This window comes from Solanum lycopersicum, chromosome 6 (assembly GCF_036512215.1).
Source record: "Solanum lycopersicum chromosome 6, SLM_r2.1".
NCBI lineage: Eukaryota > Viridiplantae > Streptophyta > Magnoliopsida > Solanales > Solanaceae > Solanum > Solanum lycopersicum.
Genome location: NC_090805.1, coordinates 3,496,473 through 3,557,420, shown reverse-complemented (window position 1 = coordinate 3,557,420; position 60,948 = coordinate 3,496,473). Strand labels below are relative to the sequence as shown.

At 35.3% G+C, this 60,948-nt stretch overlaps 4 protein-coding genes across 5 annotated transcripts; 3 read left to right on the top strand and 1 right to left on the bottom strand.

Annotated features, from left to right (window-relative positions):
- Positions 1–806: 806 nt before the first annotated feature.
- On the top strand, positions 807–3,797 carry LOC101266127 (receptor-like protein kinase ANXUR1). The gene has a single exon (XM_004240520.5). It carries the CDS (start codon positions 960–962, stop codon positions 3,621–3,623), a length of 2,664 nt encoding a protein of 887 aa, XP_004240568.1. The 5' UTR covers positions 807–959; the 3' UTR covers positions 3,624–3,797.
- Positions 3,798–5,238: 1,441 nt separating this feature from the next.
- On the top strand, positions 5,239–32,978 carry LOC101265828 (uncharacterized). The gene is made up of 27 exons (XM_004240519.4): positions 5,239–5,587; positions 6,137–6,202; positions 7,271–7,357; positions 11,660–11,716; positions 11,866–11,930; positions 12,133–12,302; positions 12,525–12,586; positions 12,754–12,837; positions 14,918–15,086; positions 17,176–17,291; positions 17,977–18,105; positions 19,519–19,590; positions 19,752–19,847; positions 20,229–20,306; positions 21,774–21,902; positions 22,072–22,248; positions 24,427–24,630; positions 24,718–24,831; positions 24,919–25,169; positions 26,469–26,514; positions 26,596–26,844; positions 27,262–27,492; positions 29,074–29,165; positions 30,634–30,862; positions 31,876–32,232; positions 32,330–32,403; positions 32,504–32,978. Exons 1-27 carry the CDS (start codon positions 5,483–5,485, stop codon positions 32,601–32,603), a joined length of 3,609 nt encoding a protein of 1,202 aa, XP_004240567.1. The 5' UTR covers positions 5,239–5,482; the 3' UTR covers positions 32,604–32,978.
- A 159-nt stretch (positions 32,979–33,137) lies between these two features.
- On the top strand, positions 33,138–38,568 carry LOC101265032 (pentatricopeptide repeat-containing protein GUN1, chloroplastic). Of its 2 annotated transcripts, none has more exons than XM_004240516.5 (4): positions 33,138–35,333; positions 36,766–36,982; positions 37,940–38,124; positions 38,217–38,568. In XM_004240516.5, the coding sequence occupies exons 1-4, from the start codon at positions 33,475–33,477 to the stop codon at positions 38,479–38,481; spliced, it is 2,526 nt and encodes an 841-aa protein (XP_004240564.1). In that variant the 5' UTR covers positions 33,138–33,474; the 3' UTR covers positions 38,482–38,568. The 2 variants fall into 2 exon arrangements, 1 of the variants encoding a protein (XP_004240564.1); XR_741810.4 differs by lacking the exon at positions 38,217–38,568 and adding an exon at positions 37,662–37,856 and having other exon boundaries at positions 33,333–35,333; positions 37,940–37,984.
- A 3,821-nt stretch (positions 38,569–42,389) lies between these two features.
- LOC101246536 (pentatricopeptide repeat-containing protein At2g21090-like) lies at positions 42,390–44,514 on the bottom strand. Its single transcript, XM_004240599.1, has 3 exons — positions 42,957–44,514; positions 42,684–42,872; positions 42,390–42,535 (listed from the first exon to the last, which is right to left on the bottom strand). The coding sequence occupies exons 1-3, from the start codon at positions 44,512–44,514 to the stop codon at positions 42,390–42,392; spliced, it is 1,893 nt and encodes a 630-aa protein (XP_004240647.1).
- Positions 44,515–60,948: the final 16,434 nt, after the last annotated feature.

Genomic DNA, 60,948 nt, shown 5'->3' with positions numbered 1-60,948 from the left:
ACTCTAGTTTCCTAAATAGTTACTTGGAAATTACTCCCATTCAATGGCACCCAAGGGTGTGGCCTAGCTAGTTGACCACCACGAGGTTTCAAGTTCAATTTTCGACCTATACAAGCACTAGACCTATTGTTGGTGGGACATAACAAGTATGATATGGAGTTATAAAAATTTTTTACTCACATTCAACTCCACATCATTTGGAGGCACCAGGCTTCAAATAGTATTTTCCTGATCGAAAAATTTGCATTGCAAAAGACATAAAATCTTTATAAATACAACAAGTAGGAATTCTAGATTTTTTGAGAGAGACATAATATTTGATTCAAATATCACAAGGAAGGCTAAAAAGGAAGAGGAAGAAAACATAGTTTGGTTGTTTGGTACTGAAACTACAGGACCAATTTAGTTCAAAGGTAATAGAGTAGAGATAGGTGTTACATATAGTTGTTTCATGTTAGTTATTTTTTCAACTTATTTTTATAAAATAGATTGGTATGGTGATAAACTTAACAAACTTGTAGTTTTGTTTTAGCGAAAAAAAAGAAGAAAAACTAATAATGAGTTTCTAAATTCATTTATTTCTCGAAAGAAAAAAAGATCTCATTAACTTAGGAGAAAATGAATAACATTTACAATTTTCACTCCTAACCATTCATTCATAACTTCCTATTATCAGAATGATTGGTGTTTGTTCAATAAAAGCAAAAAAAGATAAACAAAAGAAGAAAATTTAAGAATGTAAAAACATTTCAACAGTTTTTCAATTTTGTTTGTTTATTCCCATGCATCCTAATTGATTAAGCTAAAACCCTTTCAACAATGGATGCCTAGAAGGCAAGAAATGATCTCGTCTTCGCCATAAATCAAACACAAAAGATCAATCTCTCATTTTTATTGTTTCATAGGCGTACAGAAAACATTGCTTTCCTGTACGCCTTTTTTTCTTTTTTGTTAACACCATGTTAACAAAAACTCGTATTTTGCTACTATTCATATGCCTTTCTTTATTTTCGCGATCTCTACATGCTGCAGTAGGTGATCATACCTCACTTTTCATAGCATGTGGTTCTGAAAATGGTGGAACAGATGAAGATGCTAGAAATTGGGAATCGGACGCGAAGTATCTCATATCAGGTGATAAATCAGTCATGACACAACCTCAATCCCCTGACCCCTCTGTTCCATCTGTTGTACCATATGTAAATGCAAGATTTTTTCAATCAGAATCTTCATATAACCTTCCTATTACAAATAGATCAGCTCATATTTTGCTTAGGCTTCATTTCTACCCGACTTCTTATTCTAATTTCAACGTTTCGAATTCATACATCTCTCTTTCTGCTGGTAAAGTTACGTTGTTGAATAATTTCAGCGCGTATATAACTGCACAAGCATGGTCACAAAATTACATTATTAAAGAATACATTTTGTATCCCGTGGATTCTCCAACTTTGGAGATCAAAATTAGTCCTGCTGGTAACTCATCACTTGCATTCATCAATGGAATTGAAATGATCAGCTCACCTGATTTATTTTACGGCCCTGATCCTGTGATGGCTGGGTTTAGTACTAATGAAGAACCGAATTCTTCTGGGGGCGGAGATGTTGTTTCTCAGCAAACTATATCTATTAGGGAAAATAATATGGAACTGATGTTTAGAGTCAATGTTGGTGGACAGTTCATTCCTCCGAAAAATGATTCAGGCGGGTTAATGAGGAGTTGGTATGAAGATACTCCCTACGTATATGGCGGTTCGGGTGTTGGTATTGCTATGAGCACCAATATGACAATTCCTTATGCTGACTTACCACCATATATTGCACCCCTAGCTGTGTACGGTAGTTGTAGATCGATGGGTTTTGAGTCGAATATCAACAAAAATTACAACCTTACTTGGGTTTTCAGTGTTGATGCAAACTTTTCGTATCTTGTGAGGTTTCACTGGTGTGACTTCATTGTCGATTCCACTAAGATCAATTCGTTAGTCTTTAATGTATATATAAACGGACAAATCGCAGAAACTGGAGTCGATTTAGTTGCAATGCAACATGGGGAAAAGGCAATTCCTTTAGTAAAAGACTATGTGACTCATGTTGAAGATAAAGAAGGAGATGATCTGCTTTTGATAGCAGTGCATCCATCAGGAGATAATGCTGATTTAGCTAATGCTATTGTAAATGGACTAGAAATATTTAAGATCAATGGTGGACACACGAGCTTGGCAGGTCAGAATCCTACACTGTCAGATTTAATGATGAAGTATCAGGAAGAACACAGTAAAGAAGAAGCTCCGCGGGGATTCACTGATCAGGACAAATCACATAGTCATACTGCTATAATCAGTGGTGCTGCAGGTGGAGTTGCTGCTGCATTTGGTCTAGCTGCTGTTTTAGTCTTTGTTGCTTTGAAGAGGAAAAGAAAATCCCTAGGAGGTGAATCAGGCACGACTAGCTGGCTACCGATTTATGGAAACTCTCATTCTTCCTCTAGCAAATCAGCTTCCGGAAGAAGTCGTAATGGTAGCACAACCATTTCATCAGATGCTGCTAGTAACTGTCGATACTTTTCACTTGCTGAGATCAAACAAGCTACTAAAAACTTTGACGAATCATATGTCATTGGAGTTGGTGGATTCGGAAAGGTATACAAAGGAGTTATCGATGGTGACACGAAAGTTGCAATCAAAAGATCAAATCCATCTTCAGAACAAGGAGTCAATGAATTCCAAACTGAAATCGAGATGCTCTCAAAGCTAAGGCATCGACATTTAGTGTCCTTGATCGGATTTTGTGAAGAGAACAATGAAATGGTCCTTGTTTATGACCACATGGCACATGGAACATTAAGGGAGCATCTTTACAAAGGTAACAAAACTATACTATCTTGGAAGCAAAGGTTGGAGATTTGCATTGGGTCAGCCAGAGGACTTCATTACCTTCACACAGGAGCTAAATACACTATTATACATAGAGATGTGAAAAGTACAAACATTTTGTTAAATGACAAATGGGTTGCTAAGGTTTCAGATTTTGGACTTTCCAAAACAGGTCCAAACATGAACCAAGGACATGTTTCAACAGTCGTAAAGGGTAGCTTCGGGTATTTAGATCCTGAATACTTCAGAAGACAACAATTGACTGAAAAATCAGATGTGTACTCGTATGGTGTTGTCCTATTTGAAGTACTGTGTGCAAGGCCAGCTCTTAACTCAAATCTTCCGAAAGAACAAGTTAGTCTTGCAGATTGGGCATTAGCTTGTCAAAGGAAAGGGAATTTAGAAGATATTATTGATCCACATTTGAAAGGCAAGATCAATCCTGAATGCTTGAAAAAATTTGCAGAAACAGCTGAGAAATGCTTAGCTGATAATGGTATAAATCGTCCGTCCATGGGTGATGTGTTATGGAATCTTGAATATGCCCTTCAGCTACAAGAAAATCCAGATGGTGTTTTATCAACTTCCGAGGCAACGAAACAGGTTGATCATGACAATGCTGATCAACACAGTTTGATAGCTATGCATAGAAGCACTTTGAGCCTTGAAAGTGAAAATGAAAATGAAAATGCTGATGGTAAAACAGATGATGTCTTTTCACAGATTGTGAGTCCAACAGGAAGGTAATAGAAAATATATATACATTTCACTATACATATTATGTATCAATTATATATATTTTTAAAAAAATCTAAGGAGCATAGCTAGCGCACGGTTGATTCCTTTGTGTCACATTTAAGTATTTGTAAATTTGTATATGTATATTTAAGCATATAATATAACAAAAATGTATTGTACTTTTGTAGTGTGTTTGGACAAACTATATAGTCTTTAGATATAGTTTGCATGCTATTTTCTATTTCCAACTGAACTTATTGCTTAATATGAATGGGGGCAAAAGTTCGTCAAGCAGAGTGAACAATTGGCTTATATATAATATTTGAAAGTACCGATTGTGAAACCTTCATCTTCACGGACTTATTCGCTAAATTACAATTGACACATACAATATGTCTAGTCGCGTCTTGTGGATTTTCACATCTCTACTATGTATAAGAAAGAATAACAATAACAAGAATTACTTAAGTTAATCACTTTATTTTCTCTTTTCAAATATACCACTTGCAAAACAAAATATGAACAAGGAGGATTTGGATAAAATAATTGTATAATGTGGTCTAGTGAAGTTTTTTTTTTTGATTTTCTGTCCTCTAGTATCCATTTTGGGGCCAGACTAGTTTGGAACTACTTTGAAAAGTCTCACTTTGAAGGTAAAGTACTCTCTACTATAATGTGACTCCATATGAAAAGCTTAAATTTGAGACACAAGGGATACTATGATAGCAACTATTTGGGAAACAAGAATTTATCATATTGAAAAGCGAGGAATCGAGAGATCTTTAGAGGATCCGCTGCGAACTAGAAAAAAAAATGATCTTGAAGGTCTTCAGAAGATAAAGAAAGAAGTTATACAAAAAATATATTTACTTAACGATTCTAGGAAAGCTAGTACCAATCATAGGTTGATTACACAGTTTCTTAGTACATAATTATTTTTTCTTGTTTTAGTTGGAAACTTATGATTCTTAGTACTCTTCCTAAAAGATGGTTGATATGATAAGTGATCTGATGGTGTAATGTTCTTTATTGGTTAATGATAATCTGTCGTTTTATCAAATATGACGAGATGTCGAATAAAATGATGACATGTGTCGCTTGAGTCCACAAAATTATTTTAAAATTAAAATGTTAACCCCAACCCATCTATGCACCAAGCCACCACCCAAACCCTTCCCTGCTAACCCATCGGAGCACATCCGACTACTCTTCTCATCTTTTTTATTCCATAAATCAACATATTAAAAAAAAAGGGAAAAGAAAGAAATTTTTGTATGGTCTTACATATGAAAAAACCAATAACGATCAAGTGACGATGTTAATGACAGAAATGATGGTAGTCACTCAAAAAGAGGAGGAAGAAATGTGATGAGGCAGAGAAAGTGATAGAAACAAAGCAAAGAAAGAAGAAAGATACCTTTTAAGGCTAATTAAATATGTTTTTTGTGTCATCGACAAAGTGTCATTTTAAAAAAAATATTCAAATAGTTCAAATTCAATACGGTAAAGATATTCATACATATACAAATTCTAATCAAAATATATAAACGAAATATATGAAAACTTCAAAAAATAGTAGATGACTCAAGCCTAATAAAACTAGTATTATTACATACCATCTAAATTTTTTTGATGGATATCTTTATTTAACACTCAAATTTAGGCTTAGATCAAAGTCTCTCAATAACAAAAAATACTTTATAGTATAAAATATTGGTCCTTTGTGTCCCTACTGTAAGGTCTAATGTACAATAGTCAAAACCCTTGCGCATCACAGCAGAGAGAACCAACCCCTGAAGCTCAACTGAGCAGCGCGAGATCTGTTTGTGCTAATCACTAAGGGACGTCAATACTCTCTCTTGCCGGCAATGGCATCCAGCTACTTCTATGTATGCACAATCATATCAATTATTCTCTACGTTTCCGCCACTGCCGCTGCTGATTCAATTCAAGGATGTGGGGGGTTTGTTGAGGTGATTTCAACTAATTTCCTTTTGATTTTTTGCTTGATTTTTGATTTTTCGAATGAAAAAAATTCAGTCTTTGAAGCCTGTTGAGCTAGTTTTTGTAGAAGGGGTTATTGGGTATCGGAAATTAGTTGATTTCGAATCAGAGAATGCAAAATCGTTTTTAGTTTTAAAGATTCTGAGTGGTTCTCTTGTATTTCTTTAATGTCGATTGGTTTTAGTAGATGAAGAGATTGACACTTACATTGTATACTGGGTATCTGATATTAGTTGATTTTGAATCAGAAAATGCAAACTCGTTTTTAGGTTTGAAAATCTGAGTGTTTTTTTAGTATTTTGTTGATGTCCATTGATTTTAGTTGGTGAAGAGTTTGATACTTACACTGTATACTGGGTATCTGATATTAGTTGATTTGAAATCAGAGAATGCAATATTGTTTTAGGTTTTAAAGATTCTGAGCTGTTTTTAGTATTTCCTTAATGTCCATTGGTTTTAGTAGGTGAAGAGTTTGATACTGATCTAGGTTATTTCTATTTTTCGTTTTTTTGCTGTAGGCAAGTTCGGAACTGATCAAGTCAAGGAAGTCAAGCGATCCGAAATTGGATTATTCTAATATCATTGTATGTGGCAACTACTGATTAATTGATAAGCATTTATTGTTCTCCTTTATTTTACTCTCTCACCTTATGGGTACCTGATAGTATCAGTCAACTAAACATTGATCCTGGACTAGATGAGGTCTGCTAGATGAATCATGTATATTCACTTTGTTGGTACTTGGTACTGACATAAAAAAAAAAGGAACTTTATCCTCTATGTTGGATGAATAGCCTGTAAAGCTCGGTTTTGCTTTTCATATTCTGTATCTGTGAAGTAGTGATTTCTCCTTTTTCAAGTTTCTATTCTGATTGGATTCATTATAGATCATTCAAACAAAGAACCATTCAAGTCTGCTTATACTTACGTTCCTCCTTAAGGTGGGGTTACTTTAGAGAAAGCAAATCCTGAAATGCTATCACTGAAACTCAGCTCAATAGAAAATATATAAATCAAAAAAGGCAAATTTTGTATAATATCTCATAATGATGAATTATTTAGTATGTATACATGTTTCATCTTACATTGGATGATGACAGTTAAGAAATTAAAGTCAGGGACTACATTCCAAGAAGTTCATTAGTGCTACAAATTCATAATTCGTAGAGGGTATGATCATACTATTATTCATATATTGAAAAAATTAGTGCTGAGGGAAAAGGAGGTCAATTTTTACCGTCATAAACATAAATTTATTCCTCTTTTTGATAAGCATAAACCATAAATTCTTGACAGTTAGCTCACATTCCTTTCCTTGAATGATTAAGTGTTGTTTTTATCTTAACCATTGTTTGGTTCTATTATATGCTACATTTTGCTTATGTGTGAAAAAAATTTCCCATGGGATATTAGCACCGTGCACCAGGTCCTATGCATTGCAGCCCTAGGTTAAAAAGTGTTGGGATTTTCTAATTTATCTTCTCAAGTTTATAGTGTTTAACAGTTATTTATACACTGTGTTGATGGGTGCTGTAGTATGCGATTATACCTTATATTGTCAGTCGGCCTTTGCCAATTTACACATTACAATGTAATTAACTCCGTAAGGATAACACACTAGATCTTCCAATCATATGTTTCTTCTAATGCAGGTTGAGCTTCGCACATTGGATGGCTTGGTGAAGGAAAGAACACACTGTGCCCCTAATGGTTATTACTTCATTCCAGTGTATGATAAGGTACTTCTTCCTGATGGTACTGAGTTGTACATTTTATTGGTCTGACTTATGTTTTTTTCCTTCTTTCTTGGTAAGCCAACAAACTTATGTTGTCATTAGTGTTTTGAGGTTGGTACTGTACTTTAACCGTCCTTAAATTAGAATATTGGTTTATGCCTCAACCAGATTTCCAAGGGCCTATGTACCACTTAAGGCAACTGAAATCTCTTGAGGAATAAGTTATTTAGCCCAAGATATTTAGAGGTAGTTCGGTTGGTAAACAAGTTGTATGAAGATTCTTATGTCGGGATTATAATAAGAGGGTCAAATAATGACAAATTATTTGGTGGATATACTTTATTGGTAGATGTATGCTTCATTGAACTAAAAGTCGGATGTATGAATAACAAAACACATGTTTTTGATGAAATGTAACATATAGTGTACGGGTATAAATGTGACACAACATGTGTTTTGTGTTACAAGATAATTGAGATGAAGATGAACTTTTTTTTTTCAATTTTAATCTTGAAAGTACTTTGGCAGAAGAGCTTTGAAGAAGGTTATATTTGTCATTTTGGTGTTTATCCTATGTTAAGTGTGATGTAAAAGTATCAATGAAAATAAACCTTGATAAAAAAAGTGTGTTATAAAAGTGATACCACAATAATTAAGTGGAGATTTGCTATTTCTGGAATCAAAAGTTCAACCAAATGCGGGATAAAATAATTCTATGTTTTATCCTAAGATCGTTATTCCTTATCCCTTAAACCAAACAACCCCTTAAAGTATTATTTTTACACGATTGACAACACAAGCATCATATAGAATCTTATCTAATTTAAAGATGTAATAGACCTGACTTTAAAAGGGGGAGATAGACAGGTGTGCCTTGCATGTATATATAGAGTATTTTTACATGGTTTGGTCTAACATCTTTTAATAGATGTTGCATTGTGTGACTGTCTCATCTAAAATTTTAAGTTGGTAGAGAGGTTATGCTTTTATTTGACTTTGTCTTCAATATGCCACTCACTTGCGGACTTTTTTTTCTTCATAGGCTTAACATGTATAAAATATTTTGATAAATGGGTGGCAGTGTGATTTGAACCAGAATTTCTGGTTGCTCTGATACCATGCCAAATTTTTTTGACTGCCTCATCTAAGAACTTCAGTTGTTAGAGAGGATACCCTTCCATTTAACTTAGTAACTTCGTCAATTTACTTAAACAAAATATGGAGAACTAAACCCCCGGCGTACAGAAATCACCTCTGAACCATATGGGGTGGGGTATGGAGGACAATCAGGAACCTATGGTCACAAATAGAAGGAAATATGTATATCAAGGTGGGTAATGGAAACAAAACTGAAGTTTGGAAAGATGGCTGGATAGACCAAACGTCTCTCAGGGACTTTTTTCCAGATTTGTTTCTAATCTGTGAAAACCCTGATGCTAAAGTGAGTGACTGTTGGACAGAATAGGGATGGGGCATATCTATAAGAAGACTACTCAATGACTGGGAGGTCGAGAGGGTGCCAGCGTTATTGGGAGAACTAGCTGGAATGATTATAACCACAACAAAATCCTGTGGAAACATAGCAAGGATGGACTCTTTTCAGTCAACAATGCCTACAAAAGAGGACTACATGGGATGACCGGGGGCCAAAAATATGATTGGAATTACTTTTGGAAGAGTGACATTCCTACAAAAATGAAGTGTTTCACCTGGTTAGTGTTGTTTAACACAAGAAGTTCTACAGAAGAAAGGCAGGCAGTTGGTCCCTAGGTGTTTTTTGTGCAACTTGACAGGGAAACAAATAGCCATCTCTTCCTGCATAGTAATGTAAGTTTACTGCTCAAATTTGGAACCTGTTTCTCAACATCACAAGCATGAACAAGACAATGCCAGAGCATACATTAGATCTGTTGAGCTACTAGATTAGGAGGGGAGATATTCATGTTTAACCAAAAAAAAGAAAAGAACCATATAATTCAGCTTCATATTCTGCATTGAGCAACTCTTGCTTTTAAAACATCTCTGGTTTCTCTCCATGCATATAGACCACCAAATGCAGGTAGGGACAATCTTCCATCACTTCTGTGGCCTGACTGATTCCCATCTCTGTTCCAGTTAGCTAGAGCTTCTTTGATGTTCCTTGGCATAGTCCAACTGATGCCCCTTAAGTTGATGAAAATTTGCCACAACTTCAGTTTCTCTACAATGTAGAAGGAGATGGTAAATTTTCTCGACCTCACATTCACAAGACCAACACTTGGAACAGATCTGCAAACCTCTTCTCACGAGGTTGTGTTGAGTGAGTGCAGCCTGATTGGTTAACAACCAAATGAAACATGCTACCTTGAATAGTATCTTGACTTTCCAAATCATCCTCCAAGGCCATCACCTATATGAGTACCAGGTCTTTGTGAGCTATAAGCTGAGCCAACTTAATATCTACCTTGCTTATCTGAATACCAGAATAGATTATCCTCATTTGTGCTTAAATATTTGCACTGCAGCAGCTCAACTATTCTATTCTAAGTTGCTCGGACTCAGGTGCGGGTGTCCGATACGGGTGCGGCTTCGAAGGATCCTTCCTGATCTAATTTTTTAGATTCAGGAATACGGATCCATGTATGGATGCGGGTGAGTGGATTTGCCTAGAAGTAATTAAAATGTGTAAAAATAGAGTTATAAAACCTAAATTATGGGATATTATGAGTAGAACTCGAGGAGAATCTTGGAATGAGATTAAAGGAAAATGAGTGACGTAGAAATTTCTATATAAAAGGTATTCCATTTTCTTTAATTCACCTTAGCTTTTGTATGTATTACAGAAATCATTAAAACTGCCGAAATTTCCCATGGATTTTGGTCAAGGTACCCAAAATCGGTTGACCAAATTGGACATGGATCCCATATCCACACCCATGTCGTGTCGACACGGGTTCGTCTGTAAAAGTGAAGAGTCCGAGCAACTTATATTCCATTGACCTCCCAATCATTTATACGTCTTCTAAACCTGAGATCTCACCCCTGATTGTCTCTCGTTTCTCTCGTTTCTCTGATAGCCACTTCATAACTAAGCTTTGATTTGGGATTTTTAGATTCCTAATCCCCAAATGTTCTTTTTTTTACTGAGAAATACATTGTAGAGGGCTATATAAGGTGAGTATAGAATACAAGATGCTGAATTAGACAACCACAAATCACTACCTGACCATGGAAATACATTTGGAAGGTCAAGATACCTTACAAAGTTGCCTGCTTCACATGACTGTTAGCACAAAAGGCTGTTTTGGACACATGAAAACTTGATGAAAAGAGGAACCACTCTTTTTTCAAGAATGCTATCTACGTGGGAATGAAGCTAAGATAGAGAACCACTTATTTCTACTCCAAATTGACCTTATATTCAAGGGGCATACCAACAGGTAAAAAATCTACAAGATATGATTCTCTACAAACTCTGCCCAATCATCTATACAACAAGGAACTTCCGTTTTACCCCAAAAGAAAATAAGGGAGCATAGACTACTCCTCAATGGATAAGGAACTCTACTATTTCCCTCTCTCCAAACTACCCACATTATTGCAAATGTTGTCCGACTCAAGATAACCTAGCCAAAATTGGGCATGTGACAACAGATTTACGGAGTATGTTTATAAACAGTTCTTGAACTAGGTTGGGTCATGCCACAGAATATCAGGGATGTTTCTGAGAGTTGGAGTTGCTGGAAAGTGTATAGCACCATCCAGAGAATCTGGCTGATGACACTTGCTACTATTTTTTTGGAATATCTGGAATGCAAGGAATATGAGATGCTTTGATGGAAGTATCAACTAAATCTAGATGTCTTCTGTTTTTGTATAGGTGGGTTTATCCTCAATAAATGTATACCTTCTTGAATTTTGTCAGCTCCCTAGCTCTCTACTAAATATGTACTGGAGTTGATAAGTTATTTTTGCTACTCTACTTTTGTTACTATCATGCATCCACTTGATGCCAACAATGGAACTTTTACTTTGTCAAAAAAAAAAGACAAAGGAAAAGAGAAGTGAGAGAAACTCAAAGTTGTTGGGTTTAAATAACTAGATGTTTATATTCTTAAGAAAGAAAGAGAATCAAAAATATAATTACAACCTATACTATATTTATAAGATCCTAGAATATCCTAGATACAACTATTCTATTAGTCCATTCACAGCCTGTCTTCTTGGTTTATATTTTGCTTCCTTCCTTTGCCATCGGTGTTCTCACTTCTCTTGTTTTCTGAGAAATGAAAGAATTTCTCACATCGCATTGAAATCATTTTGCAGGGTTCTTTCTTGATCAAAGTCAATGGACCAGAGGGGTGGTCATGGGATCCTGAACAAGTTGAGTGTCTTCAATGTTATATTGATGACAATTTTGTCAGCATTTGCACTTTCATTGATTCCAGCTCAATGTCCCCCCCCCCTTCCCCCCTCCCCCCCCCCTCTCTTTTCTGGCTGGTGTATCTGACCAAAGGAGGATCTTTCTGTAGGTACCTGTTTCAATTGATCATACTGGCTGCAATGGCAATGAAGATATAAATTTTCGCTTCACCGGGTTTGTTCTTATTCTTCTAACATTGAAATTAGTCTTTGGATCCTTTGTTCCATAAATAAAGAACAAAAGAGGGGTAAATTTAAACTTTTACAATGTTTATTTTGTTTGCCACACAGCTATTTATCAATATATTCCATATAATGTGCAGTATGGACTATCCACTTCTCTACATGCTAATTTTCTCGAGTCACTGTTTCTGCAGGTTCACTGTATCTGGACGAATTGTGGGAAATGATGGTGGGGAAAGCTGTGCTCTGAAAGATGGAGGTCCATCAAATGTGAAAGTTGAGTTATTGTCTCCCACAGGTGGTGTTGTGTCCTCTGCATTATCAACACCCAGAGGAACATACTCCTTCTCAAACGCTATACCCGGTATGGTTAACCTAAAGTTGTTTGGTTGTTTTTTTAGTGTGCACATACTTAGATGAGAAAATACAAATAATCTGTATATTTAGATTAAACAACTGCATATTCTGATGCTACTTTTTGGATAGGTATGATTATGACATTTTGTTTATGATAGATTGTTTCTGTGTGTGCTTAACATGCTATTATTCTGTTACAAATCTGAATGTACCAATTGATCTTCATCAGGGAAGTACAAATTACGTGCATCACGTCATGACTTGAATGTTCAAGTTAGAGGATCGGCCGAGGTGCGTTTTGAGTCGCTCATGTTCTTTTTGAGTACCATTGTTTCTTTCGGTGTAATCTCATCGACTTTGTTTACCATGTCTACTTCCTGAATTACTGTACATCCATTTGGAATAAGTACCGCTGATTGAATAATCACTTGAATCTACCATGTTGGTTCTCATTGCAGATTGATTTGGGTTTCGAAAATAGAATATTGGAGGACTTCTTCTTTGTATCTGGTTATGATATTCGTGGATCTGTGGTTGCTCAGGTGAGTTTCTCTAGTAATGACTTGATCTGTGTTTCTGTTTTAAGTTTTTTATTACAGTTGCTGCTGCAACTTGTCACAATTTGCATGTATTTCTTCGAAGAGATTAGATAGTTCAAGGAGACCTTTTAATCATGCATCTTCTGTATTTCATAGTCATTTCACTTTGGAGTATATTTACACACAATTCAAGACATGATCATTGCTAAAACTGACTTGAGGTATTTGGAATGTTGTGATCGAAAAAATTTGTACCTACTTGTGTGTTCTCTCACATAGTTGAAAGTGATGAAAATGTGGGAAGGATGTGGAGATCTTAATAGCCAAGGCTGTGTCTTCTTCTAGTGAGTTATGAGAGGTGAAATCTCAACTTCTTTATGAGACAATGTTGTATGGCTACCTTGGTATCATAATGCAAAATTAATATAAAACTAGTAATATTACCCGCGCTTCCCGCGGGAATTTAAAATCACATAATTTATAAAATAATATTTTAAAACTATCCGTCATTAAAACTAAAATACTAAATTATCTTACATGCAAGATTACGTGGTAACAAACACTAATAATGTAAAGGAAAATGAAAGTTATTACATCTTATCATTTATCCTTAATAACATAAGCATAAATTAATGACGGTAAAAGTACATACCAAGATCCGTAACATAAGCAATGGTGTAAGTGAGCCATTCAACATGAACAAAGTGAACAAATATTTAGTTGTGAAGAAGAAGAAGAGGAGGAGGAGGTTTAAAATTTTCGTTGTTTTAAAATGAGAGGAAATCCCTCTATTTATAGACAATAAAGGGTAGTGTGCACAAATACTTTGTGCCTTATCGAAAATCTTGCAACTATTTGGAAAAGTTGCAACCCTTCGGAAAGGTCCCAACCTTTGATAAAAGTCACAACTTTTCATTAAAATCACAACTTTTCATAAAGGTCGCAACTTTTCATAAAAGTCACAAGTTTTCATTAAAGTCGCAACTCTTCATAAAAGTCCCAACTTTTCATGAAAGGGGAAGGCTAGTAGAAAATTCTGGTTTGTGGTGGCGCCACATAGGCAGGCCTAAAGTTTTCTTTTATATATATGATAATATGATATGATATATGATAGTCCTATTCTATTTCAAGCAAGTTATGTGGATAGTGGTTCCTAAGTAATGTGGTAAAGAGAAATACTTGCTATTTCATGGGAAAAAAGAGTAATGTTGTAAAGAGAAGTAAAGGAAATGAAAAGTTACTTCCTTGCACCGGTTTAATTTTAGCAGAAACTTGCACATACTAGTGCAGTGGAGAATATATTAAAAGATAGTTAATTTTGCTTGAGATAGATATTTCCAGCCTGTTCTTTAATACATGCTACTTAGGATTTGAAATAAACTTTAAAGCTTACTTGGAATTATACCTCTCATTACCTTCGTTAAACAATGCAAAAATATTTCTAGATAGTTGAAGTAGCCCTAATTTCTTAGTAGACTAATCAATCCTAGGGAAACCAAGAACCTGAAAACCTAGTAATCTTGCGGAATAAGTTCTGTCAATCTAAGATAAACTTTGTTTTCTTAAGGCGACTATTCAGACAATTGATTAAGATGGATACAAGGTTCTTACATGTAAAGGGAAGAAATGATGATTACATTGTTTTTGATATGTTGGTTTCCCTTTCTGGTGCTGTATCAATGTGATATACCTATACATGTAAGGGCAAATAGATATAGGATTTTCTTTTCTTTTGGATGTTAGTTTTGTTCTTTTGATGTTGCCTTCTGTTATCTAATGGTGTTACTATGGTGACTGTTTTCCTATTCATTCTTATTCAAATGAAAGTACACAAACTATGAAGCAAAGACAACAAAATTATATCTGTTCTGGGATCATACTAGTGTTATTGACATGAAGTAGCGAACAATTGACCTATTTGTTTCCCTATTACCTTTTTGTGATACCAAGCAATTATGAAATCAACACCTCATTCCGTGAGAAGGATAAGAATATGATTAGGTGACTCTCCGATGTGGCTTCTCTTGTTCCAAATAATAGTATGTTGAGATTCTTTGATGTTTTCTAATAAGCTGTATTGCAGGGAAATCCCATACTGGGAGTTCATATCTATTTATACTCAGATGATGTCACAAAGGTTGATTGCCCTAAGGGCTCCAAAAATTCACCTGGTGATCTAGGATTGGGAGAAGCACTTTGCCACAATGTGACAGATGCTAATGGAATCTTCTCGTTGAAATCCATTCCTTGTGGTAAAAAACTTCTATTCTTGCTGGTGTAGTTCTTCTGATTTGGCGATATGTAATTATAATAATTGTTTTAAGCGTAAGTTGCTTCCTAGCATTATATAAATATTTGGAAGTTTTAAGTGCATAGGTTTGTATTCTTGAAAATCATATAAAAATAAAGACACACAAAGATCAAATAAGAGATTAAAAGTATTTCTTGCTATTGCATCAATAACTTAAAACATATAATTTAACTTTGTCAGATATTTTAGAGGGTGATTGGGTAAAGCTTGTAAGCTGGTCAAATTGGGGGGTTTAAGCACATTTTGGATTATCACAATCTTTAATCTTGGTGGAATATGGACCCACCCCTCTACCAATCTCCATTTAAATATTAGGCTTAGTTTGCATGGTGCAGGACTCAGACCTCTAAGCTATGTCACAGTTCACCCAATTCAAATTTCAAATGAGACTGTAAGAAAATTGCACTTAATTACCTGTTTGGTTAAGTCTCTTATAAGGCAACTCTTTTACAGATTGAAGTGAGTATGCCTAAATTTTTATTGAGGAGGAGATTCTTGAATTGTAGCTATGGCTATTTGGGAATTTTGCTATGAGGATACGGCTTGAGCCATAAGTGCAATGATCTGCTAATAAATCTGTTGTAGCAGTTGTTCCTGACACTCGATCTGAGAGCAGCTAATGCATTCCACTACTACCATTTTGACAAGAAAACGTAGAAATAGGGAGTTTTTTCAATATAATAGGACAATGTCACCAAGTTTGAAATTTGAAAAATTTGTATTATTCCCCAAAAAAGAATTTTTTGTTGAATTTTAGCTGTGACAATGGAAGAAGAGCAATTTCAAAGGAACAAGTTCATCATTGTATTTGCCTTCTTATAGAGTGATTCATGATGTATCTTTATCATTAAGGCATTCCCCACACCTTCACTATTGCAGTTATAGAATATTTCATTCTCCTCTAGATTACTAGTCGAGCAAATGTTCCTGAGCAAAGTTCAGTGTGAACCATGCTGGAGTCCATAAAAGGCTTGGGGCATAGTGCCCCTACGACTTTTGTTCCCGGAGTCTAGGATATGACTAGATTTAAAGAATTAGAGCATTATTAATAACAACATGCACAATGTTTCTGTGGTCAACTTTACTAATTTTCTCGCTCACCTTATCATTGAGATCTCTCTTAAACCATGCGTAACCTGAAAAAGAGTGGCCATTTTCATCCCCAGAAATAAGTTTAATTAAAGACCGTCTGTACTAGGCTTTCCAATTAATACTCGCCATTGAGATACCTTTCTCAGCACAATTTCCCTCAAGTATAGTCTGTCAATTTCACCTTTCTTCTTTCTACATCTGGCTATAGATGATGTTGTCAATTTCCCTTGTTGGATGCATATGATCTCCTTTCTAAAAGGTTTCCAACGAGGGCTCTCTATACTCACACTTCCGGTACCTTCAATCATATCCCTTTGATTCAGAAGAATTAAATGACAAGGATTTAGGTAAAGCTGGGTTGTTTATAGGTTCTACTTTGTCACTAGTTTCTCCATTTTATTTGACATTTTGAGCTGTCGCCGTTTCCCCTTTAGATATCACTCATTCTGTTCATGCAAGAGATGATTGGTTGTCCTCCTTTTCTGGTTTTTCATATTCCGCTGCAAGAGAATCCACTCTTTGACACATATATTAGACCGTAGCACAAGAGACGATTCGCTCTAGTCCCGTAACCAAGCGAAAGAGGATTGACGCCTGCTGTGGGTTTGGCTAGGTCATTCAAAAGTGTCGCGCAGCCAGTTAACACTGCATTTCTTTCAGTAGATATTAACAATGATTGCTGCCGGAAAACGAAGTTCAGAATGCTTCGTCATTATTATTTTTTCGTGCTGTTTGGTCAACTAAAAGAAGAAACTCATGAAGAAAAACTAAAATATGAAGAATATTTATTGCTGTTCGAGTACTAGAATTGGTTTATTCTACATTTTAAGTGTGTTCCCGTATGAGTATCTACCTTTTCTAATTGGGTAAGATACCATTTATCATCACCTTTACCCCCTCTTCTTGGTTATAAGGATTGATCTGTTGAACTATTGCAGGGGTTTACAAGCTTATACCTTTCTACAAGGGTGAAAACACCGTTTTTGATGTTTCACCTTCTTCAATGTCGATATCGGTTCAGCATGACCATGTAATAGTGCCGGAAAAGTTTCAGGTATGGTATTGCATGTTGTTTCCTTCTTACCAAGGTTTAAATGGGCCTCTAATGTATTTTGTGGGAATTAGAAATTGTCCTTTTGGCTAAGTATCTGCTGAGAAGTATGTAAAAACTTCAGTTTGCTGCTATTTTTGTTGGTGAGAAAATGTATTAATAACAAGGTATTAGAACCTATTTGACTGCTTATGTTTAAATCTTTCAATTGCAACTGCCATTTCAAAGACTCAAATTCTTTTAATCACTTGGATAAATTATTCATTGTGTACTATATAATCTCACACATCCATTTAGTTAGAGGATTCTTTTTTAAAGTTGGAAAGATTCTATGACAATGAAAAGTCTTTTTGTGGTGAGCAGTTGTTTGCTTTGAACATCAATCTTTTCATTTCTCTTTCATATCAGGAAAGCTACGTTTTCTAAATGAAAAAGCTACATGTTTATGTGAGAAATATTATTTCAGTTGTTAATCAGCTATTTTCTGTAAAACCTAAGGTAGAGGAGGGTGGATGCTTTATTCTGTAACTGTACTCTTTCTGCTTGACAAATTGGTTGTATCAAGTGCTATGCATCATCACATGTTCCGAGTATTTGTCCTTTAGAATCATTGATACATCAGGTTCTCCCTGTAATTCCTTAAGCAAAAGAATGTGTCAAAAAGCTGTTGCATTTTATTTTATCATAGGTCACTGGATTTTCTGTTGGGGGTCGTGTGGTTGATGGAGATGGTAACGGCATTGAGGGTGTCGAAATTTTAGTTGATGGACAAAAAAAATCTATCACTGATAAAGAAGGATATTATAAGCTTGACCAGGTAATTCTATTTGCAGCCTCGTTATAGCTTCAAAGTTTTGTACATTGAAGAATTGACAATTTGTTTTAAATACTACCAGATTGTCTTTAGCATCAGTCTTTTTTGTGGTTGTCTATTTGCTAAAAGTAAGAATATCTGATGGTACTTTTAAGCTCCGTCTGCTACCCGTTGTGGTTAGGAATTAGTATCATCATTCCTTTGTGTTCAATACCTTGCCTTTCACTTCCTCGTGGACATACTTTGAGATTACGTTTGTTATGATGTTGTTGTTGCCTTTCACTTCCTCAAATGCTTGGATTTTTTTAAAGGACCTCAAATGCTTGATTGAGTTGACTGAAATGGTGTAAGATGCAGGGTTTCCGAATAGTGGATTTTGCTAGAATATATGAAAAGAATGATTTTTTCTGGGTTAGAGTAGGGGGCTCAATATTCTAAAACCTCGGGGATGTTCAAATATTTTCCTCGTGTATATTTCTGTCTGCAATTTTCACTTCTTGCAAACTTTTAATATGTTTTCTCGCTTTTGAAGTAATCTTTTTATTTTCATTCGATTTATTTGAAAAAGATTTTGTTGCAAGATATATTTATGTGATAGAAAAACTTTTAAATGCAATTAAACTCATTAACTTTCCTGTTAAGTGATAATTTATATTTTTAAAAAGTTAAAACATTCAATGATGTATTTTTGCAACCTACTACATAATGGCCATATTAAGTTCGCTCCCTGTAAATGAAAAGTATAGCAGATGCCTCATGGAATATATGTGAGCCATTTTCTCTTTCAGCTCTCTGACATTGACTTGCCTCTATTATCAAATTGTTTGCCATGATTCACTGTAAAGATGGTACAATCATCTGTCCGGATTTCATAGATGACATAGGTTGCAGTAATTTCATCTGCTCCTGTAAAATGTTTCCACCTTGAAGTAACAGAAATCATGACATTACTAGTAATTAAGGCCAAATAGGACTGATTAATGGGTTACAACGGAGAAGTATCTGATTTTACACTAAGAAAACTTGCGTTGCTGAAATGCTGATAAAAAATATCAAGTTGCTGAAAGTTATGGACACCATTCTATATAGATGGCTTGCTGACTCAGGTGATGTCCCAATACGAGACAAACAACCCCCAAGCCGCATATTGCTGTCACAAAAAAATTAACAGTAGAAGTCAAGGCAAGTTTAAGCCTGAAAGTCCAAAAAGGACCAAGTAGAGAAATATTGGTTCAATAACAAAGAAAAAGGGAGAAGCAGTAGTTGTAGATCAGCTCAGGGGCCTTGCTTTCATTGCAAGGATAGTTGCTTCACCCTCAATAGAAATCTCACGGTTGTTCTTCTCTAATATGCATGCTTCATAGCCCATTTTTATTTGTATTTTTTGCATTTGATTGACTCGCAAAGCATCTCCAGGTCACGTCTAAACGATACACAATAGAAGCAAAGAAAGTGCACTACAGATTTGACAGGCTCATTGACTTTTTGGTAAGCTTATAACTGCATCAGTTAAGAAATTTATAATGATGATTTGCAAGATCTATCTCCTTTAGTGCAAATAGTTTGCTATATAGTCTTTATTACAAATTGTTACTAACTGCCCCCTTTCTTTTGGTGGTTCCACCTCCACCATACTAATGATTGTATAGGTATTGCCTAATATGGCTTCTATATCTGACATCAAAGCTGCATCATATGATGTATGTGGTGTTGCACAAACAGTTAATTCTGAATTCAAAGCCAAGGTATCATGTTCCTCTTTCTGTTATTCTATCAAATTTGCAATTCTTAGGCTATTGGTGTTTTGCACATGAGACTTAATTCAAATCTGAAATTAGTTTGTTATGCTGGTTGGCATTTCTGTATAATATAACCTTTTTCTTTACGAGTGGTTAGTTTACTTTGTGGAAGTTACTGTTAGCAATTATGCACTGATAATTGTTATGTTAAATGAGTTTGGTTTGTATGTTTTAATGGCTTGATACTAGTTTTTACTTCCTTACAAATCAGTATCATACACCTACCCGAGTTGTTAATTGTCTAGTTTCATGGTCCAAACTTAAATAATATTTGTAGTTTCTTTTGATATTTCCATTGTCCTCTTGCAAATGGTTATGTGCACGCAGGTAGCTCTGACTCATGGCCCACAAAACGTCAAACCTCAAGTGAAACTTACTGATGAGAGTGGCCATTTTTGCTTTGAGGTATGGCAGAGTGAATATTATTTTTACTTTTTTCTGCTTCTTGAATACTTTCCATCACTGGTTATAAGGGGCTGTCAAAAGTATAATGGCATGTATCTAACACATTAGCCCCGTTACGGGAAAGTATGATCTGTAGGATGCATCAATAATATACTTTTCCAGACTCCCAAGAGGGGGTGGGAGGATGCACAACAAGAAATCCATCATTTATTGGTGCTTGTTTATTAAGACACAACATTTCTTTATTTGGGTGGGTGGGGTGTTGTTGGAGGGAGCTCAGCATGCTGTCTTCAGAAGTTAATTTGATCAATAGTGATCTAGAAGAACCAACTGGTCAGTAACCAATGAGTAATAGGATAATTAACTTGAAGGAAATAGCTGAATCTTCTAATTTTGCCTCAAATCTAGTCTATATTCTGCTTTATTGTTTTGTATATAATAGAGTTGCTTAGCCACGTCTCTGTTTGTCTGTGTGTTAAAAGTATCTTTTGGCACGTGGGAACAATTTTTGTGTTAGAGAAGGTTGAGACAAGATTTTTGCGTTCTCCATTGCTATTTTTTTAATGTTAGGGAAGGATGAGACTTAAGGTTCTCCATATCTAGTATCTTGGGCTTAAGCTTTTAGGTGAAAGAGGACACTTTTCAACTTCATTGCTCAACTTTGTATTCTTGTATTTTTGTATAGAAGACGTTGTTTTTCCAATTTTAGTCTATCATCAAACATCATTTTTTGTTTTTTTTTATTCTTAGTAATTACATGAAAGTACTGCCAATCACCAATTCTATATTATTTTTAGTGACCAAGAAATCTCAAGGAGCCTGCCCCTTTGGCCAACCGCAACCCTCCAAATTCGGGAGTGAGATCCGCCCCTCTATCCTTCTCGTCTTAAATAATGGACTTAGCTTGCTTTAGTTTGCCTCCAACCACCAATTTCTTATTAGAAGATTGTTTAAGGATAACAAAAAGATCGTGGTCAGAGTGTTATTTCAAGAGGAATGTTGAAATTTTTTTCAAGAAGTTCCTTAGAATGACCAGGTTGTCAATAAGCAGGACCTCGTACCTCTTTGGCGGCAGAAGGGATGAGAAAATTTGATGATTGATTATTGTAGGTTTTGTTGTTTATACTGTTACTTCCTTGGCTAGTTTGGTGGTGATTTGGAACAGCAAAAGATAACAGGTATGATTGGTCAGAAGATAGAGATAGGTAACAAGAGATGTGTTGGGGCCAGCAGATATCCAATTTTTTTGAAGTTCTGTAAGTAGGTTTTTGTTCACCAGCTGTAAAAACTGATGTGTAAAATGGGGAAGATGTAATGGGTCTAGCTGGTAAAATGAAGAATAAAGGAGGAACTTGTAGCTTTGTGTAGAGTGGATTTTTTTATCATCATCCTCAGATGTAATGGAACTTAAAAACTGTCAATATTTTCTGTTTGGAACACTTAATGTTTTATCTCCATTTGCTGCAGGTTCCTCCTGGTGATTATCGCTTATCTGCAATCCCAGCAAAACTTGAGAACGCTAAAGAACTTCTATTTTCTCCTTCTCATATTGATGTTTCAGTCAGGAGTCCGATATTGGATGTCAAGTTCTATCAGGTATTTGAGTTATGTTATTAGAATTCAAACTAAGGACTGCTTTGAAGATATGCCAATTTTTTTCATGTCGTGTCAAACCAATTATCTAAGTTGCGGATATGGTAGTAAAGTCGGTCCATCTGAATTCAGATGAAATGTTCGTTGATCACTCCTTTTCTTATTTTTGAAGGCACAAGTAAGTATACATGGCTCCGTTGTTTGTAAGGAGAAATGTGGTTCTTCAGTTTCTTTGACTCTTCTGCGCCTGGATGGGAGAAATAAAGACGATAAGAAGACAATTGGTTTGGCAAATGAGAGTAATGAATTTTTCTTCTCAAATGTTCTCCCTGGTAAATACAGGGTTGAGGTAACACCCCCACCTATGGCCTTGGTTCTTCCTGTTTAGGACCCTTTGCATTTCTGTCTGTGTATTTACATCCCAATGTCTTTTCCTTTGCCTTTTATCACCCTTTGCATTTCTACATTTACATCCCAATGTCTTTCCTTTGCTTTTACCCCGCTTGTTATTAGCTAACTGTATCTGGTAACAGAAGGCTTGTGTTTTTATTTTGTTGTTAAAAATAAGTTAGTGTTTTGTGATTAAATAGAGGGGTGATTTTCTTTCTCGACACCACTGCTAGGCAGTCTGCAACACTCACAAACTTCAGCCTCACAATACAACACGAATCTGTCGAAGTATAGACCGTTTCTTTTAGGCAGCGTAGTGATTTGACAAACACAGAAAATGTACAGGAGCGAATCCCAACCTTAATTAATTTGAATATTCAACAAAGGAAGAAGCTTCACTGATTCACTAAGGCACAGAACACTCTCTGAATCCTTAGTTGAATTTTTGCCCCCATTTAAGATCTCTACCCAAGGCAGTTACAAACAGTTACAACTGCCCATGTGCTTGGTATATGCTTTGAAAAAAATCTTATCTGAACTTAACTAATTTACAACAGTCATATTCTAATAGACATAATACATTTCGAATTCAAATGTCTATGCCCATGTGCCTCACTCATGCCAATCATTTGCCTTAGCTGATATTGCGTGTACCCACACTTAGAATAATTCTGCCTGCTGCCAGCCTTAGTTTAATTTTATCATTTCTGCCAACTCATGCCAACACTTGTCCAGCTTTGTCTTGCCATCGTCAAGTCCCCACAGCCTTGCCTTGTCAAGCCAACAAACTTCCTTGCCTTGTCGATGCTACTGTTTGCATGTATGCCCCCATAGGTGCCATACGTCTGTCTTTGCCTTTGCACGTCCAAGCTGCCTTGCCAACACTCAAGCATCTTGAACACAATGCTGGACTTTAATACTTAGCCGCACAATTGCATTGTTTCCCCATGCCCATGCCAAGTCCGATGCACAAGTCCTTGCCATGCGCTCATGCCTCTACCGGCGTGCCCTCATCTAACAAACCACCCCCATCCCTTGAGCTCGATGCGCCTCATCGAGACTGTTTTGAGATAGTCATTGATTCGGTCATCAAATTGCCATAAATCCTTCGTCTTCTCCCAAACAACATCTGCTCCCACTCTTGCCTTTCCACTTTACCAAAAATTCAGTCTTGTTATTCTTCTTACTTGTGCCAACAACCTGGTGATCAAGGATCTCTTCTATCTCAGCATCAAACTATGACGGAATAGAAGGAGGTGTCCTCTTTGATCTGTTTCTATTCGGATCATCATTATCTGGGAAGTAAGGTTTCAAGAAACTCACATGGAAAGTGGGATGAATCTTTAACCTTTCAGCTTCAATTTGTGAGCAACCTCACCGACTTGTTGTACCACTTCAAATAGGCTGTTGTACTTGGGATCAATCCCCTATGCCGAATCTTACCCGCAATTTGCTTCCTGATATGGGGCGTGAGTTTCAGCAATACCTAGTCACGCACATTAACCTCTACTTCACGCGTCGCTGAGCCTTGCACAGGCTGTCTTGTGCCTCTGAAATCATTTTAGGTCTGTCCCTTGCAGGCCTGTAGCTGCTGGACATTTCCCTTGGTTCTTTGTTTTGGCAACATCTAATGCAGTCATGGGCTTTCTACCTAAAACAATCTCAAACAGACTTGTTTCTGTTGCTAATGTCTTGTGCAAATTGTCCGCCGCTGCCTCCTCACAAAGGAAACACCAATATATGCAAATAACCTTTCGTCTCCTGAGAATCTCTGTCATCAAGATTACCCCTTTAGTAGATTATCACATGAAGAAGCACACCTTCCTTAAAACCTTAGGAATCCAACCCAAACCATGTGGAAAACTACTATCCCATTTGTAATTTTAAGCTCTTAATGTCCAAACCTCTGTTTTCCTGCTTTGAAGTAACAATATCCCATTTGACCATTGCAAGCCTTACATTCTTGTCTATTTCTGCATCAAGGAGTGCATGTACTCTATTCATGTTTGATTTCCTAAAGAAATCATTGTGTCCAGAAGTAGTCTAAGCTAAAGTTGCAGTATCTATTGCATCCGTTAATCTATTCCTTCAGTTAGTTGGCAATGCATTATGTCGTTTCATTTGATCTTATTTTCAGGTAAAAAACAATTATCCAATAGCATCATCAGGACAAGATAAATGGTGCTGGGAGCAGAGTTTTATTGATTTAGAAGTTGGCGCTGAGGATGTTAAAGGGGTAGATTTTGTTCAAAAAGGTTTCTGGGTCAACATAGTCTCAAGCCATGATGTGGAGGGCTTACTGACTCAATCAGATGGTTCTGGAATGAACTTGAACATCAAGGTTGGTTTAGTCCACCTCAAAAAGTTCTCTTAGATCTTCTAACTAACACGAGAAGCTCATTTTCTTTTTCTGGCTCTTGAATTGCAGAAGGGTTCTCAACACGTGTGCGTAGAATCTCCGGGAGTGCATGAGCTGAGCTTTCCAAATTCATGTATTTCTTTTGGGAGTTCATCTGTGATCATTGACACATCTAACCTTTCTGTATGATCCTTTTGGAGTTGGAATTTTTTCTATTGAACTAGTTCATTTATCATGCATGTCTTCTCATATACTTTCTTCTGTTTGTAGCCTATCTATTTGAAAGGCGAGAGCTATCTTTTGAAGGGTCATGTCCATGTTGAATCAAGCTCGTTTAGTAGCGTTGAGGGCTTGCCTGAGAATATACCGTTGGACATTTTGGACAGTGAAGGTTCTGTTGTTGATGGTCTATTGGCAAGACGTGTGCCTTACGGAGTTGATCAATCGAGTGCAGCCATCTACGAATTTTCCATGTGGGCTAGTCCGGGAGGAAAATTTACTTTTATTCCTCGAGATGCACGGTGTGTGAATTATATTTTGATTTTATTCTTTTTATGCTTTCTGCCACTCGTTCTCTCTGTCTCATTATTCTTTTTATGCTCTTCTGCTACTCGTTCTCTCTCTGTCTCTCATTTTGGTCTTTCCTTCAAAACAAAAATACATAGATTGATAAGGAACTTTAAGGAATATGACCTTTTGCCTGTGATAGATGTTCATGTATTGATTGTTCTAGTGTGATTGTTTTTATTCCTTAAGGGAGAGAAAGTGTAACCTTTTGTTGTAATTCAATCTGCCTTTGTTTAGCTATATATCTATTTTATGGATTCTTTGTATCCGAGTCAAGTAACCTGCTTAGTTTGAATGAGTTGTATAGACAATAAAGCCTTCAGACGGACTTGACATGATAAAGAACCTTAATTTGCCTGATTCTACAACAACATACCCAGTGAAATCTCACAAAATGGTGTCTGAAGAGGGTAGTGTACGCAGACCTTACCATTACCTCATGGAGGTAAAGAGGCTGTTTCTGAAAGACCTTTGACTCAAGTGCATCCAACCCAAGTAAAAAAAGAAGAAAACAGTGGAAGAAAGGATAGCGGTTAATAAGAAAAGCAGTGTAAAGTCTACAAGAGAAAAACAACATCAAAATAGTGTGATAATCGAAATACACTAAACTACATATGTCAAGGACACAGGGATCAACTAGTCCTACAACAGGCACTAGGGCTACGTAAGGCAAGATAACACTCTACTCCTTCCTATCTATGGTCATGTCCTCGGTAATATGAAGGTTCACCATGTGTTGTCTAATCAGCTCTCCCCAATACATTTTCAGCCTACTCCAACCCCTCCGCATCCCCTACACGCACCTCCTCGCACATGTCCAAACCATCTGTCTTGCTTCCTTCATCTTGTCCACCACAGGGGCCATCTCACCTTCTCCCGGATAACCTCATACCTGATCTTGTGAGTCCTAGTGTGCCCACACATCCATCTCAACATCCTCATCTCTGCAACATGTATCTTCTCAACATCCTCCTCTGTACCTTCATCTGCCTGATTCTGACTTTCCAAAATATATGCTCACTTTTTTAGCTGTATTTTTCGAGCTTGTTTCATGCACTTTGTAGTGTGATGCACATGGTATTAGATGGCAGAATGTTTGTAATTCAAAGATTAGAGTAAATGTGTTTCCTGACATGCTCAAATGCTTTGAGACATTGCCTTGCACACAATCAAGAATAGATGTATTTTTAAATGCTACTTTGTTATAATTCCTCAGCTTTTCATGCATTTCTAATTGTTGTTTCATGTTTCAGGGATGATGGCGGGAAAAAAATATTATTTTATCCCACACAGCAGCATGTATGTGGAATTGAAAGTTTTAATCAAAGTAGTTTTTGTGTATCTACTCTTAGTTTTGAAGTCTTTCTTTGCTTTCTCTAGGTTGCTGTGATGGAAGATGGCTGCCAATCTTCAATTCCTCCTTTTGCTGGTCGACTTGGGATGTATATAGAAGGATCAGTTTCTCCCCCTCTCAATGATGTTGTTGTCAAAATAATTGCTACAGGAGACAGCCAAAGTGCTCCACTTAAGCAAGGCGATTTAGCACTTCAAACTACCACAGGGACCGATGGCTTATATGTCGCAGGGCCTCTATATGATGATATAAGTTATACTGTTGAAGCTTCAAAGGTTTGAACGATCTTAACATTATAATAACTGCCCGAGCATTTCTTGTTTCTCCATAATGCTTTGTTGAGCAGATCAATAGCATCTCCAGATTATTAACAGTCTCTACATCCCTTTTGAGTTACGTTATCATTTTTCAATGATATATGGTGCATTTGTACTAATGGTATGGATTTCTTCGTATATGTGCATTGCTGGCCAAATAAGACTAGAAGTATGAATCCGGTGGATTATCATGAGACTGCTAGCAAATTTGTTCTTTCTTGTTGCTATAGTTTTCCTTGATTGCATTCAATCGTATGTTATCAGCTGTTCTTATTGGAGCTTATTTGCTACTAGGGTTCTGTGGACTCGACTAAAGTATAAGCTTTCTTTTCTCTTTCTGGTGGATCTACCTAATATTTCTTTCTTTATTTGCAGCCGGGTTACCATGTAAAGCAAGCTGGACCTCATTCCTTTTCTTGTCAGAAGCTGGGCCAAATTTCAGTGCGTATATATTCTAGAGAAGACGCCAACGAGCCTTTTCCATCAGTTCTCTTATCATTAAGTGGAGAAGATGGTTACAGGAACAATACAGTATCAGGTGTTGGTGGGATTTTTGTATTTGGGGACTTATTTCCAGGGAGTTTCTATCTCCGACCCTTGCTTAAGGTATTTATTGTTCCCTAATCTTAGGCTTTTATGACCATCTTGGGATATAGATGTTGGTTTATCTCTTATCTTGATAAGAATTTCTTGGGGACCTAGACAATGATATCAAGATAAGAGATCTGTACATTACGAAATTTGCTAGACCATTGAGCAGCAGCTGTTGCTTTACAGCCTATATGTAGTTCTTTCTATTACAAACCAATTTGCCTTTTATTTAATTTAATTATATGATACTGTGGACATATTATTGTCGAAGGGGAGCCTTGGCGTAACTGGTAAAGTTGCTGCTATGTGACCAGGAGGTCACAGGTTCGAGCTGTGAAAACTGCATCTTACAGAAATGCAGGAAGGCTGTGTACAATGTACCCTTGTGCTCCAGCCCTTCCCTGGACCTCTTGCATAGCGGGGGCTTAGTGTATAGGGCTACCCCTTTTTACCATGAACATATTATTGTCATTATGGAACAGTATCCTGTAGCACACTGTGAATTTGTATTGTAATCTTGAACATGATTATTTTTCGTAACTATCAAGAAACATGATATGTTTGATTGTTTTCAAAGAACCCTAATTTTGCTTTCCTTTGTGTTTTTTTTTGAAACTGACAATATTCTTCAGCATTGAGGATGTGCTGGCCATCATCATAAGAATTACAGATTCCCTATCAGATCTATAATTTATTCAGTATCCTCTATACATAATTGTTTACACCAAAAAAGTAGATATACAATACAATTCCATTTTACTGTGTGAATGGAATTGGGCCTATGACCAGTGTTATCAAAGGCGCGCTTTAAGCGCGCTTAAGCCCTGAAGCTATGCTCAAAACATGTTGAGCGCTTCGCCTCATGTGCGCTTCAGTGTCGTCATCAAGGTTTTAAGACAAACTTTCCTTGCCAATTGGCCTATTATAAAGAAGTGACACTAAACAATTGATATTTCACTTTATCACAAATATTTTTCATTTTCTTTGGTCATAAATGTGCCATTCATGTTTATAATTATAAGTCTTGGACTAAACATATATATTTGTATTTTTTTCTCCCTTTGCGCCTTTTTTCATTAAAGCCCACACTTTATTTGCGCTTAAAGCCCCCAAGGACCTTAGAGCTTTTTTGCGCTTTTCACCTTTGATAACACTGGGCCTATCTTTAAAACATCTGGCATTTCTCTCCTCTATACTGCCCACCATATATATGAAGGAATAAGTCTCCACCATATGTTCTAGTTCATTAACAATAGTTTCTGCTAAGTGCTAGAGAACAGATAAATTTAAGTGATCTGTACTAAATATATATGTTTACTGATCTGTTAACTCAGAGAACAACAGCTCAGTTGTTATGTACCTCTTAGGTAAAAATAATCGATTTGAAGTTAAATTTTTGTTATTCTTTTCATGGGTACAGATGTAACCCTAGTAAAATGCAAGCTACGTTAGATAGACGAGTCTTCTCATTCCCTTCCCATGAACCAGCGCAAGTGACGTGGGATTTGTTTGTGGATGCTTTCAATATTTTACAACATACATGTTACAATTATAATAGTTTCTCTAAAGAGGGAATGTTTGCTAATGTTTGCGTAGGAATATGCTTTCTCCCCTCCAGCAGAGGCAATCGAACTTGGCTCTGGAGAGTCAAAGGAAGTCGTCTTTCATGCAACGCGTGTTGCATACAGGTATATCTACACATAAATATATATAAGTGGAATGTGCTGATGCCCGTGAGTTGTGTGAGGTCTTTGATTATTAGAAACATGAGCACTCCAGTTCGGTGCTTTTATCCAATCAATTACCTTTAAACATGAAAACATTTTGCCCCCAGGGCTTTGGTCTAAGGGTTAGAGCTCAGTGCATGTGGGTTAGGTGCATGTTATGGATTTGAATTTTTTCACAGACGAATGCCTGGTATTTAAGTGGAGAAGGGTAGAGAAGCAAACGCATTGCCCATCGAGTTTTAAACCATGCGGCATTGGCCCTTGGGAATTCCTCAGTTGTAAAAAGAAAGTTCATAGCTTTTGTTAAAGAATAAATGACGGGGCATGCAATGACATGAGAAATATGTACTTTTTTTTCATTTAATGGTCTAGTGTATTTTGAACTCATCCAATTTACCGAATAAACACTAGGAAATATTTGCATTATACGTTAACGCTAATAGATGCTTTTCTTGACATTATAATACAGTAATATATATTAGTCCTTCATATCCTCTCTCTTCTTTTCTCAATTTGTCTATCCTTTATAATGTCCGTCGATGGAGTGACATGCTGGTGACCCAGCGAGGACATACGAAGAACTAACAAGAAAAAAACAACAAAAATAGAAATGGTGAAAGGTTTGGCAGGTATCATATTAGATATGGTGCCCTAACTTGTTAGTTGAGAATCGGTTGTCTGTTTATCCTTTTAAGTTGAACCTTAACTGTTGGTTGAATATATTGATAACCACTTAAACTTGCCTGAATTTATTTAGACAGTTTAAATTATGGTGTATTTCAATTGAGCACTTAAAGCACATGATAAATTGTCCCTATTAGATACTCCGGTTCACATTTTGATTTTTTTATGCATGTTTTCAAGCGCCCATTATGCCTACTTCAGTTATACACATCAACATCAATTGGAACTGGCCTGAACTTTTATGGCTTATTGACCCTATGCATATAATTAAATGATATGGTATATTTTGAGTGATTAACTTGGCATAATAGAGGCTTGAGAATATGCACAAAAGCTTTTCTACAAATTTGAGTCAAAAGTGTCCAATAGAAATACTTTGTCACGTGTTCTGGTGCTCAACTGAAACATGTTGTAGTTCAAATGTCTAAATGATATTTACTGGCAAGCTTAAGGGGCTATTGATGTATTCTGCCTTTGTTGTTAGTTATTTGATGAAGGGAATTTGTTTTAGGTACGCTTTGCTACTTCTCTAATTACCATATGACAAAATAAGCTCAAGACCTATGAGAACTCTTATGGAGTCTCTACAAGCAAGAAGAGAAATTTGAGTTCTTGCTGATATCAGTTCACATTTAATAACAATTTTCACTTAGGTGGATCGGCTAGGATTTGTTCATTATGACATGCCATTTGCAGCATCTTTACCAGTTCTTGTTGGACTCAGATGGTTTTAACTTCCTTACAGTGCCATGGGAGTAGTTAAACTCTTGTCTGGTCAGCCAAAAGAAGGTGTTTCAGTAGAAGCTCGATCCGAGTCAAAAGGCTTGTATGAGGAGACAGTAACAGATTCAACAGGATTTTACCGTTTGAGAGGACTCCTACCCGATACTACTTATGTGATTAAAGTAGCAAGGAAAGTTGCATCTGGTGGAGCTATGATTGAGCGTGCATCTCCTGAGTTTCTGACCGTTCAGGTTGGTACACTTCATGTTGCCATTTTTCCTTTAATGTTCATGAGTGAATAGGAATCATGAACTTGGTTATCCTTTCGAAATTGTTCTTGTGTTGATCTTTGAACTGAAAGGAATTTAAATCATATATATACATTCCGCAAAGGGCATGCTAGAGGAATCAGTTAGAAGTGTAAGAATAGTGGGGTAAATATGGAGTAGCAACTTTCCTTGCTTCTTTAAGCACAAACTGGACAATGCCAGAACACACAGCAGACCTGCTTAGTTGCTGGGTGAGGAGAGGGGGTAGTAAGAACCAGCAAAAATTGTGGAACATGATACCTTCTTGTATATGGTGGAGTATTTGGAGAGAAGAAATAAGAGGTGTCTTGAAAATACTGCAGAATCAATGCAAAAGCTTAAATGGCATTGTATGAAGACTTTTTTCTTTTTTTTTTTGCGTAAAGAAGAGGATATAGAGGATGCTCGACAGATTTTAAACTTTTTTTCTTCTTTATAAGTTTAGTCACCGCTTTCTTGATTTGTTTTTTTTTTGGATCTTTGATGTAAATCTTTTTGGTGGTTGCCAGCATACCGTATTGCTGAGGAATACAACTTTACCTTTATCAGAATAAAATAAAACATGGAGAATCTTATTATTGTTGGTTTGCACCAGGAATAGCTTTTTTTTAAAAAAAAAAAATTCACCCAGAATTGCTTGTACTTCTTTAGTCTTCTTAAAGATGAACTAACCAATATGAGGAAGCACTCCACTGAATGGGTTTTAGGATAAGTAGAAGTAAGAATATATACATTGCAACTTTTATTACACGCTTTTGCCAAGATTCTAGCTCTATGGACTTCTACATCATGTCTGTGTATGTCTAGATGTTCTGTGTGAGACAACAAAGTTCCTATTTTGTTTTAGTTATGGTTAAAATACGAGACATAGTTTGTAAATTTCATCGAATCTGTCCCTTTAAAGGCACAGTTGTTTGACATATGTTTTGCTTGTGCTAACTTCATATACCTTGCAGGTGAACGCTGAGGACTCTAGGGGATTAGATTTTGTAGTATTTGAACAGCCAGAGAGGACAATTATAAGTGGCCATGTTGAAGGGCATAAAATCAAAGAGTTCAACTCACATCTCCATGTGGAGATCAAGTCTGCTGCTGATCCGTCAAAGATTGAGTACAACTCTCCACTTCCCCTCTCAAACTTTTTCCAGGTGAAGGACTTGCCTAAGGGTAAATACCTTGTACAGCTGAGATCATCTCTGCCTTCAAGGACTCACAAATTTGAATCAGATGTTATTGAGGTTGATTTAGAGAAAAATTCTCAAATTCATGTGGGTCCACTCAAGTACAAAATCGATTTCAATCACCAGAAACAGGTAATGTGTATCAACTATTGGACACTAATATTCTTTTTATTGTTTCTGTGATGATATTGATGTTGGTTTGCCCTTTCTGTCTCCCCTATGATTCCAGGATTTAACTCCAGCTCCTGTGTACCCTCTATTTGTTGGAGTTTCTGTGATTGCACTTTTCATTGGGATGCCAAGGTATCTGGGGAACTTTCTTTGATCTAATTCTTTATGTTTATCGTTTTAATGGACGTCCAAAGAAGTTAGTAAAATGTCTGTTTCGATTTCTTTGTTGCAGATTGAAGGATTTATACCAAGTGATGATGGGAATGTCTTCATCAGTAGTGTCAGCAAAGAAAGAAGTGAAAAGACCTCTAGTGAGAAAGAAAACATACTGAGGAATGGATCTACTTTTTAGAGGAGCTTCAATGCTTACTTAGGTAGGTGACATGAATGATCTATAAGAGCTGATGTAGTTTTTATTTGTCCATCGATTCAAGCAAATCTTCACTCACACAAGGATCTCCTCCCTCGCCTCACAGCAACCCTCTACTACGATACTGAATCTTCATTTGTTAGTCGTTAGCGCTTCAAATTTTGACAATTTTAACCTCAATATATTTATTATACCTATGCCAATTTTTGGGATGGTTTCAGTAAATTATGTTTTTGTGATTCCATCCATATTTAGCTTTTGTAACTACTGCCCAGCCCCTCTCTCTTTAGTATTTTGTTGGGATATTAATGATATCTATAAAGATTTATGTTAATTATCTGATAACTTGTACAGAGTGTTGAAATGATACTAAAAAATAAAAATGGGGATATGTTCCATTTGCTTTAGAACTAAATCCCAACAGTACATACTTTTCTAAATAATTTTGACTTATAGTATTGTAAACTATTTAACAAATTTTCATGGTTAACTTGTTAATTTTTAATTTTTTCATCAACCAAAACTTTCAACTATAAAAGTTGAATTTCATAAGTATTCGTTGATTTTATTATTGTTCTACGACTTCAATACGGTTTTTTGGTAATTTAATATATTCTTTTCGATTTGTTACACGCGTTTATCAAAATTTATTTGCATTTGGTATTACCTAATAATAATGCCACGAAGCAGTACAGCCGCCGGCGGTCAAAACAGAGTAAAAGAGTGTCTGAAAATGTGGCAACAGTCAATATATCAGCTCAACACTTTCTCTCTCTAGAATTCAATCTTCTCTCCTAAAACCCTATCCTTTCTCTTACAATCTTCAATCAACAATGGCCTCCTCCACTCCCCCACCCCACTGTGCACTCACTACCTCTAAACCTTATCAACCCCAAACCCACTCCCATCCCCACCCCAACCACCGGAACAATCATCAACGCCATTGGTCCTCTCAAAAAGTCTCTCTGAATCCACCTCGCAATCCTAACCATCCTTCCCAAACCCCTAATTTTCTCTCTCTATCTTCATCAAAATCGGATTTTTCAGCTGATTTCTCGGGTAGACGGTCGACCCGATTCGTTTCCAAGATGCATTTTGGCCGGGCTAAGATATCGGGTAACGGAAGGCACTCTTCATTTGCTCAGGAGGCTCTTGAAGAAGCTATTCGTTGTTGTAACAACGAAGCTGGTTTAGACCAAGTGTTGTTGACTTTCGGCTCTAAGCTTGTAGGGTCCGATGATTATACTTTTTTGTTCCGTGAGCTTGGGAATAGAGGGGAATGGCTAGCTGCTATGCGTTGCTTTCAATTCGCTGTTGGTCGTGAAAGGAAGCGAAATGAGCAAGGTAAATTAGCTAGTTCAATGATTAGTATACTTGGTAGATCAGGGAAGGTTGATTTAGCTGAGAAAGTGTTTGAGAATGCTGTCAGTGACGGGTATGGTAGTACTGTTTATGCTTATTCTGCCTTGATTAGTGCTTATGCAAAGAGTGGGTATTGTAATGAAGCTATTAGAGTCTTTGAGACCATGAAAGATTCCGGCTTGAAGCCTAATTTAGTGACTTATAATGCGTTGATTGATGCTTGTGGGAAAGGGGGTGCTGATTTTAAGAGGGCGTCGGAGATTTTTGACGAAATGCTGAGAAATGGGGTTCAACCGGATAGGATTACCTTTAATTCGTTGCTTGCTGTTTGTAGTGGTGCAGGATTGTGGGAGACTGCGAGGGGTTTGTTTAACGAGATGATTTATAGAGGAATTGATCAGGATATATACACGTATAATACATTTTTGGATGTAGCATGTAATGGGGGACAGATAGATGTTGCTTTTGATATTATGTCTGAGATGCATGCAAAGAATATTTTGCCCAACCAAGTCACCTACAGTACTGTGATTCGTGGGTGTGCAAAAGCTGGGAGATTAGACAAAGCGTTGAGTTTATTTAATGAGATGAAGTGTGCTGGCATAAAACTAGACAGGGTTTCATACAATACTTTACTTGCTATATATGCAAGCCTGGGAAAATTTGAGGAGGCCCTTAATGTTAGCAAGGAGATGGAGGGTATGGGAATTAAGAAAGATGTTGTCACTTACAATGCTCTTCTGGATGGGTTTGGCAAACAAGGAATGTATACCAAGGTTAAGCAGTTGTTTGCAGAAATGAAAGCTGAAAAGCTTTCACCTAACTTATTGACGTACTCCACATTGATTAGTGTGTACTTGAAAGGAGCCTTGTATCATGATGCGGTAGAGGTCTATAAGGAGTTCAAGAAGCAAGGTCTGAAGGCAGATGTTGTTTTTTATAGCAAACTTATTGATGCCTTGTGTAAAAAAGGCCTTGTGGAGTATTCGTCGTTGTTGCTTAATGAGATGACGAAGGAAGGGATACAACCAAATGTTGTTACATATAACTCTATAATCAATGCTTTTGGTGAATCGGCAAACAATGAATGTGGATCAGACAATGTCACACATATTGTATCCGCTATTTCTCAAAGTAAGTGGGAAAACACTGAAGAGGATAATATCGTTAAGATTTTCGAGCAATTAGCTGCTCAAAAGTCAGCTAGTGGGAAGAAAACTAATGCTGAAAGACAGGACATGCTCTGCATTCTAGGTGTTTTCCATAAGATGCATGAATTACAAATAAAGCCTAATGTAGTCACGTTTTCAGCAATCTTGAATGCTTGCAGGTATAATTTTCTTTACTACTAGTTCCATGCTTTACATTGAACTGTGTTTTCTTAATGTGTCATCTTTTCATTATGTGAGGGTTAGTATGATCTATTTCAACTTTAAGAAGGCAGTTTGGCGGTTATATTTTTTGGGTGGTAGTTATGTTCATTTTCTTTGTAGTTTGAAGACGCATTTGATCATGGACATGAAATTAGTGCTACTGATTTTGTTTGTGGATAGGAATGCACATGCGCCAGTCTGACTTTCTGTCATTGTCTTGAATGCTGATGTATGTGTGCTATCTATATTCAATATGCTTCTTGTTTTCTGGTGAAATGCAGCTACAGACTTTTAAGATTGTTGTATATATGAAAACAATAAAGCAGAACTAACTTTTTGTAAGCCTTGGTGGGCGGAGTTATCCGTTACTTGCGCTAGTGGAAAGTAATTGGTTCCCTGTGGAATATTCAAGATGCGCACAAGGTGGTTGGACACCACTGTTGTTTAAAAATAAATAAAGCAGAAGAAACTTCTGAGTTTTCCACTGAGACAGATACTCTTTTCACTCTAATGAATGAAACTTTATTTTAAGCTTGGGTTATTCAAATGTGTGTAGTAGAGCTCCATAGACAATAGATCATATGACCTTGCTTAGAGTTCACAAGAGAGGCGGGGAGATAGAGGCGAGAGAGAGAGAGAGTGTTTTGGCCTTGAAGACTACTTACTATAGTTTCTTTTATTGTCTGAAGTGCTTTGAGGACTTCAGCAGCAGGTTGTGGGAGTAGTTTAAGTTGTCAATAAAGTGGACCCATTGCCACATTAAGAACACCCAATCTAAGGAGTTTTTTTTTTCCACTTCTAAATTACTTTGGATCAAGGGTGTTTGATAAGAAAAATATTTTTCCAGAAAATAAGTCATTTTTTTGGTCACCAAACACCAGGACATATGTTCCATTACAAGGGGGAAAATGACTATCTTTGCTTATTTTTTTCTCAATAGACTGTTTGAAATAGTTTTTGAATCTTAGAGATTGTTGGATAGTGAGAGAGTTTCTTTCATTTTCCAGAAAATATTTACCGGGAAATAATGTCCTTCCTACCAAACACACCCCAAATATTTTCTTCAAAGTGGGTAACACGAATCTGGAGAATGAGCAAAGAATTGTGTTGTATCAAAAGAAATATATTGTCAATTTGGCACAAATTTCCTTAGTAGAATTAGAAGTGGGTGAGAGTGCGAAAGAGGACAAATAAGATATGATTTTTTGGTGAGTAGCATTTTGTTTTTTCTTGATTAACCTTTTGAAGGAGTGCTCGGAAGAATTGCTACTTAAGACATTTAACATCTTTGTGAAATCCCAATGCACTTGATTGGTTCAAATGTTATGATTAAACTGAATGGATTTGACTATTTGAGTAGATATGATGTGTGATTAAATATAATTGCAGCCGATGCAGTTCATTTGATGAAGCTTCACTCTTACTCGAAGAACTCCGTCTATTTGATAACCAAGTTTATGGGGTGGCACATGGACTTCTCATGGGGCAGAGGGAAGGTGTATGGTCACAAGCTCTATCTCTTTTCAATGAAGTGAAGCAGATGGACTCTTCAACTGCATCTGCCTTTTACAATGCTTTGACTGACATGCTGTGGCATTTTGACCAGGTAAAACTGCAGTTACATAACAACTATCAAAGAGAAGAAACGTATAGTGAATTTCTTCATTTTTTTTAGTTCTGATAAAGAGTGAAATTTCTCTTCATAGATGATGAGATTGTGATTATCAGTTTGTGGTGTATAGCTCTAGATATTTGCTTCAGTAGGCACCACCATCCTTTTTTAATGGGGAGAGGGCTTGGAACAATTCTATGTCATCCTCCAAATGTTCATTAGTTAGAATGTTTTATTACTATGGAATGCTTCAAGGAGCATGATTGAGGGCTAAAGAAAATTCTATTAGAGACTAATTTTATGTGAATCGTTTTTTCCACACCCAGAGATGTATTTTCATTAAGAAAAAACAGTTGAAATAATATAGAAAGCATAGACAGAGATGATATCATATCTAACAAGTCATGACTATATAGAATCATCTCGTTCATGGCTGTGAAGGCATAATCTCCAAAGTGGTACTTGTGATCTTCTTCCGTCACGATCTTGGATCTCCTCACCTTTCTTGCTCACTCCCTTAAGCTGACCTACCTGGCCTTATTGCATAGTTCAGCACTGGTGTCAAGGAAACCAAAATCTTCGCTCTGATCATTGTTAACTGACTAATATCACCTTTGCATTGCCATAAATTACCACTGACTCATGTTTGGTGTCTTATCTAACTTTTTTCCAGAAACAAGGTGCTCAATTGGTTGTACTTGAAGGAAAACGTTCGGAAGTGCTCAATTGGTTGTTAACTGACTAATATCACCTTTGCATTGCCATAAATTACCACTGACTCATATTTGGTGTCTTATCTAACTTTTTTCCAGAAACAAGGTGCTCAATTGGTTGTACTTGAAGGAAAACGTTCGGAAGTGCTCAATTGGTTGTTAACTGACTAATATCACCTTTGCATTGCCATAAATTACTACTGACTCATATTTGGTGTCTTATCTAACTTTTTTCCAGAAACAAGGTGCTCAATTGGTTGTACTTGAAGGAAAACGTTCAGAAGTGTGGGAAAATACATGGTCCACTTCTTGTTTGGATCTGCATTTGATGTCTTCAGGGGCTGCATGTGCAATGGTCCACGCATGGTTGCTTAGTATACGGTCTATAGTGTTTGAAGGCCACGAGTTACCAAAGATGCTGAGGTATTTCCTCTAATTCTCTTATATTTTTTTCAAAGTCGGACAAACTACAAGAGTGATATATAATGAATGAAATGTTCAACTGTCCTCTGCAGCATTTTGACTGGCTGGGGCAAGCACAGCAAGATAACAGGTGATGGCGCCTTAAAACGAGCCATTGAAGGCTTGCTCACCAGCATAGGTGCACCATTCCAGATAGCAAAGTGCAACATTGGGAGGTTCATATCCACTGGTGCTGTGGTAACTGCTTGGTTGAGAGAATCAGGTACACTGGAAGTGCTTGTTCTTCAAGATGATACAAGTCACTTGCGTGCCACAAGGTTTGATCAAATTTCTAATTTACAACAACTAACATTGTAGTCGTTTCTGTATAATTTTGACAGGGGAATATAAAATTTTTCCAGTGTAAATTAGTATATAAATATATATATTCCTTTGTTATGTGAATGTCCTATTCTACCGTCACTTTAAACTGAACCAGCAACCTGTTCGAATGGCAAGACGACAAGATAATAATCTAACTTTATAAATGCTGATAAAATAGAAACAATAATAACAAATATAAAAGGAACTATACAAGTGTGACATCAAGAGAAATTAAGTGAAATAAAGTTCTTGCTTTAAGTTTTGACGTTTTGTATAATGTGAAGTTGTGAAATGTGAATTGAAGACTTAAAAGGACAAAGACAATAATAGTAACATATTGAGATTAATATTTAATATTTATGTACAAGTAAAAGCAGTAAATTACAATAGTGTTAGTGAGTTATCAATTTATTCAATTTTATAAATCAATACCGAACCAATAACCTGATAATTTATTTTCTATAAAATTTATTAAAAGGTCGTTAATTTAAATAGCAATAAGTCAATAATACTTTTTTCGGAATTCATGGTTCCAATTAATGTAAAGCAAAAAAGAGCTGTTATTTTGGGTCCCAAATCACATACAATACCTTATTAATTCTATGATTCTATATTGTTCCACGATAACCCCCTCCAACACCATTCCTTCTATATATGACAACTTGCAACATAACAAAGACTACTACACGTATTTATTTCTCCGTAGCAAAGTCAAAATTTAAAATTTATTCAGTCTGAACGTTAAGTTTGTTATCATATAATATTATAAGTGGAAAACTCCAATCTTCAAAGTTGGATTACTATTTTGTTCCTCCACTAAATCAAAATAAATTAATTTATTTTTAAATACTAATATTTAATTAGATAATGATATAATATGAAATTCAACAACTATACTTTAATTTTTTAGTTATGATATTATAATTATAATTAAATAGGTTAAATTAAATTATAGTAGAAAATAATAATGTAAGAAACACTTCGAATTTTGTGATTCTTTAAATTTTGGAATTAACATAAATTTATCTGTCATAAAACTATAATGTATGAAACTCTTAAAAATTTGTGATTCTTTGAATTTAGAAACTAAAATAAATGTATCTATCATGGTTTAATGCCCTATTAAATTTTTTTTTTTGTAGATGAATGACAATCAAATCTACTATTCTCTTTTTTTTCTTCCTAGATTATGATATAAGTACGTGCGTGCCGTCAAGAAGCTAACCGAGGAGAAGAACAAATAGCTTCATCCTGAAATTAAAAGAGAAGCAAGAGAAGCTTTCTTACAGTATAGTTCAACGATTAAACTTAACAATATAAGATATGACTTAAATATTTCTTTAGATCTTTTCATGTTATATTATGATTTTAAGTTTTTCGTTTTCATTTTGGAGTTACGATATGATTGTTCAAAATGGATTTGGTATTCAACCCATATTTTAATGTAATTATGTACTTGTATCATGATGAAAAAAAATTTCTTTATTTTTGTGTTATTATGCTTTTTAAGTGTTATTTAATTGACAAAACTTCTATTAGTACATGATAAATTTGATAATATTTGAATAATTTATGCAAAATATGCTTTTGTTTAAATAAATGTAATTTAAATAAATACATAATAGTAGTGATGTTAGGGAAATAATAATGATTTATATATATATATATATATATATATATATATATATATATGTGGGACTATCGTGCAAAGCACGTGTCGAGAACTAGTTCTAATATAAGTAACAAGTTAAAATAATCAGGTTTTTAATTAAAATTATTGAGTTCAGGTGAATTCATATCTAATACCGAATATATATTATAGCTTCGTCCCTTCTTCCTTTGTACCCACCATTACTTGTTAACAAGTTTCATGTGCATCCATGTTCTTGATAGGAGATGATAATTAACAACCAAGTAATATATTATACATACTACCATTTCGATTTTAATTAATACATAAAGAAAGTTTATTATATGTATCCGTGGCATTCGTTGAACCAAATTTTCAAAGGATCATTTAATTATTTGATTAGAAAAATTAAAGGAATGTGATCTTATCTCAATTTCCAACATGGAAGATAATTAGGTCTCACTTTATATAGACAAAAGCATGAGAAAATATGATTAGAAGATTGCTTAAATTAAGGAGCCTCCTGTTGGGGAACATGAAGTTAGCTATAGGCAGCCTAAAAAAGGTCCATTGAGCTGTAATAAAGTCACATTCGGCCAAATTAGAATCTAAAGTTTATGAATTCTTTATACTCGTATTCCTTTTCTAAGCTTTCAAGTGCTATTTTTTAGGTGTACGCATAGTATGACTTCGTTTTTGTGCCTATAATTCAGTTCTAAATAGAAAACGTTAATAACCATAAATTCACATCTTAAATCCATCATTAAACACCCCACTAGTTACTAGCAATCACAAATTAAGTGTATTCACCACATTCAAAATATAAACTAAGACGATATTTAAATTTTAAATTCATCTCCGCAACATGCATTGAATTTGGAAAAAGGGGAGGGTAAAGGAATAATCCAGGGTGTTTTTCATTAAAATCATGCATGCGTGTGTGTTGTAATATGGGCCTATATGAGTGAAAAATAAAATATGGTGCTCTTTAATTTAAGCCATACAAATATATATACATACATATATATATATATATATATATATATATATATATATATATATATATATATATATATATATATACATATATAGTTGGGGCGGTGAAGAGAATCATCATGTGAATTCATGTGCACTACTTAGCTGGATAACATGCATTCCTATAATTCACCACCACAATTTATTACTTTCTTCGTTTTAAAAAAACGATTTTGATTTGATTTGACATATATTTTAAATTTTAAAATTTAAGTTATATAAAAAATATTCTTTAATCTAGTGATTTTAAATATATTACGTAAAAAACTGAAATTAAAGTATTATCAAAACGAAAAAGAGGAGACGAAAAATGAAAATAGGTCAATTCTTTTTAGAACACTTGGCTTATTTTCATTCATTGATTTGTTTTATCCCATTCTTTTGGAAGACATAATTGTCTATATTACAATTATTATTATTATTATGATACATTAAAATATTTAGCATTATCCTATAATTGACCTAATGAATTATCATAACTTATATATATAGCCATACAATTTGCTTCTAAAAGAACTCATTCCCTTGTCAAAGAGCTAGCTTTAAAGATTCAACATATATAAACATAATTTCTTATGGGTATTTTTTCTCATACTCCTAACAAGGGAAAGTTTGATTTAAGCGATTCCTTCCAATGCGATATAAGCAGACAAAGAGTCACGACTTATAACGTAAGGCATGTCAAAAGGTGCAAAAGTGTTGTGATGAAGAGAAGGATACGCGTAGAACGTTCTAGAAGGTTCGAGGATGAGATTGGAAGTAAAGTCAAGATACTCAAGAAGTTGATTCCAATTAACTGTGAAGATTTGGGGCTGGAAGGGATTTTCAGAGAGACAGCTGATTACATTTTGGCTTTAGAAATGAGAATTAAGGCTATGCAAGATATGGTAAATGTATTGTCACATTCTAATCACTAAATCATGTATTATTTTATTATTATATTGTGTCAAAAATGACTTATATACAGATTAATTAACTGATGTTGTTTCTTTGTTCATTCATCAATGTTAATGTGAATGTCTACAATTGTGAAATTGCAAAACTATATAGTTATGTAAAGTTGCAAGCTTGTTTTGGTAACAAAGTGAGATTACTGACGATGTATATAACATAAACGTGAGATTAGATAGCATCGTAAAATATACAAATCATCACAATCTTAATTCACTTACCACATTCTTCATATTCACAGCAGAGTAGCCTGCAAAGGCATCTAAAAGACTAAATTCAATAAGCTTCAGGTCCGAATGTTTGAACAAGAATCCATTGTCATATTGGGGTAGTTCACCACAATTTCGAGCAAAGACTTGTCAGTAATTGTTGGGCATTGGAAAAGATTAAGCTTCTCTAACAGATGACAATCATGAGCAATCTCATATAAGCCTTTATCACCAACAGAAGAACAATGTTTGAGAGTAGGGCAACCTCGAGCGATAGCCTTGAGACTAGCATCAGTCACACCACGACAAAGGTTGTCTCCCCAAATAGGTAGCTTTACTAAGCCTCCAAGGTTTGCAGTTCTATCCCTCACCTTCTACACCAGTAGATTCTGCAATCTCACCAATTTTAACTTGGGTACACTGAGTAGATTCCTCTTCGGCATTCAGATTGGGATTGAAGGCAAATACTTCATCCCTGTGGATGCTGCTTAAAAGCATAAGCCAGCGCTTGGAAACACAAGCACAAGCACGTCTCTCTTGGCCACTTATGTTAATAGTTTCTTAATGGAAGCATTGTGTAGAAAGTCACTTGCCTCATAGTAGACAAATATTTCAGTTTATGGAAGGAGATTCGATCCAACTACCAGCCTTCTGCTTTGTAGCACGCCATTTCTTCATCAACTTATCCAAACCAGTTATGTCACTGCACACTCCTTTGTCTCCATAGATTTTGGAAAGCACTGAGTATACTGCAGGATGGTCGTGCTCCAATGTGTAGATTCCATTTGCTGCAATCTCTCCGAGTTCAAGACACGAGTGCAAGCCACATGCTCCTAGCAATGCCCCCCAGACGACCACATCAGGCTTAAAAGGCATCTCATCGATTAGTTTTTCTGCTTTCTCAAGCTGACCTGCCCTTCCATACAAGTCCACCATACATGCATAGTGTTCCATCTCTGCTTTCAATCTGTACTCTGTTACCATAGAATTGAAAATTCTCTCACCTTCGTCGACTAGCCCACCATGGCCACATGCATATACCAAATTAATAAAAGTAATTTCGTCAGGCCTGATACCACTTTTTAGCATCCTCTCAAACACCTGCATTGCTCTCTCTGCAAGCCCATGTCTTGCATAACCTCCAATGATCGAATTCCAAGCTACCAAATTCCTTGCCGGGATTGACTCAAAAATGCAGAAAGCAACTTCAATGTCTCCACATTTAGCGTACATGTCAAGAAGGGAGGTCAACAAGACGACGTCAAGAGGGAAACCAGACTTCAAGATGCACACATGAACTTGATTGCCTACCAGAACAGCAGAGTAGCCTGCGCAGGCATCTAAAACAGTTGAAAACGTAAAATGATTAGGACGAGAACCCGAGTTCAACATCAACTTAAACAATTTCAAAGCCTTCATAAACTCCCCATATTGCACATACCCTCTTATCATTGCCGTCCAAGAAACCACATCTTTCTCACTCATCTCATCAAAAACGAATCGAGCTTCATTAAGCTTCTTGTTCTCAATATACCCATTGATCAAAGTACTCCAAGTAAAAGAATTTCTCATAGGCATCATATCAAAAGCCCTCTGCGCCTCAATTGTGCACCCAAATCTCATATAACCCAAAATCAACACATTCCACGGCGTAACGTCTTTATCCAAAATCTCATCAAAAACTCGAACTAAACCTCTGTAATCATCCAAATCAACATAACCCCTCATCAATGCTGACCCTACAAAGACATTGAGACTTATCCCGGAACAGAGCACGAGACCGTGAAGCTGAGGGATCAAATGCTTGTAATGTAAATGCAAGAAGGAGCTAATTGACACTGCAAAAGTAAGCTCATTGGGTCTCATTTCTCCACATCTGTTCATATCTAGAAAACATCTATATACTTTCCCTGGGTTGTTAGCGTTGCGATATCCCGAGAGCATGGTGTTCCAAGAAACGACATCTCTGTGAGGCATTTTGTCAAACAGGTACTCTGCTTTTTGGATGAGGTTGTGCTTGAAGTAACCAGCTGTAAGGGAATTCCATGATACGACGTTTGTCAAGTGTGGACTTTGATCGAAAAACTTCCGAGCTTCTTGGAGGTTTCCATTTCCGATGAATCTGTTGATCGTTTTGTTCAAATTAACCGTTGAGAGGGTAGAAATTTGGCGGCATAGAGCAAAGGTGCACAGCGCCGGCATTTGACTCTTTATTTTATATTTTAATTCTAGTTATCTATCTGTTCTCTCTTAGTCAAGGCTATATTTAGCTGGAAAGTATAAATAAAAAAATATATTTAAACTATGTTAAATAATACTGGGATAAATTTGGCCTTCTGCCAAAAAAGAAAAATAAGACACTTAAGCAATGAGGACGATGTTATAAAATCAAGTTATAAGAATATAAGCATAAAGATAAGAAGACAAGAGAAATAGATAAAAGAAGAGTCATTTTCATCTTATTCAAGTGTGTACAATGGTGAATGATATCTATTTATAGTGTTGAGATATCATAGTCAAATGTCACCTTGAAATTATACATAGTTATCATCAAGGTTCATATCACCTTGAAATCTTATCTCATTGGAAACATTAATACATAAATCCAAATAATTGTTGGATAACTCTAATGGATCATCCACATAACACAATAGATTTATAATACTCCCACTTGGATGTCCATAGATAATGTGCCTCGTTTAAACCTTACTAGGAAAAACCCTGTGGGAAAAAATTCTAGTGAAGGAAAAATAGTACACATATCTTTTGATACGCACTATTTGTTGCCTCATTAAAAACCTTGCCAGGAAAATCCAGTGGGAAAAAATTCTAGGGAAGGAAAAAGAGTACATATATCTTTTGATACGTACTATTTGTTGCCTCATTAAAAACCTTGCCAGGAAAACCCAGTGGGAAAAAATCTCGGTCAAGGGAAAAAGAGTGCAACACGGATTATAATCCCCTGATTAAAACATCACTTAATTTCTTGTGATGATGTCTCCAATCTTCGTACATTGTGGTTGGTATATTCTTTTTCAAAGAAAAATCACACATTTCTTGAATATGGTGTGTCATTTATCTCAACTAGACGCACTTTCGACTTGCTTCATGAAGGATTTTTATTTCTGCATAGCAACATTTGCTTCATTGATCGCCAGGATATTATTGTACCTCCACATGCAAACACATAGCGTGCTTCAGATAGAGCTTTATACGAATCAGATTAATATTCTGCATCTGCGTAACCAAATCAATGTTGTCTTGGATTCCTCGGAATAGAATAAACCCATAAATATGGTCCTTCGAGGATATTCAATCATGTGCTCAACACCATTTCAATGTCCTTTTATCGGGGAAAAACTGAATCTTGCTAGTAAATTTACTGCAAAACAAATATCTGGTCAAATATTGTTAGTAAGTTTCATCACCAAGAAACTCTTCATCCTTCTTTTGAGATCAAACTGAATTATCATTTATGTCAAGTGATCTCATAATCATTGGGGTACTCAATGAATGCGATTTATCCATATAAAATTGCATCAACACTTTTTGGTGTATATGCACTGTTAGACAAATATTTCATTTGTCAAATTATCAATCTGTAGGTGAAGACAAAATTTTGTCTTACCAAGACATTTTCATAAAAATACAAGGACAATTAGGGTCATTCTTTTGTACCCTTTTTCTTCCTTGACTATATCAATCCATATAAGGATTCTTAAAGCTTTATTGAAAAAGTTTCTTTCAAACTCTTATATGCTTCAGACACCTCAATTGTTTCAAAGATTTTTATATAACCTTCATTGTCTAGCTAGACATTACAATCATTCATTACATGCATTCAAATTTTTCATATGTTGCCGGATCAAAACAAACCTCATTGCATCCACCAAAGGAGAAAACATCTCCAATAATGTCAGGATTTTTGCGATAAACCTTTATGCCCCAAGGCACAAACCGTATTTGATATCTTACGGTTATACTATCGCATAGTAATTTATTTGTACCCACTTACATTATACCTTGATTTATAGACTACCAGTCCAAAATGTCACTTTTCTAAGTGAAACAAAATATACTTGAATTGTGCATTTTTACTTGGCCAACCATTTATCTGTCCACACTATATGACCGATTTGAATTCAAGATCCTCGTCACAATTTATATCATTGAGCGCTACCTTATATCAAAGATACCATGAACGGTTATTTGATATCGATTCCAACAAGACATAACTTATCGAGATCTCTTCATTTTTCTTCATCCTGAACCTTTTTCAAGATTTTATGAAGTGTTATGTCAATGTGTTCTTTTATAGCACTTGCCTAATTATCATGACAATATTGATCATTTGCTCCTTCCTTCTTCAAGGAATTTTATATTTGGAATCGAATGGTCTATTACGCTTCCGGCGTATCATAGACTCTGTCCTTCAAGGACTTCACATTGGAGCATTTGCAGCTGAATTATATCATAGGGTCAGTGCATTCATCTGGCAACTGATTTGCAACATTATGCAACTGAATTATTTTTGAACTTTAAGTTCACATATTTATTTAACGAGGATCTAGATAATTCATAATTAACATCACACATAATTTTCAGTTGTCAATCATATCTCCCCCTAATGTTAAAAATCTAACATTCATTCCAACCTTATTTGGAAGTTCATCTTTGTGCGTGGTGGAGCAATTAAAATCATAACCGCACATTCAACATTTTAGATGAAAATTATATGGTTCCTGACCCTGAACCAATTTTAATGGGGAAACCTTGTTAGTTTGATGCATACGTGTGTTGCTACATGTTAAATAAAATTATCTCATACAAAATCTTATTTGGGAGTTTTTTTCTCATAACCATGATTAAGCTATAATTGGAGGCATACAATTTCTGCTAAATCGCGAGTATTATCAATATAATTTTATAGGTTGAAACTGTGCTCTTAATTTTAACAATTCGAGCAAACAACGTTACACAACAAAATACATGTGACCATCGTATAGATGCATCAATCATATAGTTGCAAATGATCCACATGACAGGTGAACGGTCCCATATTCACCTTTTTATATGTTCCAAAAAATTTAGGGGATTACAATCCCAACCTTAACTGGTACAATGATCATTTTATCAAGAGAACAAGCAACACAAGAGAATTCTTGAAGAATCTTGATTTCTTCATCATATAAATCACCTGAATTCTCAATCACGTTTGCATCACATTTAATCGGAATGGTCAACCAGTCATGCCAACTGATCTTTATTTTAGTACACTTATAATTACTTTTACATGTGATTTCATCAGCATGTATATGTTTATCTGCAACAAACAAGAGGAAAATTGGATAATCTTTTTACATAAATATTTATAACCCTCTTCGGTTGTAGTGATTTATAGTCTTAATATTTATTTTCAATTCATCCGAAACTTAAAAAGTTTCTTTTGAGACTTATTACAACCCCAACATTATTCCTCTGACAATAGCACAACTCGTTAGAGCTTGCAATTAATTTTGTGTACTATCACATATTGCATGACACTATCCCTATGGTGAAAATCTCCTTCAAGGAGGAAATTATATTATTATTGTCATGGTCAAAATCATTACGAGCAAGATGTCTTTCTTGCTTTACTTTTGTTGTACCATAGGTATACAACCAATGATTAATTTGTATTGCCACATAATAATGACCACAACCCTTATAGGTAAGAACTATTTCTTTATTTTTCCCTTTCGGTAGTTCATAATAAACATACCATAATGACGTATAAACGTACAATACGATTAGCCATTTCTGTCAAATAAAATTTATTTCCTCTAAAACCTCTCGCAGAGGTGAGTTTTGACATATATCATTTTTTCTCAAACCTTCCATAGAGGTGAGTTGTGGCATAAATCCAATCCATAATGATTTTATCTTATCTAGACCCGTTCTCTTATAGAATGGTCGAGCATGCACGATACTCATCACAAATTACATTCTCTTCAAAGAATGGACTAATCATTTATATGTACTTCATATATTTGCATTATAAGCACATTGTCATGACTTTAAAATTCATTATATTTCCATGACATACCTCAACATCACTTTGAAAAATAAAGTGCATCACCACTTTATATTCTTTTATTTTGATGGAGGATTTATAAAACTTATCAAATATTGGGTCGACAAGATCGCAAGCTCAATGACCTTTCATACCATTTTGATAATAAAAATTACCTTCACATTTTGAAGGACTCTTTGGAGAACCCGCTGTGTTCTTCCTTTTATAATTACCACAATGATGACTATTATAATTCCGTCCCTTTATGCCCTTTTTCATATCGTTAATCATTTGTCATCTTTCAGACTTATTATTTACTGCTACCACATTCATACGATAGAATGGAGCAAGTTGACATCAAATTTCAAAGTTATCATATGTTGCTACCACATTCTTTTCAAGGAACGGAGAAAATTCAATGGGACAAATTTCAAGACTTTTCATCAAAAATATATTATTTTTCTTAGTTATTATTTTATCATTAATATGGTGAATTGACTCAAACTCAATGTCTTATCCATATTAGGCGTGTTAGGCCAAATTCTATGGGACTTGAACCCAATCCTTATCATCATGGTGCATCAAAACATAAATTGATGTCTTACCCTTTTTGGTGCGATAGAACTTGAATCTACCGTCTTACCCTCAAATTTTTTTTTATTATGGTGCATCTGGACTTTAACCTGATGTCTTACCCTTTTGGTGCGATGAAACTTGAATCCATCGTCTTAACCTTAACCAACGGTATAATAAATCGAAGTACAACATGACTTACCCTTTGAGTCTTTCAAAACAATCAAAATAACATTCAAACTCATGCTATTTAAATTTGATATCTTCTTCATTTAAGATGTTTTGTATAGCATGTCATATTCAATCAATAGTTGTATATGTCTTTGGTTCCTGATAAGTGTTAGTGATTGAATATTATTTTATTCTAAATCATAAAATATTTTAGACAATATATACCCGATTTCATGCAAATAATACCTTGATTCTCATAACGAGATCAACCAAAACATGAGTTAAAGAAAAACAAAAACTCATTCTCAATTGGCTAGAGACTCGTGCTGATAACGTGTTATATAATTAAGCTATAAGAATATAAGCATAAAGAGAAGAAGACAAGAGAAGTAGATAAAAGAAGAGTCATTTTCATCTTATTCAAGTGTGTACAATGGTGAATGATATCTCTATTTATAGTGTTGAGATATCATAGTCAAAGGTCACTTTGGAATTATACATAGTTATCATCAAGGTTCATATCACCTTGAAAATCTTATCACATTGAAAACATTAATACATGAATCCAATTAATTGTTGGATAACTCTAATGGATCATCCACATAACACAATAGATTTATAACAGACGAGTATTTATTACTTTATATTTTTTTTTCTTAAGACTTTATATATGCTACTTAATATGATATTATCATGAAAAAGTTAACAATGATCCTACAAAACACATTTCCATATTGAGTTTTTATTTTATAGTAAAATTTCTAAACTCCTTTCAAATAATATGTTATCTTAAGACTTTATTATAAGCATAAACTTGATGCATGTCACAATCTTAGACAAAATCATTTATTGTTACCTTAAAACTCTATCTTAAGCATAAACTTAAAATGTACGTTAGGATCTCAGACTAAATAATTTATTGAAAAGCGTTATAGAAATATACCTGAAGATATTATTGTGACGAATGATTTTTACGCTTCTTTATCCTAGTCTTATGTTATCACAATTGCCGGTGGCAAAAAAATATAGAGAATTATATGATAACCCCAGTGAGCCGAAGGGGGATAAATGTATAAAGGTATAATCAATACATAAATATGCCCTTTAATTTGACCTCAACTCAAATTTAGGCCCTCAAACTTTGGTTATGTACAAGTAAATATTTACACTTCAATAAAACTGAACAAATAGACACACTCTTCCTACATGTATTATGTCATATAGAATTCATGTGTTTACTTGTTTAACTTTATACAAGTTAAAATATCTACTTGTGCACATCCAAAGTTAGAGAGTATAAATATGAGTTGAGGTCAAGTTAAAAGACATAGTAATGTATTAATTATGTCTTTATAAATTGGTCCTTCTTCCACTCACTAGGGTTATTGTATAATTATCTACACTTTCTCGCCGCCGACAGTTGTGATTACGACTAGGATAAGGAGGCGTAGAAGTCACTATCCACGAATGTCTTGATGAATATTTCTATGTCTCTCAGTAAATTATCTTGGCTAAGATTGTGACGTGCATTAAGTTTATATTTGCGATAAAGTCTTGAGCTAATATATTATTGAAACAAGTGTAGCAATATTTTCATATAAAATAAAACCTGAATGTACTTTGTAGGATCATTAGTAAATTATTTTCATGACAATATCATTTCTAGTAGCGTATAAAAAGTTTTTAAAATCTATTAAATATGCAAGGTTTTACAAATTTCAATTTGAATAACAAGAAAGAGAAAATTCATGTGTGGACTACAAATTTGAATATACTTCCTTGTACATAGTAGTAATGAAAGAAAAAATATTTTCAAAAGAAGCGACAATAGTCAAATGGAACTCCGCTCCTCCTGAGACTCAAATGCAACTAGGAGCATCAGCACCAACCCACGTCATTAGAGAGCAGAATTGAATGACTCGTCTATTGAGCAAAGGAGGAGTGATCAAAGAAGGAGTGAATTACCAGTATTTAGTAACCACTACTATTTAGATAGTTCCACCAATATATACAACCAAAGCAATATGTGTGAAATTATGTACAATAGGAAACTACCTGTTTGTTATAGCCATTTATTAAGTCATTAACTGGTTGAGACTTCAACTTATCTTGTTATACAAAGAATGACCTCTTTCCACAAATATTTATGTCATTTTAACCAAAAAAAAAAAACTTAACAGAGGTGAAATATATTTGAATTATTTGGGTAATGATAGAATAATTTTAAATTAATAATATAATGAAGGATGAACTTGATCTATTTACATAGTAAAAAAAATTGAACATTTTTGCTTTTATAAGTATAACTTCAATTGTCAAAGCTTTTAAATAAATTTAAAGGGCTAGATATCTTATTAAAAAGGTTAGATAACCTACTTAGATATACTCATTTCATTAGTAATACCTAGCTAAGGCTTGACTAAAACTAGTAGGTTGAAATAGATCCTGACATGTTAGTTTATAGTTGGAAACTTGTTTAAATTATGAAAAATGGTTATTGAATTTAGTTTGGTGATTTTAGAGGTCAAACGTGAAGAAACGACTAAAAGGTCTAGAAACTAGTCATTTGAACTAGTGAGTTGTAAGGGTCCTGTCGTCGAAGTTTTGAGTGTTGTTTGAGGGTCAAAACTTGTAGAAGTGACTCCTTCACTTATAACTACATGTTCAGTGTCCAAATGTCCTTGACGAGGACCCAACCTTGGAGCCAAAAGCTGTCAAAAACAGCTTCACTTACGATACCCAAACTATAGCCAGTAGACTGTTATATGGACAGTAGGTCTAGGTCGTAGGTTGGGACTTAGTTTGAGTAGTTTAGCTCCCAAAATGTGAGCCCCTGAACCAAACTACGACCATACAGTTGTTGGGTTTTAGCAAGTGTGAACGGGAAAAGAAAAGAGAGAAAATGAAAAGTGAGGGAACTACTTTGGAGGAAAAATGAAAAGTCATTTGCAAAGTGAAAATGAAAAGTCATTTGCAAAGTGAAAGTGAAAAGTCATTTCTCCAATATCGGCAAAAGAAAGGGAAATTGTTGTCCTTATAGAAAGGAACACTTCCATTACTTCTTAAAGAGCTAAGAAGAAGATGCCCCATCGCGCCGTCGCCATCGCTCGGCTTCGTCTTCGACTTCGGCTTCGGCTTTAGCTTTGGATTTGGATTTGGCAAATGATTTGATTGATAAATTTTTTGGACAAAATTTATTTAATCAGTTTTTGTTAAATACGAGTAACGGTAACAATCCGAAAAGTTGTCACTCTTTCCGAAAAGTCATTACTTTTCGAAAAGTCGTTACTTTCCAAAAAGTCATTATTTTCCTAACATACACAATTTTTTGAAAATTTGTTATTTTTTCCAAAAGACAAAACTTTCTGGATTAAATGGGTCTGAACAGATTTCACTGAACAGACATGTTCCTTGCTGAAAATGGTTATAAAAGGAAGTCAATTTTCGATTATTTTTTTCAAACACTGAAAATTTTTCCTTCTCTACATTTATTTTTCTCTCAAATAAAATCAAAGTGTCGATTGACTGAGTCTGTATGACTTGTTGCTGTTCTTAAGTTCATTGAAGTTAAAGAAGTTTGAGGTACCGGTATTTCTTTAACAAGTTTAATCTGTTTTATCTTGGGAGAAATTAATCCATAACCATGGGTACAGTGAGGGGATTAAATTTCTTAAGGATACACAAGTTTTTGTGGACTCGGATTAATTCTTGTATTTTATATTATTTCTGCTTCATCTTATTTCTGTTTCTGTTTATTAACCTTATAAATACAGGTTATTGTAAGAATAACAATCTTAAGAAATTTATCAGTTTCTGTATTTGAGGTTTCTGGAGATTAAAACCTTTATGGTTTTCTACTATGCTTGAATTTTTAAAATTCATTCGATTAACGATTAAAAGAACATAAAAAATTTATCGTCAAATCAGAAACATTTTGTGTAAAGATTTGTTCTTTACTGTTAGTATTTCAAATACTTAACTTATCTGCCATTTGTGACAAAAAAATGACTAATTCAAGTCAAACAAATGCTGGAACAATAAGTGCTGCAACAACATCGGTTGCACATAATCGTTCTAATGCTGCCTTAGTGCCTACTGAGAAACCTGCATAGTTTTCTGGAATCGAGTTTAAGAGATGGAAGCAAAAGATGTTCTTCTATCTCACCACATTGAGTCTGCAGAAATTCGTTAATGAGACTGTTCCTGTTATGTCAGATGAAACTCCGGGTGATGAACGATTCTTGGTAACAGAAGCATGGACACACTCAAATTTTTTGTGTTAAAATTATATTTTGAGTGGTCTGCACAATGTGTACATCAATGCCAAAATCTCAAAAGAACTCTGGGATGCTTTAAAAAAGAAGTACAAAACAGAAGATGCTGGAATGAAGAAATTCATTGTGGAAAAATTTCTGGACTATAAGATGATAGACAGTAAGACTGTCGTCATTCAAGTTCAATAATTGCAGGTCATAATTCATTATCTCCTTACTGAATGATTGATTGTGAATGATGTATTTCAAGTGGCTGCAATTATTGAAAAGTTACCTCCATTATGGAAGGACTTTAAAAACTACTTGAAAAACACAAACGCAAGGAGATGACTGTTGAAGATCTCATAGTAAGGTTGAAAAATCGAAGAGGATAATAAGGCTGCAGAAAAGAGGTCACGTGGTAATTCAGCAATATCTGGAGTAAATTTTGTTGAAGAAGATTCCACAAAATTAAAGAAAAGAAAGAAAGCATCTGGTCCAAAAAACAATCCTCCTAAGAAGAAATTCAATGGAAACTACTTTAATTGTGGTAAACATGATCATAGGTCTAATGAATGCCGGGGTCCTAAGAAGGACAAGAAAAAGAAGGATCAAGCAAACTTGGCTGAATCCAAATGAGAAATGGACGATCTCTGTGCAATGCTTTCAGAATGTAACTTTGTTTGAAATCCAAGAGAATGGTGGATAGATTCTGGTGCCTCATTCCATGTGTGTGCCAACAAAGAATTATTTTCATCATATACTCCAGCACTTGCAGATGAAAAATTGTTTATGGCAAACTCCGTTGTTGCAAAGGTAGAAGGAACTGGCAAAGTCCTATTGAAGATGCTATCAGGCAAGGTGGTGACTTTGAATAGGGTCTCATATGTTCCAGAATTTAGTTTCAATTCCATTTCTGACCAAGAATGGATTTAAATGTGTATTTGTTTCTAATAAAGTAGTAGTAAGCAAAAATGATATGTATGTAGGACAAGTCTACCTTAGTGATGGCCTTTTCAAACTCAATGTAATTGCAGTTGATATGAATAAAGATTTTGCTTCTTCTTACTTGCTTGAGTCTAAATGTTTATGGCATGAACGTTTGGGACACGTTAATAACAAAACCTTGCGAAAACTGATTAACTTAAATATTTTGCCAAAATTTGAGTGCAACAAATCAAAATGTCAAATTTGTGTTGAATCTAAGTATGCTAAGCATTCTTATAAATCTGTTGAAAGGAGTTCAAATCCTTTAGAATTGATTCACACTGATATTTGTGACATGAAGTCAACACCATCACGTGGTGGGAAAAAGTATTTCATAACTTTTATTGACGATTTCACTAGATATTGTTATGTCTATTTGCTAAATAGTAAGGATGAAGCAATAGATGCATTTAGGCAATATAAAACTGAAGTTGCAAATGAGTTAGATAAAAAGATCAAAATGATCAGAAGTGATAGAGGTGGAGAATATGAATCTCCATATGAAGAAATATGTTTAGAAAATGGAATAATCCATCAAACTATTTCTCCTTACACTAATCAGTCTAATGGAATTGCAGAAAGGAAAAACCGAACTTTAAAAGAAATGATGAATGCATTACTTATAAGTTCATTTTACCACATAACTTGTGGGTGGGGGGGGGGGGAAGCTATCCTTACAGCAAATCAGATACTTAACAGAGTGTCTCACTCAAAGACAAATGTAATTCCATATGAGAAATGGAAAGGTACAAAACCCAATTTGAAATATTTCAAAGTGTGGGGGTGTCTAGCCAAAGTCCAAGTTCCTATACCTAAGAGGGTAAAAATAGGACCTAAGACTGTGGATTGTGTATTCATTGGATATGCCACAAACACTAAGGCATGTCAATTTTTGGTTCATAAGTCCGAACATCTGGATATTCATGATAATACGGTAATGGAATCAGATAGTGCTGAATTTTTTGAACATATCTATCCGTATAAAACTAGACTTGAGTCATCTAGTGGGGGATTTAAACAACCCAGAGAAGAACCAAAAGAGAATGAACAAAATGAAGAAAGTCCAAGACGCAGTAAACGTCAACAGACATCTACTTTATTTGGATCAGATTTTGTAACATTTCTTCTTGAAAGTGAGCCTCAAACATTCAAGGAAGCAATGTTGTATAACGACTCAACCTCTTGGAAGGAGACTGTTAATAGTGAAATTGAATCAATCTTAAGCAATCATACTTGGGAGTTGGTTGATATTCCTCCAGGGAACAAACCCTTGGGTTCAAAATGGATCTGTAAAAGGAAGATGAAAGACGATGGAACTATTGACAAATATAAAGCAAGACTTGTTGTCAAAGGTTTTAGACAAAAATAAGGTCTTGATTATTTTGACACATACTCGCCAATGACTAGGATTACATCAATTCGGATGTTAATTGCACTAGCTGCAGTATATGGTCTTGAAATTCATCAAATGGATGTGAAAACAACCTTCTTAAATGGAGAGATTGAAGAGGAAATTTACATAGAACAGCCTGAGGGTTTTGTAGTTCCTGGTAAAGAAAAGAAAGTGTGCAAACTTATTAAGTCACTTTATGGACTAAAACAAGCACCAAAACAATGACATGCAAAGTTTGATCAAACCATGTTGTCAAATGGATTCAAGATCAATGAATGTGATAATGTGTTTACATTAAAGATACTCCAAATCAGGAAGTTATTTTATGCCTATATGTAGATGATATGCTTATAATGAGCAAAGACATTGCTAATATAAGAACTACAAAGCGTATGCTTGCTAGTAAGTTTGATATGAAAGGTTTAGGAGTTGCTGATGTGATATTAGGAATTAAAATTCTTAAAACTCCTAAGGGTCTAGCATTGTCTCAAACTCATTATATTCAAATGATACTTGAAAAATTCAAATTTTTGAATTTTAAAAGTACAAAGACTCCAATTGATGTAAACCTTCATCTTGCAAAGAATAAAGGTGAAAGTCAGTCTCAATTGGACTATGCTAGCGTATTGGGAAGCTTAATGTATGTCATGAATTGTACACGAACAGACATAGCTTGCGCTATCAGTAAACTGAGTCGATACACAAGTAATCCTAATCATACTCATTGGTTGGCAATGAAGAGAGTTTTGGGATACTTAGATGACACTCAAAACTATGCTTTACATTACAACAGATATCCAGCCGTTCGTGAAGGATATAGTGATGCAAATTTGATTACTAGGTCAACTGAAACAAAATCCACAAGTGGATACGTTTTTACTATTGGTGGAGGAGCAATATCTTGAAAATCATCCAAACAAACCTGTATAGCTCGCTCTACAATGGAGTCTGAATTCATTGCTTTAGACAAGGCAGGTGAAGAAGCTCCAGAATTTTCTTAGAAGATATTCCATTTTGGCCCAAACCAATGACCCCTATATGCATACATTGTGATAGTAAAGCTGCAATAGGAAGGGCTGGAAGCATTATGTATAACGGAAAGTCTCGTCACATAAGACGAAGACATAACTCTGTGAGACAACTACTCTCTAGTGGAATTATCACAATTGACTATGTGAAGTCAAAATATAATGTGTCGGATCCACTTACAAAAGGCCTAAATAGAGAGGGAGTTGAGAAAGCATCGACAGGAATGGGACTATGGCCGAGAACAAGTCATCATGGTGGTAACTCTACCTAGAAGAATGGAGATCCCAAGATCTAGGTTCAAGGAGATAAAACAAAGTCATTGATGACGGTTCAACATTGTCAAAGGAAAAGAAAAATTGTTATTATTTTATGGTCCGTTCTCATGATGAGACAATGTTTAGTAACCAGGATAAAGAAATAAGGACTTTTTAATGGCTTCTAAGTTTGATATAGGGAATATCAAATGGTGTATCTATGGGATAACACATTTAGAAATCACCTATGTAAGTGTGAAGTGTAAGCCGCTTTAAGGAGAATCCGATAAGACCAGTTCTTTAAGCACTTACTATCCAAGATGTGTTCATGGCTGAAATGAACAAAATAATGAGAACTAAGAACAGTTCAAGGGTTGATTGTGTGGCGTATGTTGTCTAGGTATACACCAAAGCTCGACGGTTCAAAGATATTAAATCTACCGGTTGACCGAGTATATCCGATATATGTTCATTATGGTAAGTTTAAAGGGAAACCTACTTATCCAGATACGATTAACCTTTACCTACAAGACACACAAGTTTTTTCATGCATATGTTTTAACAATAGCCTTCCCCATTCATGCGGGGGATTGTTGGGTTTTAGCAAGTGTGAATGGGAAAAGAAAAGAGAGAATATGAAAAGTGAGGGAACTACTTTGGAGGGAAAATGAAAAGTCATTTGCAAAGTGCAAAATGAAAATTCATTTCTCCCATATTGACAAAATAAAGGGAAATTGTTGTCCTTATAGAAGGAAACACTTCCATTACTTCTTAAAGAGCTAAGAAGAAGATGCCACTTCGCGTCGTCGTCGTCGTCGCGCGCTCGGCTTCGGCTTTGAATTTGGATTTGGCAAATGATGTAATTGATTGATAAATTTTTTGGACAAAATTTATTTAATCAGTTTTTGTTAAATCAAATAAATCCTGTTAAAATTATCTCTTATAAATTTGCGGATAACGGTAACATTCCGAAAAGTTGTTACTCTTTCCGAAAAGTCGTTTCTTTCCAAAAAGTCGTAACTTTCCAAAAAGTCATTATTTTCCTAAAAAACACAATTTTTCGAAAACTTGTTATTTTTTCCAAAAGACACAACTTTCTGGATTAAATGGGTCTGAACAAATTTCACTGAACAGACACGTTCCTTGCTGAAAATGGCTATAAAAGGAATTCAATTTTTGATTTTTTTCAAACACTGAAAATTTTTCCTTCTCTGCATTTATTTTTCTCTCAAATAAAATCAAAGTGTCGATCGACTGAGTCTGTGTGACTTGTTGTTGTTTTTAAGTTCGTTGAAGTTAAAGAAGTTTGAGGTACCGGTATTTCTTTAACAGGTTTAATCTGTTTTATCTTGGGAGAAATTAATCCATAACCATGGGTACAATGAGGGGATTAAATTTCTTAAGGACAGACAGTAGTTTCTGTGGACTCGGATTAATTCTTGTATTTTATATTATTTCTGCTTCATCTTATTTCTGTTTCTTTTTATTAACCTTATAAATACAATTATTGTAAGAATAACAACAGTACGGTCCGTAACTCCAATTATGGTCCATAGGTGGAGGGGCGTAGGTGCTGCCAATTTCCAGCCTTCTAGTTCTAAGTAGGTGATTGGGAATCAAGTTAGTCAATTGATTAAGGACTCACTAGGGTTGGTTACTTAGTTGATTAATCACCTTTATATGCTATCAATACCCTAATCTAAGCCTTCAAAATAGTCCCCAAAACAAATCCCTTAAAAGCAGTTATTAGTGATTTAGTCTTAACAAATTAGGTGGTAAACTTCAAAGTGTCATATCTCTTTGATCAAAACGGATTAGGTGGTCCATTACCTATCTAGTTAGAGACCTTTGAGTTCTCTTTCCAACGCCACCAAGTTTACCTAATTCCAATCTCAGAGTAAAAAGTTATGCCCGAAATAGTGAAGCACTGTCAATCCCAAACTACGAGACCAAACTACGACAATAGTTCAAAATTCTGTACACAGATGGATAAATCCAGAATTCCAACTTTTTTGCCCTAATTTTTGTGGCAGTCCTCTATACGTAGTTACTAAACTAGTTGCCACTGACAGCCAAAACAACCCATTTCGAAGGTCAAACGAACCACCGAGCAGGTAAACCCTTTATTTTACCGATTTTCATGTGTTATAGTCCACAATTTTTTTGTGATCCAGAATTCCGACGTTTTGTTTGCTCAATTTTTTTGGACGTCCGTTAAGACGTTAGTTATGGAGCCAGTTGTCCTTGACAATCAAAATGAACAATTTTTTTCGATTTTTGTGTACTTTAGCCCATGGATTTTTGGTGACCCAAAATTTCGATGTCATATTTGCCCAATTTGTTTGTGCACGTCCGTTAAGACGTTATCTACGGAGTCAGTTGGGCCAGATGGCCAAAATTGCTCATTTTGAGGGTGAAACGAGCCACAAAGATGGGAAACCCCTCATTTTACCAATTTTTGTTTGCTATAGTCCACGATCTTTTTTGGTTATCCAGAATTCTGATATTTTTTTGTTCATTTTTTTTGTGGACGTCCGTTTGACGTTAGCTATGGAACCAGTTGGCCTTGACGACCATAACGACCAATTTTTAAGGTCAAATAAGTCCCAGAGTAGGTAAACTCCTAATTTTGCTGATTTTGTTTGCTATAGTCCACAAATGTTTTTGGTGATCCAAAATTTCGACGTTATGTTTGCCCAATTTTTTTTGTGGACGTCTTTTAAGACATTATTTATGGAATTAGTTGTCCCTGATGGCCAAAATGGCCTATTTTGAAGGTTAAATTAGCTCCGGAGCAGGTAAACCCCTATTTTGCTGATTTTCGTGTCCTATAGTCCATGGATTTATGGTGATCCAGAATTACAACGTCTTTTTTGCTTATTTTTTGTGGACGTCAGTTAAGACTTTAACTAGGGACCTAATTTGCCCTGATGGCCATAACGAATCATTTTCATGGTCAAACAATCCCCGTTGTAAGTAGACCACATTTTGCTAATTTTCGTGTACTATAATCCATGGATTTTTATTGATTCAGAATTCCAACGTCTTTTTTGTCCAAATTTTTTTTCGACGTCCGTTAAGACGTTATCTTTGGATCCAGTTGGCCTGACAGCAAAAACGAGCAATTTTAAAGGACAAACGAGCCTCAAAACAGGTAAATCTCTCATTTTACCGATTTTAATCTATTATAGTCCACAATTTTTTTGGTGATCCAGAATTTCTACGTCTTTTTTTCAAATCTTTTTGTCGACATACCTTAAGATTTTATCTATGGACCCACTTGGCCTTGACAACCAAAACGATCCATTATAAAAGATAAAACGAGCCCCAAAGAAGGTAAATCCCTCATTTTATTAATTTTCATGTGCTATAGTCCATGATATTTTTTAATCCAGAATTCCGATGTTTTTTTTTGCTCAAATTTTTCGTGAATGTCTGCTAAGATGTTAGCTATCGAACTAGTTGGACTAGTTGTGTACTATAGTCCATAAATTTTTGGTGATCTGAAATTCTGATGTCTTTTTTTTCCAATTTTTTTGTGGACGTCCATTAAAACGTTATCTATGGAGCCAATTTTCCATGAAGGCAAAAATGGCCCATTTTAAAGGTCAAACGAGTCTCAATGTAGGTAAACCCATCATTTTGTCGATTTTTGTTTGCTATAGTCCACGATCTTTTTTGATGATCCAGAATCCGACGTCTTTTTTTTTTAAAAGTTTTTTTGTCAACGTCGTTAAGATGTTAGCTATGGACTTTTTTTTGCCTTGACGAACAAAACGAACCATTTTTAAGGTCAAACGAGCCCTGGAGCAGGTAAATCCCAGTTTGCCAATTTTGATGTGTTGTAGTCCATGGATTTTTTGTAATCCAAAATTCGACGTCTTTTTTGCTCAAATTTTTCGTGAACGTCTACTAAGACGTTAG

What these genes read in the sequence shown, in the direction of transcription:
- LOC101265828 (XM_004240519.4), top strand. Translation starts at nt 5,483, where the DNA reads ATGGCATCCAGCTACTTCTATGTATGCACAATCATATCAATTATTCTC. An exon ending in ACAGGCTCATTGACTTTTTG is followed by an intron (nt 19,591 to 19,751) that starts GTAAGCTTATAA and finishes ATGATTGTATAG; the next exon opens with GTATTGCCTAATATGGCTTC. An exon ending in TGGATGTCAAGTTCTATCAG is followed by an intron (nt 21,903 to 22,071) that starts GTATTTGAGTTA and finishes TTATTTTTGAAG; the next exon opens with GCACAAGTAAGTATACATGG.
- LOC101265032 (XM_004240516.5), top strand. Translation starts at nt 33,475, where the DNA reads ATGGCCTCCTCCACTCCCCCACCCCACTGTGCACTCACTACCTCTAAA. An exon ending in GCAATCTTGAATGCTTGCAG is followed by an intron (nt 35,334 to 36,765) that starts GTATAATTTTCT and finishes ATATAATTGCAG; the next exon opens with CCGATGCAGTTCATTTGATG. An exon ending in TGCTGTGGCATTTTGACCAG is followed by an intron (nt 36,983 to 37,939) that starts GTAAAACTGCAG and finishes ACTTTTTTCCAG; the next exon opens with AAACAAGGTGCTCAATTGGT.
- LOC101266127 (XM_004240520.5), top strand. Translation starts at nt 960, where the DNA reads ATGTTAACAAAAACTCGTATTTTGCTACTATTCATATGCCTTTCTTTA.
- LOC101246536 (XM_004240599.1), bottom strand. Translation starts at nt 44,514, where the DNA reads ATGCCGGCGCTGTGCACCTTTGCTCTATGCCGCCAAATTTCTACCCTC. An exon ending in TGCTACAAAGCAGAAGGCTG is followed by an intron (nt 42,873 to 42,956) that starts GTAGTTGGATCG and finishes GCTTCCATTAAG; the next exon opens with AAACTATTAACATAAGTGGC. An exon ending in AGAATCTACTGGTGTAGAAG is followed by an intron (nt 42,536 to 42,683) that starts GTGAGGGATAGA and finishes TTGGTGATAAAG; the next exon opens with GCTTATATGAGATTGCTCAT.